Source organism: Ovis canadensis, chromosome 6 (assembly GCF_042477335.2).
Source record: "Ovis canadensis isolate MfBH-ARS-UI-01 breed Bighorn chromosome 6, ARS-UI_OviCan_v2, whole genome shotgun sequence".
NCBI lineage: Eukaryota > Metazoa > Chordata > Mammalia > Artiodactyla > Bovidae > Ovis > Ovis canadensis.
In genome coordinates this window covers 115,829,894-115,901,982 of record NC_091250.1, presented here as the reverse complement: position 1 = coordinate 115,901,982, position 72,089 = coordinate 115,829,894, and the positions used below count along the sequence as shown (strand labels likewise).

General features: G+C 44.0%; 1 protein-coding gene across 1 annotated transcript; it reads left to right on the top strand.

Annotated features, from left to right (window-relative positions):
* Window positions 1–18,421: 18,421 nt before the first annotated feature.
* On the top strand, window positions 18,422–25,568 carry NKX6-1 (NK6 homeobox 1). The gene is made up of 3 exons (XM_069595047.1): window positions 18,422–19,929; window positions 21,680–21,852; window positions 24,014–25,568. The coding sequence occupies exons 1-3, from the start codon at window positions 19,266–19,268 to the stop codon at window positions 24,275–24,277; spliced, it is 1,101 nt and encodes a 366-aa protein (XP_069451148.1). The 5' UTR covers window positions 18,422–19,265; the 3' UTR covers window positions 24,278–25,568.
* The last annotated feature ends 46,521 nt before the right edge of the window (window positions 25,569–72,089 follow it).

Below are 72,089 nucleotides of genomic sequence, written 5' to 3'. Positions count from 1 at the left end.
GACATGACTGAGAGTAACTGCACATGCACACACATATAGATACTAATATATTCTGTTTTATGTATCCATTCGTTAATTGATGAATATTTGGGTTTCTTCCACTTTTTGGTTGCTATAAATTATGCTGCTATGAATGTTAGCATAAAAATATTTGAATAGCTATATGCTTCAGTCTATCTTATTTTTTTAAGGATAAGACTCAGAGTGTTAGAACTTAGGCTTCTGATTCCTTATAATAAAGCTCTTTTCCTAATCATTGTATTCCAGAAATTTTAGAAATACAAGTTATTTTTAAAACTCTGGCATCACACATTGCTTCTATTTCTAAACTTGATTTGCATTCAAAATGTAGGAACATGTTTTTAATTTTTTCTCAAAATATTTTAAATACCTTGGCATCCGCCTGTATATCTCTTCATAATCCAAATTGCGGATAGGCAGAGATGCTCTCCTCCTAATAATAGTAAGTCTTTGGAATATGTTGCCTGTAACATGATCTTTTTAAATAATAAGTAATTGTGAAGGAATTCTGTTGAGCGTACTTATGGAATGAACCACCCCTTGTTATGAGCCTTAGAATGCTAAGGAAATGAGTGCTGTGCAGAACGACCTGGCTGTAATAAATCAACCTAACGTAAACTATGTCAAATTAAAATTGAGTGCCTAAATGAGCTGTGGTCAAAAGCACGCCACAGTCTCCCAGTACAGAAACTGTGTACAGTCAGGAGGTAGCAACCTCCTGGAAAGTCAGTCCTCTGGAAATTTAACCATGGCAGCTGGTGAACAATGTTTTCATTTGTACCTTCCTTCAGGGTGCTGGGCTTCCTTGCTAGTTTCTTAGTTCTTCCCACAGAGTCTGGTTTGTGTCTGCCTCTAGGCCGACCTTTTGCATACACCTTGCTGTTGGTCAACTCTTAGGCTCACAGGATATGAGCATCAAAAAGCACCATAGAAATGACCTAAATCAGTGCTCTCCTTCACCCACCAATATGTTAAAGATGAGAAAAATTAGGTCTGCCAGGATTAAATGGACATGAATCTGAGCAAACTCAGGGAGATAGTGAAGGACATGGGAAGCCTGTGTGCTGCTGTTCATGGGGTCACAAAGTTGGATACAGCTGAGCAACTGAACAGCAACAACAGGGTTAAATAACCTGATGACCTAAAGCCATACTATTCTGGATCTCCTAATTTGAATCCAGGCTAACCCTACTCCAGGAGAGGGCCCCAAACATGAGAACAGTGATGATTATAAGACATGATGCTTGTTCCTTAGCTGTGAACAATTCCATTTATCTTGGCTTAGAATCTGGAGGTGGGATTCTTGAATGTGGCTTGGGAAACTCTGACTCTCTCTGTTCTTACCTTTGAGGGGTTTATTGTCCTACCTTGGCAATTTCAGCGCATTTTCTCCATGTGTATTAACTCTTCCATGGGGCTGGGTGAGGTGTTTTCGTTCCATCCTTGGCCTGATCCTGTTGTTATTTGCCTCCATTCTTGCCTTGTTTAGTTGCTCAGTCGTGGCTGACTCTTTGTAACCCCATGAACTGCAGTACGCCAGCCTTCCCTGTCCCTCACCATCTTCTGGAGTTTGCCCGAACTCAAGTCCATTGAGTCAGTGATGCCATCCAACCATCTCATCCTCTGTCGCCCTCTTCTCCTGCCCTTAATCTTTCCCAGCATCAGGGTCTTTTCCAGTGAGTTAACTCTTCACATCAGGTGGCCTCCATTCTAGTTTTTGGGTTTTCCCCATCTGATTGAGGAGTGGGCAGTCAAGTACGGCAAAAGTGGATTCAAGGAATAGTAGGTAAACTGTGATAGAAAGAATCCAAATATTTGGCACAATTACAGGGAAACTTGAGGAAAGTTCATATTTTAGGGGAGAACCCATAGTTCCCACCTCTGGGAAGCAACACCCTTTCCTCCCCTCTCTAGCTACGTCAAGACACAGAAAAAGCTCTTGGTAAATGCTAAAATGTACTTTCATGTCATCTCCTCCTTTGCCAACATCACATTCACTTCTGCCTTGATTCCCTGACTACACGCTCTCCTTCTGCTTATAATGCTCTTCTCTAGAGCCAGAATTCTCTCTCATTTTCTTTATGCAAATCTTGCTTTCATTTAAGACACACTGTAAGTGACCTGTGTATTTTAGTCACTCAGTCGTGTCTGACTCTTTGCAACCCCATGGACGTAGACCACGAGGTTCTTCTGTCCATGGAATTCTCTAGGCAAGAATACTGGTGTGGGGGAAGCGCCAACACTTTGGCCACTTGATGTGAAGAACCAACTCATTGGAAAAGACTCCTAATGCTCAGAAAGACAGAGGGCAGGAGTAGAAGGGGGCGGTAGAGGATGAGATGGTTGGATGGCATCACCAACTCAATGGACATCAATTTAAGCAAACTCCAGGAGATAGTGAAGACAGGGAAGACTTTCGTGCTGCAGTCCATGGGGTCATAAAGAGTCGGACACAACTTAGCGACTGAACAACAACAAAAATAAGTGATCCACTTTCTGTCACAAAGCTTTTTTCTTCCAAGCACCCTGTTCAGTAACACTGCACAATTCTGAATTCCTGCAACATTTAGTTTATGCTTTCCAATCACAAGCTCTACTGAACACTGCCTAATTATCTCTAGACATATCATATATTGAACTTCATTCTCCAAGGACGAAGAAACTCCCATGGGCAAGAGCTGTGCCTTCTGTATCCACAAAACTTCCACGATATAACTGGCACAAAAACAGGAGTTTGTAGATGCCAAATACTTTCATTTGCCTAATTTATAATCTGAAGTTCAAGATTAATTGTGGTTCAGTTCAGTTCAGTCGCTCAGTCGTGTCCGACTCTTTGCGACCCCATGAATCGCAGCACACCAGGCATCCCTGTCCATCACCATCTCCTGGAGTTCACTCAGACTCACGCCCATCGAGTCCATGATGCCATCCATCCATCTCATCCTCTGTCGTCCCCTTCTCCTCCTGCCCCCAATCCCTCCCAGCATCAGAGTCTTTTCCAATGAGTCAACTCTTCGCATGAGGTGGCCAAAGTACTGGAGCTTCAGCTTTAGCATCATTCCTTCCAAAGAAATCCCAGGGCTGATCTCCTTCAGAATGGACTGGTTGGATCACCTTGCAGTCCAAGGGACTCGCAAGAGTCTTCTCCAACACCACAGTTCAAACGCATCAATTCGTCGGTGCTCAGCCTTCTTCACAGTCCAACTCTCACATCCATACATGACCACGGGAAAAACCATAGCCTTGACTAGGCTGACCTTAGTCGGCAAAGTAATGTCTCTGCTTTTGAATATACTATCTAGGTTGGTCATAACTTTCCTTCCAAGGAGTAAGCGTCTTTTAATTTCATGGCTAAAGTCACCATCTGCAGTGATTTTGGAGCCCCCAAAAATAAAGTCTGACACTGTTTCCACTATTTCCCCATCTATTTCCCATGAAGTGATGGGACCAGATGCTATGATCTTCATTTTCTGAATGTTGAGCTTTAAGCCAACTTTTTCACTCTCCTCTTTCACTTTCATCAAGAGGCTTTTTAGTTCTTCTTCACTTTCTGCCATAAGGGTGGTGTCATCTGCATATCTGAGGTTATTAATATTTCTCCCAGCAATCTTGATTCCAGCTTGTGTTTCTTCCAGTCCAGCGTTTCTCATGATGTACTCTGCATAGAAGTTAAATAAGCAGACTGACAAGATACAGCCTTGACGTACTCCTTTTCCTATTTGGAACCAGTCTGTTGTTCCATGTCCAGTTCTAACTGTTGCTTCCTGACCTGCATACAGATTTCTCAAGAGACAGGTTAGGTGGTCTGGTATTCCCATCTCTTGAAGAATTTCCCACAGTTTATTGTGATCCACACAGTCAAAGGCTTTGGCATAGTCAAGAAAGCAGAAATAGATGTTTTTCTGGAACTCTCTTGCTTTTTCCATGATCCAGCGGTTGTTGGCAATTTGATCTCTGGTTCCTCTGCCTTTTCTAAAACCAGCTTGAACATCAGGGAGTTCATGGTTCACGCATTGTTGAAGCCTGGCTTGGAGAATTTTGAGCATTACTTTACTAGCATGTGAGATGAGTGCAATTGTGTGGTAGTTTGAGCATTCTTTGGCATTGCCTTTCTTTAGAATTGGAATGAAAACTGCGAGCCGGCTCTCTAAGCGCGGCCGAGAGGAGCTAACTCAAGTCCGAGGTCAGGGGCAGTGGCCTAGAGGGCCAGGCTGCGACGGCGCAGGAACGGCCGAGAGGAGCTACCCCGCGTCCGAGGCCAGTGGCGGCCGAGAGGAGACACCCCGCGTCCGAGGTTGGGGCGGCCAGGAGAAGCCACCTCGCGCCTGAGGCCAGGGGCGGTGACCCTGAGGAGCCACCCGGAGCCCGAGGCCAGGGCCGGCAGCCGGGAGGCGCAACCCTAGGAGCTGTGGCTGCGCAGGCGCAGGAGGGCCTAGAGGAGGTGTCCCACGCTGAAGGTCAGAAACGGCGACGGTAAGGAGATACCTCTTGTCCAAGGTAAGGAACAGCGGCTGTGCTTTGCTGGAGCAGCCGTGAAGAGATACCCCACGCCAAGGTAAGAGAAACCCAATGAAGATGGTAAGTGTTGCAAGAGGGCATCAGAGGGCAGACACACTGAAACCATACTCACAGAAAACTAGTCAATCTAATTGTGGTTACTGCATTTTTATGTGGGAGAACACATGTTTTCATCATTCTATAAGATAGCGCCCCAAAAGAAAATGCATACAAAGTAGTGTGTATTGGGAGGTATTAGGTACTGATTACATGCCAGGTACTATGCTGGATACTGGGAATGCACAGATACATTGGTCCTGTTCTCAAGATGTAAGCAAGTAAGTTCAATCATGAAGTAGAACATTCTAGGCAGAGAACGGCATAAACCAAGGTACAGAAAGCTGAGCATTGTGCGTATGTGTACATATGCGTGCATATGCCATGTTTAAGACTTTTAGCAGCTTAGAGGAAAGAATGGGCCACACGAAGGCAATGGAAGGTTTAAGAATAAATTGAAATAATAAGCTCAGTCAGTAGAGAATCTGCCTGCAATATAGGAGACCCAGCTTCGATTCCTGGGTCGGGAAGATCCCCTGGAGAAGGAAGAAGCAACTCATTCCAGTATTCTTGTCTGGGGAATCCCATGGACAGAGAAGCCTGGCAGGCTACAGTCCATGGGGTCACAAGAGTTGGACACTACTGGGCGACTAAGCACCACCACCTGTTCAGTAAGCACTGCCCTAGGTGCTTCTCTGTTTAAGTCTCCGAGTCAGAAGTTAGCTGTTACTACTTTGGATAATGCTGGAAGACCCATATAGGAAAAAATAGGATATAGGAATTTTTGTTAGGATTTTGAATTTGGGAAACTGAAAGACTGAGTATGTTCACTGGAGATGCTAAATAGGCCATGCAGTGTACTAGAGGTCAAATTAGCCAATACAGTTATATGGAAACTACAGTTTCAAGGAACATGTCTGGACTAAGCACACAACACTTTGTGACCAGGTTGCCAAAGAAATGTGTTACTTCCAGAATGAGCACACACACACACACACACACACACACACACACACACACAGTTGAAATGACCTCTCAGTGTTGCCTAATCTTACTTTCAGTAATGGTGAGAAACCTCTATACCCGTGCTGTCCAATATGGTAACCACTAGCCAGGCATGACCTTTGGACATTTGAAATGTGGCTGTATGACTAAGGAACTATATTTTAATTTTAGCTTTATTTTAAATTAATTTAAATAGCCACATGTGGACCATAGTCATTAGATTGCATAGCTCAGGTCTAGATAAACAGGCTATATGCGATGGAGTTTTCTGGGTTAAATACAGAAGTATATCATTTGTTCCATCTCTCTATGTGCTCCAGACTGATAAGTCATGGAGATGATAAGGATGTGCTGTGGGGAATGGCCTTGGCCTTTCACATCTCCTTTAGGTATCTCAGTTACTTCATTGTTAAAATGGCAGTGATAATGTCCTTCTCCAGGGCTTTGAGGAGGATTAATGAGATACTATATGTAAAAATGCTTTGCAAACTTAATATACATGAAAACATTTTCTAAACTGTCTAAAGTTATAAAATAGTGGTTCTCAATGGGGACATTTGGCAAATCTGTGGGTACCTTTTGCCTTGTCAGATTGATTTATGGACAATACTGTCAAACAGGCAGAGCCCAGAGAGGCTCAATTCAGTTCAGTTCAGTCGCACAATCATGTCCAACTCTTTGCGACCCCATGAACCACAGCATGCCAGGCCTCCCTGTCCATCACCCACTCCCAGAGTTTACTAAAACTCATGTCCATTGAGTCAGTGATGCCATCCAGCCATCTCATCCTCTGTCATCCCCTTCTCCTCCTGCCTCAATCTTTCCCACCATCAGGGTCTTTTCAAATGAGTCAGCTCTTCACATCAGGTGGCCAAAGTATTGGAGTTTCAGCTTCAGCATCAGTCTTTCCAATGAACACCCAGGACTGATCTTCTTTAGGATAGACTGGTTGGATCTCCCTGCAGTCCAAGGGACTTTCAAGAGTCTTCTCCAACACCACAGTTCAAAAGCACAAATTCTTCAGCGCTCAGCTTTCTTTACAGTCCAAATCTCACATCCATACATGACTACTGGAAAAACCATAGCCTTGACTAGCTGGACCTTAGTTGGCAAAGTAATGTCTCTGCTTTTTAATATGCTGTCTAGGTTGGTCATAACTTTCCTCCCAAGGAGTGTCTTTTAATTTCATGGCTGCAATCACCATCTGCAGTGATTCTGGAGCCCCCCAAAATAAAGTCAGCCACTGTTTCCCCATCTATTTGCCATGAAGTGATGGGACCAGATGCCATGATCTTCGTTTTCTGAATGTTGAGCTTTAAGCCAACTTTTTCACTCTCCACTTTCACTTTCATCAAGAGGCTCTTTAGTTCTTCTTCACTTTCTGCCATAAGGGTGGTGTCCTCTGCATATCTGAGGTTATTGATATTTCTCCTGGCAATCTTGATTCCAGCTTGTGCTTCTTCCAGCCCAGCGTTTCTCATGATGTACTCTGCATAGAAGTTAAATAACTTATTAGTTAAATAACTTATATAGGAGGGTAGATCTCCTATAATGCATTTGTGTAAAAAATAAAAATTTGGATCTCCCAATGAACACTTATTAGATGAAAATTCTTATTATTGAGCACAGAATCAACTCTTGACAGTAAAGTATCTGCTTGCAATGTGGGAGACTTAGGTTTGATCCCTGCATCGGGAAATCTGCTGGAGAAGGCAATGGCAACCCACTCCAGTATTCTTGCTTGGAAAATCCCATGGATGGAGGAGCCTGGTGGGCTAGAGTCCATGGAGTCACAAAGAGTCAGACACAACTGACTGACTTCACTTTTCTTTCCTTTTATATAAACACAAAGCATTTTTATATGGTTTCAATAAACATTGAATTATCTAGGAAAGTAATGTCCATGTAAACTAAAGGAAAAATCTTTATCTCATTTAAGAGTTATTTACCATTTCTGAAAATCAACACACAAATGCTAATGTCTCCAGTAATATTTGAAATGCCTTCTTCAGCTTATATTTGCAGTAGAGACTGACTTTACTGTGATTAGATGTTTATAAATACATATTTATGTCTCATTATTTCTTGTCTTCAGTGTGGTCTCCACTCATATACATATTGAATTGCATATTACATTATTATAAATTATTTTCTATTTATTTTTCCTTTATGTTATAGTTCAGGCTGTATATTGATTTTTTGGGAAATTATATGTGTAGCTAGATATGAATATCATTTCAGGGTAGTAAAAGAGCCATTATCAAGTATTTGTTCTAAAAAGGGAGCACTAATTCTAACAGGGTTGAGAACCACTGTTTTAAACCAATGTGGCACTTGTTATCCCTGTTTGCTGTAGTCCCTTAACCCTATCAGAGAACTTTCTATTTGTATGAAAAACACAAATCATTACATCTGACGGTACACTAGTGCTCTCCTTTCCAAGGAAGGCAATACTTCTGTGGAGGAAGGGAGAAATAGCTAGATAGCCAACCTACCCAGCCTAGGAGGCTCATAGATCTTCCTTTAATATTTTGTCCAGGGCTTCCCTGGTGGCTCAGTGATAAAGAATCCACCTGCTGATGCAGGGGTCACAGGTTCAATCCATGGTCCTGGAAGATCCCGCATGCCACAGAGCAACTGAGCCTGCACAACACAAGTGCTGAGCCAGTGTACCCAACTAGTGCATAACCCCCGCTTGACACAACTGGAGAAGGCCCACGTGTAGCAATGAAGATCCAGAATGGCCATACATATAAAAAATAAATTAATTAAAAAATATTTTGTCCAAATATGGACAGTGAATTCATACTTTGTAGCAGCAATTCCTAAGCCATGATAGAACATTTAAACAAAGCACAGGGAAAAGTAAAGTGAAAAAAATAAGTATCATGAAACTAGGCAAACTAGTTTATACAAACCTGTTGTTAAGTCATGTCCAGCTCTTTGTGACCCCATGGACTGTAGCCCTCCAGGATCTTCTGCCCATGGGATTTCCCAGGCAAGAATACTGGAGTGGGTTGCCATTTCCTCCTCCAGGGGATCTTCCTGACTCAGGGATTGAACCCTGCATTGGCAGGGATATTTTTTATGGCTGAGTCATCAGGGAAGCCATTATACAAAATATCCATCATCAATTTGGGGTTCCCTGCAGGATTTTCTTCTTCCTAGATCAAGGTTTTTGTCTTATATTTATTTTTATTTATTCATTTGGCTGTGAAAGGTCTTAGTTGTGGCGAGCGGGATCTTTAGTTGTGACATGTGAACACTTAGTCGTGGCACGTGGGATCTAGCTCCCCGAACAGGGATCAAACCCTGCTCTGGGAGCTTCGAGTCTTAGCCACTGGACCACCGGGGAGTCCTGTTCCTAAATCAAGTTTTGCTTCCATGTGATAGTGCTTATATTTAACCTCTATCTTAAAAGCACCTTGGACAGCTCAAAATTCAAACCCAAACCCAAACAAACAACAGTCTGAGTGAGGTAAACATCTCTTTTCTAATTACTCAAGGCCTGCCTTCAAGTATGTCTCTCCTTCCCAAGGACCTGCTCTTTCACTGATGATTGAGATCAAGAAGGCCTACTTCATTTAAGTAAACTTTACCCCTGTATACATAGAGACCTATTAACACTGCAAGATTGCCTCTACCAGCCAACCTATGAAAGGCAAAACACACAAGTCTAGAGAGTCATTTGTTAGCATGACAAAGTGTTCGTTCTAAATAAAGAGTAATTAACCTACCCAAGATCACAGGTAGAGGAAATAGAGCATGAATCACATAGGGTTACCAAAGTCCAGGCTGATAAACAGCGAGTTTGTTCTAATAGACAGGGCATCACTTCTGGTGGGTTGATAACTACCCCTGTGGATTGTAAAACAGCTTGCGTGCTTGCTAAGTCGTTTCAGTCTTGACCAACTCTTTGTGACCCCATGGACTGTAGCCTGCCCGGCTCTTCTGTCCATGGGATTGTCCAGGCAAGAATACTAGAGTGGGTTGCCATTTCCTTCTCCAGCAGATCTTTCCCACCCACGGATCGAACCTGCATCTCTTATGTCTTCTGTATTATCAGGCAGGTTCTTTACCACGAGCACCACCTGGGCTTGAGTACCGCTGTTATTCCATCATTATACCAAGTAACTGGAGACTTTCTCGACAGCCGACAGGATAACCCACATCCTTGGCAATTTTGCAGGTAAAATGGCCAGGTTGACAGGTTTGTTTAGAAGGCTATCTGGCCTGTGAGTAGCCATTTAGAGCTATAATGTAGACCATCTGTGAAGCGAATCTATGATTAACCACTACCCTGGATTAGGGTAAAAATGTGAAGCTAAGTTATGTATTTGTTAATATTAAATTTTAATTTAAAAAGTAATTAAGATGCCTAAAAGTTGTCCTAAAAATAAGGTCAATCATTTTAAAAAAGTAACCAAAATTAAAAGTATATTTGAACCTAAATATGTGTCTTGCACATAAACCAAGGCCTAATATTATTTTCAGGAATTAAATTTTTATTTGAATAACTTATCAAAGAATTCAATAAGCTCCATTATCCTTTTCAATATTTTTCCTATCAAAGAGATTTTGAATTGTGAGATTTTTTTCTGTAATGGGATATGCAAAGATTCACCTAATATTTACTTCAGTTCAGTTCAGTTCAGTCGCTCAGTCATGTCAGACTCTTTGCGACCCCATGAATCGCAGCACGCCAGGTCTCCCTGTCCATCACCAACTCCCGGAGTTCACTGAGATTCACATCCATCGAGTCTGTGATGTCATCCAGACATCTCATCCTCTGTTGTCCCCTTCTCCTCCTGCCCTCAATCCCTCTCAGCATCAGGGTCTTTTCCAATGAGTCAGCTCTTCACATCAGGCGGCTAAAGTACTGGAGTTTCAGCTTCAGCATCAGTCCTTCCAATGAGCAACCAGGACTGATCTTTAGGATGGACTGGTTGGATCTCCTTGCAGTCCAAGGGACTCTCAAGAGTCTTCTCCAACACCACAGTTCAAAAGCATCAATTCTTCGGCACTCAGCTTTCTTCACAGTCCAACTCTCATATTCATACATGACCACTGGAAAAACCATAGCCTCGACCAGACGGATCTTTGTTGGCAAGGTAACATTTCTGCTTTTCAATATGCTATCTAGGTTGGTCATAACTTTCCTTTCAAGGAGTAAGCGTCTTTTCATTTCATGGCTGCAATCACCATCTGCAGTGATTTTGGAGCCCCCCAAAATAAAAGTCTCTCACTGTTTCCCCATCTATTTGTCATAAAGTGATGGGACCAGATGCCATGATCTTAGTTTTCTGAACATTGAGCTTTAAGCCAGCTTTTTCACTCTCCTCTTTCACTTTCATCAAGAGGCTTTTTAGTTCCTCTTCACTTTCTGCCATAAGGGTGGTGTCATCTGCATATCTGAGGTTATTGATATTTCTCCCGGCAATCTTGATTCCAGCTTGTGCTTCTTCCAGCCCAGCATTTCTCATGATGTACTCTGCATAGAGGTTAAATAAGCAGGGTGACAGTATACAGCCTTGACATACTCCTTTTCCTATTTGGAACCAGTCTGTTGTTCCATGTCCAGTTCTAACTGTTGCTTCCCGACCTGCATACAGATTTCTCAAGAGGCAGGTCAGGTGGTCTGGTATTCCCATCTCTTTCATAATTTTCCACAGTTTATTGTGATCCACACAGCCAAAGGCTTTGGCATAGTCAATAAAGCAGAAATAGATGTTTTTCTGGAACTCTCTTGCTTTTCCATGATCCAGCGGATGTTGGCAATTTGATCTCTGGTTCCCCTGCCTTTTCTAAAACCAGCTTGAACATCAGGAAGTTCACGGTTCACGTATTGCTGAAGCCTGGCTTGGAGAATTTTGAGCATTACTTTACTAGCATGTGAGATGAGTGCAGTTGTGCAGTAGTTTGAGCATTCTTTGGCATTGCCTTTCTTTGGGATTGGAATGAAAACTGAGCTCTTCCAGTCCTGTGACCACTGCTGAGTTTTCCAAATTTACTGGCATATTGAGTGCAGCAATTTCACAGCATCATCTTTCAGGATTTGAAATAGCTCCACTGGAATTCCATCACCTCCACTAGCTTTGTTCGTAGTGATGCTTTCTAAGGCCCACTGACTTCACATTCCAAGATGTCTGGCTCTAGATGAGTGATCACACCATCGTGATTATCTGGGTCGTGAAGCTCTTCTTTGTACAGTTCTTCTGTGTATTCTTGCCACCTCTTCTTAATATGTTGTGCTTCTGTTAGGTCCATACCATTTCTGTCCTTTATTGAGCCCATCATTGCATGAAATGTTCCCCTGGTATCTCTAATTTTCTTGAAGAGATCTCTAGTCTTTCCCATTCTGTTGTTTTCCTCTATTTCTTTGCATTGATCGCTGAGGAAGGCTTTCTTATCTCTTCTTGCTATTCTTTTTACCAATTTATAATATTCAGGGACTTCCTTGGTGGTCCAGTGGGTCAAAATCCACCTTGCAATGCAGGGAACTCAGGTTTGATCCCTGTTCAGGGAACTAAGATCCCTCACGCTGTGGAGCAACTAAGCCGTGTACCACAACTAGAGAGCCCTCGTGACCAGCTACCGAGCTCACGTGCTACAAGTGAAGAATTGCAGAGAATTCATGTGGAGCAATGAAAGATCTCACACGAAACACTGAAGATCCCTCGTACTGAGACTAAGACCCAATGCAGCCAAATAAATAAACAAATGCATAAAGATATCATAAAAATTTATAACATTCAGATTGCTTTCTTATACCTTCCCCCAGTTTTCAGAGGAGCAGTTTTATTTAATTAAAGTATGGACTATGGAGCCGACCACCTGGGGTTTAAATTCCAGCTTCCCCAAGTACTAACTGTATAATCTTAAGCAAGTTACCTAACTTCTCTGTGCTTTAATTTCATCATTCTTATAATAGGGATAGCTATCGTATTAATTCAGAGATGCAGAAGCAGAATTGTTGTTGAATTACTACTGTGAAGAACTCAGAACAGTAAACATTCAGTGTTAGCTATTATTAATATTATATGTCAGAACATTCTGAGAACTAGTGGTAAAGTGTCTGAGAACCTGAAGGGATTCATGGAAAAATCAGGGCAGGGATCTTGGCATTGAGCACTTGGCCTCCCCGCAGGATCATGATTTGTGGGAGTAAGCTGGACCCAGGTCCCTGACAGTGTGCAGGGCTCTTCTCACTTCATAGAAGACTAAGTCTGGGAGATTTCGGTGCTGATCTGTACCTGATTCAACAAGTGGATGAAGCAGGTTATAAAATAAATTTCAGGATACACTAGTATATACTCAATGAGACCTCGACTATTAAAGCAAAACATAGGATTAAGATTGGAAAAAAGACAGCAAGCAAATATGTCAAAATATCGGAAGTGCTTGTCCCCTGAAGATCGGATTATGGGTGGCTCTTTGTTTTTATAATTCTTTCTACTTTCCAAATATTCTGAATTAAGCATAGTATTATTTTGATAATTAGGGAAGAAAAGTAAAAAAGATAATTCCAATAAAAATTGAAATTTGTTTTATCTAGACTGAGTCAAATGACAGAATGCAATGAAGGGGAGGGGAGAAAGAAAGATTAAAATGGAAATGTTCATTTTAGAAGGCTTTTGCTATCTGAATTAAAGCAAGAATCGCCAGGCCTACACTGCATTTTATGCATTTGGCATTTCAGATAAAAATTAAGCACATATTAATCAAGGATCTATACAAAGGCAAACCTGTTTGAGAAATTAAATTTCTACTTTTAACACAACCAGGCAAGCTTGTCTTTTCTAGACCGAATGAACTGCTACGTTTCTTCCACAAGAGGGCGGCAACTGCTCAGGGTTTCTTTAAAAAGGCCTGAAGGACCCAGGCACTGTAAGCGAGGCAGTGACGCAAATAAGACAACTTTTTTCCATGGAAGAAGAAGGAGGTGCACACGGTGAGTCGGCTGAAAGGACCAATGCTGTCGCACGCAAGCACACCCAAGTCAGAAGCAACACCTTTTAGGGGGACTGAAAGAGGAACTAGTTCACGGGCTCCTTTAAAATTATTTACGTTATGCTCCATGGACGTCAATTATACAGTGTAAATTTTTTTACCGGCCGTCCACAATAGATACTGTTTAACCTGGTGTTTAAACTGAACCAGCATTTTATTTTTTAAGGAAATTGTAGACATTCACAGACATTCCTTCAAGCACATGGAGGAATCCACACTGGATCTTGGTTTCCAGAATGTACGTCAAAGCAGGTACCTTCCCTGGAAGTGAATGGGTCTTTGTAGAAAATACTCAGGGGCATGCCGGGCTTGGGTGATATACATGCAGATATCTTTGCTAAAGTTATGTGTGCTTTGCTGGAGTTCAAGACTAGTTTTCTCTCTAGCAGGTCACTGGTGTTTTCTTGCATTTCCTCTCACTCCTGAATCCAGTTTTGATATTGCAGACGTTTAGACTTAGAATTCTCCATCTTCAGGGACTTTTCACAACCCTCCCTTCCGAGTGCACATGTCCCCCAGGAGAGCTTCTGTAGGTGTGCGCAGGGGTGCCGTGTTGTCTCATTGAAGATCCCCCATGGGAGCGGGGAGGTGGAGGCTGGCACGATGGAGGCTGGCACGAAATTCCAAACCTTTTTGGTAGTAGATCCCACTACGCTGTCTACAGTGATCGGTTCCCTCTCTCATTTTGTGTTGGTCTCAGCAGAGAGAGCAAGGCAGACAGCAGGATTCCCCCAGGGCTCTTCCCCACCCCGCACTTGTAGGCCTGTCTGTACCCCCCCCCCCCCGACCCTTCCCAAGTAGTCTCCTTAATTCCTGGTCAGCAGAAGCGGCCAAGGATCCAGTTTCCATAAAACCGCCTTTAGGGCATGCAAAGAGATGTACACAGCCGAGCTCTCCTTCTCGGAGACTGGGTGATTCCAAGACCGTGGACTTCCTTCTTTCTCCCTTAAGTTTCTACTTAGCCGCCGGCTCCACTCGACCCCTCTTTTTAACAGGAACTGTAAACCCAACCGGCCTCTGGGTTCAGCCCAAATGAGCCCCATTCGTCGGCACAAGTGGAGCTACTAAAGAAGTCATCGGGACAATGCAGGCAAACACCCTTTGGAGTGGGTTTTGGCCTGAAACACACAAAATTCCCTTCCTCCCCCTCCTCCCTCCTTCTCCGAATTTAAAATTGGCTTCCCGTGGCTACACTTGAGTATCCCGACCTTTGTTTGACGTTAATATATTTGGGGAAGAATAGTTATCATTCATCCCCGACGGACTGCTGAATTTAAGTACACTTAGCTGAGATTTCATTTGCATTCCTCTGTGAATTACTTTGAATTTAGGCTCTGCCCCTTCCATTTAAAACAGAAGTAGCACAACTCGCTAGGCGTCCGAGTCCAGGGTTAAGACAGAGGGTGGGATGGTCAAGTGCGTGGCGCAGGCTGCATTAATAGTAGGAACCGACTGAAAACAGTAACTTGAAAACGGAGGCCCTGGTCTGCAGGCTTAAAGGAAGTCCAGGGGCTGGGAAGGGGTGCGTCGCCTTCTCCACCCCTACCCTTTAGCTCTTTTTACAGCCTCCGAATTTGCCAAACCACTTTCATTTATTTTTCAATTAAAATGCAAATCAATCGCTTTCCAACACAGTCCTCCACCTAAATATACATACATATATATACATATATACATATATATATAGTGCAGAGACGCGGGGGGCAAAGGGGATCGTGAGCACGTGTAACACGTTCCATTCCCAAGGGTTGCTTAGAAATGCGCTCTCTTAGGTCGTGGGCAGAACAGCGCGCGGGTCTTGGGGGGGGCGGTTCCCCGAGGGAGAGAAGTCCTGATTCTTTAGGGCGTGTGTATGCGGCGTGTAAGATGGCCCTAACCAAAAACCCGCCTCCCGCATCTGAGTCGGGATCTGCTCCTCCAGGACTCCATCCGGAAGGTGGTTTTCGCTCTGCAGGGGCAGGGTCATCTCTCCCAACAGCCCACCCCCTTCGAGGACGCCCCTCGCTCTCCAGGCTCCCAGCTAGAGAAAGACGGAGCAGATTGATCATGATAACAGCACCAGGCAGGAGACACCGACCGGCCTTCCTTCGGCTGCGCCTCGCCGTGAGCCTCTGAATTTCATTGTCCCACGCGGGATTCGGGCACCCAGGGCTCACTCCCCGGGATCTAGGTACATAGACCCCAGATGTTTTTATTGTCACAATTAAGAACAACACTGCTGTTTTAATTCCGCAATGTGAATGATAAATAAAAGCTAACGACTGAGACTTCCAATCGGCACCCAAGCTTTGCAATTATTTACCGATGGCAATTAACCCAGAATTGGGTGGAGTTGAATCAGTGGTTCGCCAGGTTGGTCGGTCTTTCTGATTTTGTTCTATTTCTTCCTCACCCACCCCAAATCATATACTAGATTTACAGTAGGAAAATGTTCAATGCTTTCCCAGGTCAGGCTATTTACATTAAATAAAGCGAAGTCGCTTTTTGAAATTGGAGTATTTGGGGATCACTGGCTTCCTTCCCTCTCCATTCCTACCTAGTCCTTGAGAATGTGGTGTGAGGTGTGCGGGGGAGGTGAGGAGGTTGCTCCGGGCCCAGGCGCGGGGTTCAGGCAAAGGGTTGTGTGTCACCGCCGTCCTGGAGACTCCCGAGGCGAGATAAAGTTTCGTTTTTAACGAATCGAGAAGCAGAGGACCCCAACTCTCGGGCCAGGGTTGGGCTACACGCGCCTTCCTCCTACTGGAGTTCCCCTAGTGGCCCAAGGACAGGGCGCTGGAGTTTATATCCACAGCCCAGCAAACATCCTCACGGGGAAATACAGACGGCGCCTCATCATCTGTCTTCTTGCTCTACTCAGCATAATTCACATCGAAGAAGGACCTTACCCTCCCCTTAGTCAGAGTCTACGGTCTGTGTAGTGATGGGTTTAGCCCAGTCTCGAAATTAATGAAAAATAATCAAGAGGGAACGTTATTTTTATATCAGAAGTGAATAACAAAAGTGGCAAAAGATAAACAAAAACCTCTCAAACTCAAGCTCAAGTTGCTACCTTTAAAAGATCAGTGCAGCGGAAACCCTAGGTTATCTAAGTGGAATAAGCCCTCTGGCTTTCCGTGCTGGGATGCAAATACGAGCTTTTGGCTCTCACAGCCAAACTCGGTCCATGGGTGGTGTCGCTCGAATTGTATTCCTTATTTATTTCAATTTTCTGCTGATTAAGTTTGGACTTAATGATCTTGTCCAAACTACTGTAGTGCTTATCCCTCAATGGTGTGCTACTTTAATACCCTGAAATCTCAAAATTGTGCAAGGGTCTTCCTTCCCTGTGTACACAGCTCAACGCTCCTGGAAATTTAAAGATCTCCAGCTATGGAAGAAATTGAGAGGGAATAAGAGAAACCGCCGTCCAACACCTAAACCCTGACATCCTATCATCACAGCGCAGAAGCTGGGAAGTCTCCATCTCCCGGAAACACTCTGGGGTTGAGAGAGGGGTAAGACTTTTCAAGATGGTTGTGAAGGGGTGTGTGTATGTGTACCAGGTTCTTTTGTATCTAAAGACTCCACCTCAATTTTGATGATTCTGACCCCGTAAAACTCAAAACAAATAATGATCACAGGGGAGAAAAGTTTAAAAAGTTCACTGCCCTCAGGTTGAAACATCACATGAGAAACAAATGCTCCCAATAAGCGGATTCCGTTCCCTGAGAATGGAGTAAACCTATAAATGATAACATCTTGTGTGTGTGGAGGTGGGGGGAGACCCAGGAATAAAAAGAAAAGTGAAAGAGAATAAACAGAGAAGGAAAACGAGGAGGTGGCAAAGATGGAATAGGGCGATCCTTCGGCCTACAAGGGGATTAAGGACATCTCCAAGGCTTAAGGAGCAACAAATTAATTTACACAATCCTGGGAGAGCCCAGATGGCCTTTAATTAATCCCTTCAAAAGAAGGAGCTAGGCCAGGGCTGTGCCGGCTGCCTGCTCCATTAGCTCCATTTTACAAGAGACCAGGCTCTGTTCGAGGTGAGGCGTCGTGAGCTCGTGGGGGAAGGGGGGGCTAGGGTGACGAGAGCAGGCGAGGGGGAGGCGAGGGAAGAATATGAACTGCTCTTCCATAAAAGGGCTGGGTTTTCATTATTCTTCTCTTTAAAAAGTAATACCCTCTTCGTCTCTGCTCCCCCCCTCCCCTTTCCCATTTTATTTAACACAATTAATTGAGGCGTCCACTGGCCCAGCGGCCGAACCGCACCACTCGCCAGGCCCCGCCCCTGGCCCCGCCCACTGGCGGGATAGAAGTGGGAGGGGGCGGGAACCAGGCGGGCGCGGTCTTACGGCTCGCCCCCTTCAGCCAATCGGAAGGCCTGGCGCTTCCGAGTGGGCGTGACCCGGAGGCGACGCGAGGCCCCAGGCAGAGCGCTATTGGAGACGGTGGTTACGCCCCCGGCTTGCACCCCACCCTCCCCGCTCCTCGGGCCCGCCCTTCCCGGCTGCCTCGGAGTGACGTCCTTCAAAGTTCTCATTTTGGACCCCCCATCTCCCCCTCCCTCTCGTCCCCCAGCTGAAGAGGGGTAGGGAGTGATGCAAATGTTTTATTACCTTTGGGAGCTTCATCTGAACTGTCAGGCCCGGAGGGAGCAAGGAGAGAGAGGTAGTGGAACAGCCTCGGAGAGGGGGTCAGCTTGGCCGGAGGACAGGACTTAGAAAAGCGAACCCTGTGGAGTCGCTAAGAAAATGCGAGACAGAAGAGGCAAAGGCGGAGAGTGAGAGGAAGAGAGGGCGCTGGGGGCGGGGTGGGGCTGGGGTCGCCAGGCCCCTTTGCAGAAGTGGACAGACGAGTGGAGCCATAACTGAAGGCGTCAGACTTTTCACTTAGTCTTTGCTTTTCTGTGTGTTTCCTCCCCACTTTTTCTTTTTCTTTTCAATATTGAAACTCTAGTACCCCGTGGCGTACAGGGGAAGACGGGTCGGCGCGCCGAGTCTGGGAGCCGCGGAGATCGGTGGCACTGCCCTTTCTGGCGCCGAAGCCTCGGGTAGAGCAGGCGGAGGAAGCCCGCCCAGAGGCCAACCCTCCCGTGGGTTGGATGCGCTCTCTCCCTGCGCCGCGCGCCGAGTGCGAATCAACCTCGTGGCCGAAAGAGCAGGGCATCCAAGTAAGACTGGAGCTCGTCGAGCGGAACCCGGCATCCTTTGAACCTCCCCGAAGAAAGCGAGCCGGCCCCCCACCCCCAACTCTCCCATCAAAGATTCGGTGATTCTTAACTTTGTTACGAGCTCTCTGGGGCCGGACGGGGTTTGGTTTTGCTTATTTCCAAGAAGGAGAAGATGAGAGGTTGCGCTCTTTGAGCGGCGAGGAAAAAGTGAGGAAGAAACGAGGAGCCCGAGATTGAATCCAGGACTCTAGCAGGGAAAGGACAGCCCAAACCACCCGGACGCTGCTCGCTGGTCTCGGCCAGCCACCGCCTCTCCACTGGTGTGTTTGGACATTTCTGCTGCGCAGTTCCGAGAGCAATTCTCGGCGGCGGCATTCCTGGCCCCGTTGGCACGTCGCCCCCGGGTGCGCCGCCGAGCGCCTCCTTGCTCGCGCCCGCGGCGCTTCTCGCTCTCCGGAGCCCCGCCAAGGGGCAGGGGCCGGCGCCCTAGCTGCGTGGCCGCAGGCTCCGGCCTGGTCGTGGGATGTTAGCGGTGGGGGCGATGGAGGGCCCCCGGCAGAGCGCGTTCCTGCTCAGCAGCCCGCCCCTGGCCGCCCTGCACAGCATGGCAGAAATGAAGACCCCACTGTACCCCGCCGCCTACCCCCCGCTGCCCGCCGGCCCCCCCTCCTCCTCGTCCTCCTCGTCCTCCTCGTCGTCGCCCTCCCCGCCTTTGGGCGCCCACAACCCGGGCAGCCTGAAGCCCCCGGCCGCGGGGGGGCTCTCGGCCCTGGGCAGCCCCCCGCAGCAGCTCTCGGCCGCCACCCCGCACGGTATCAACGACATCCTGAGCCGGCCCTCCATGCCGGTGGCCTCAGGGGCCGCCCTGCCCTCCGCCTCGCCCTCCGGGTCCTCTTCATCCTCCTCTTCCTCGTCCACCTCCGCTTCGGCTGCTGCGGCCGCAGCCGCAGCGGCGGCCGCCGCCGCCTCGTCGCCCGCGGGGCTCCTGGCCGGCCTGCCCCGTTTCAGCAGCCTGAGCCCGCCGCCGCCGCCGCCCGGGCTCTACTTCAGCCCCAGCGCCGCGGCGGTGGCCGCCGTGGGTCGGTACCCGAAGCCGCTCGCCGAGCTGCCCGGACGGACGCCTATCTTCTGGCCGGGAGTGATGCAGAGCCCACCCTGGAGGGACGCCCGCCTGGCCTGCACCCCTCGTGAGTACAGTCGCCTGCTGCGCCCACTTGTGCTTGTTCTGCCGGCTCTCAGGTCACGGCCTCTGGTGTGCAAGCGGCCGGGTCCACCCTCTTGCCGGCCGAGCAGTTTGGCAGCGCCAGAATCACACGATTTAGGATGGGCCAGGGCGTTCGGGGAGGGATTCTCGCTTTCCTGAGCTCCATGGTGTGTCCAGGCGGCCCCTCTTCCCAAGTCCCGGGCACGCGGAGCAGAGCGCTTGTGCATGCGTCTCCGTGAAACACACCGCGGTGTGCGGGACGTGTGTCTCACGCGAGGCCCCGGCTGCTCCCGGAACAGCCCGGCCGGGAACCGTAGGCCCCTCCTGGGTTAAAGAGGTGCGGAGGGCAAGAGGGGCTACTGCGTCCCCGCCCGCACTCCAGCTTTCCCGTGTCTCAGGCCAAAGTCCCATTCGCTCTTCGCAGCCTCACTGGCCTCCTGGTGGGGGAACGGCATCGACGAGCCCTTCACATCCCTGAGCCGAACGCCTGTGTTTGCATGTGCGACTTGGTCCAGGGTGTCCCCACTTCACCTGGTCGTCTTCCCCGCCACCCCCCCCCTTCCTCCTGCGAGTGCACTCAGCCCAGGGAGCCCACTGAAGACAGGTCCGCGGTCGGTGCACGAGGGCGAGCGCCACTTCGGGCCGCTCCTCACCCCTGGGCCCTGGTTTTTTCCACCTGCCTCGGCCCCAAGGGCCGGGACGTCTTGGGCCTGGCCATATTGAGGGGCGTCGTGGCTCTCAACATCCTAATAGGAGAAAGAACCGGAGGATGAACCAGGCGGCGGGACAAGGATGGGGGGTGGGGGCGAAGGCAACATCCCTCAAAGATCTTGCTGGAAACCAACTGAGTTAGCCCAGGATCACTCTAATCTTCTAGGTAGTTGGCCAGCTCGCCGACGCAGCTCCCATCCTCCCGGGTGGCATTGAGGGCCCAGTGCCCGGTCCTTTTCTCGCTCAGTTCTTTGCTTTTGACCGAGTCCCCGAAGTTTCTCACGTCTCCGGATCTCACTTCTCAGCTCTGTGGCTGGAGCGGCAGTAACTGAGGGAAGTTGGGGGAGCCAAGTGGAGGCTCCCTTGGGGAGCCTCGAGACTGGGGTGGCTGGCAGGGGCGGGGGCGGGTGAGGGTGTCGGGGAGATGCTTTTGTATGTGTTCGGACGGCCACGTAGGGACCTCCAACAAAGGCGACGCCCCCTCCCGCTAGGGCCGCAGCGGCGTTAGGGTTGGGGGACAACTTAGCTCTCTTGTGTTTCTAAAACAAGGCGCCCTTTGTGGCGCGGGCACAGGTTAGGAAAGCGTTCGAGGAACAAAATTAGTCGTCCCACGCAAAGGCCCAGAGACCAAGTGCCTCCAACTAGACTAGGCGGGCGAGGAAGGGGACTTGCCCCCCAGCCCCCAGCCCCGCACTCCGTTTCCAGGGCCCTAGCGATTCAGCCTCGGCAAACTTGAGCGATGAGCTCTCAGTTGGACGTCGTCGTTGGGCCAAAGATTATTTAATGCAGTTCCAAACACACCCGCTTAAAAGACAAAAAACAACAAGAAACAGGTGGGTGTAAAAAAAGCCAAGGGGGGAAGAGCCGTGGGGCCGTAAGTGCCCCCAGCATTTCTCAGTGCTGCAGAGCAGCATGCTCTCGGTTCCCACCGCGAAGTGGTTTCTGGAGTTCGTTTCTTCTCAGTGGAGCCGCGCATAACTGACTGCTTCTTCCCTTCCCTTTTAAAAAATCCGTTCTCCTAGATCAAGGATCCATCTTGTTGGACAAAGACGGGAAGAGGAAACACACGAGACCCACGTTCTCGGGCCAGCAGATCTTTGCCCTGGAGAAGACTTTCGAACAAACGAAATACTTGGCCGGGCCGGAGAGGGCTCGCTTGGCCTATTCTTTGGGGATGACAGAGAGTCAGGTCAAGGTGAGTGGACCTTGCAAACCTCGAGGAATAGCGCCCCTGTGTACGCCATGCATGTGTACCTACACACACACACACACACACACACACACACACACCAAACTAACAAATAGCCACCCACCCAGGGGTGCCTGTCTGCGGAGCCTGGGGAGAGCTGAGATCAGCGAAGGAGGTTGGTGGGTGGGGGGAGTAAGTTACAAAGGCTCTGGGTCTCACAGGCTGGCAAACTGCTGATGAACAAAAGGAATCAAGCCCCCGCCTTTGAAATTAGGTTAATCTAGATAGCAGCATGTGCTGGGGGAACTCTCCATTATTAGAGAATAAAAGCATTACTGAAATATCAGCCCTGAGAATAGATGAGGCCAGTTAGATAGCTTCTATTTGTTCTATTTGTAAGCATATTCAAGCTTTTGCTTGTCAATTCAGGCTCCACTAGTTAACAGAATTTCCTAATGTAGATCAGCATTATAGTGCTACTGTATTAACTTACAGGTTAACAAAAACCAATAAATCCACAAGATTTGACCCCTTAACGTGGATGCACCTGCTTTTAACTGAGTCTGAAGGCAGTCACTTTGGAGTAGTAATTTTCCAAGTGAATTAACAAGATTATGGCTGTATTATGAAACAGAAGTTTATCAATAGATGTAAGGTTTTACTGTTTATGACAATTTATAATTAAAATGTCACTTAGCTTATAATTGAGTTGTACAGTATATTTCCAGGGAATCAAATTGGCGATCTCTTTCCCTGAAAAATAAAGGGATGGAAACAGCTGTGTACCGTAAATCTAGTGGTTTCCTGTATTTCCAGTAGTCCCTTTTGTTCTTCACTTTGCTATATCGTGCTCTCTATGTATATATATATCTATATATCTATATTAGTGCATTTCAGGAGTGATTTTGTATGTGACCATTAGAGTACCATCACTGTTAAGATTATTTTTTTGCAGTGGTTGGTACAAAGTTTACCACAGTAGTCTGGAGGTCTTCATTTGTCACCATAAATATGTCTACGTGGCTAGAAGTGAATTATTATAGCTGCATAAAGAAACTAAAAATCACTTTCTTAACAATTCTGATTCTCTAGATAAATACATAACATGAGAAAATGGATGAGAAACATAAAGAGAGGATGCTTCAATATGTTTGGGAAATTGGTTACTTATGGCTGGTGCTTTAGGTTTAAAATATGTGTATTAAACACAATGTCAGAAATCATGACTAGGCTTAAAATAGTTGTATAAAAATGAATGTCTTAGGAAGGATCAATATTAAAATAATATTTGAAAGACCAGGCATGCTAATAGTGGGAAATAATGTAATTGGCAAAATTTCACTTAAAAAAAAGTAACTCATAAAGATTCTCGTCTTGGTCTTTGGTTTTATGAAAAACATTAAACCAGAGAGACAGAGACACACAAACTACTATGATGATTTCAACTAAGCTATTAAATATTTTCATGCATTTGTGTTGGTTATTATCATTGACTTGAGGTTTGTGTTTTATCAATTTTTTTATTTGACATTACATCATACAAGTATACGTGGGTAGGGGAGTGTTTACCCACCATTTTTGTGTGTCTTCAGACCAGAAATAAGTGAAACAAACAAATATCCCAAAGTGAAAAAAACAGAGGTTATTAGAGTAAATGCTGTGTCTTTCCCCACAAATCTCACTAAAAAGCAAGTACGCTTCAGATTGTTTGAAATACCTGAATCTGAGAAAGTAAAAAAACAAATAGAATTGCAATCATTAGGAGGCAGTTTTACAGAGGGGAAAAGTTTTCTACTTCCAACTAGAGAGTAGGCAAGCGAAGTCTTTTAGGGAAACTCAGTTTAAGTTTCCAAGGTTTTTTTTTTTTTTTTTCCTCTTCTGAGAAATCGCTCAGTGACAACCTCAATACTCTTGTGTTGCTATCACTATGGCAACGGCAGGCAGTTTGTTGGTGCCGGATCCGCGGACGAGACCTGGGCGATGGAGACCGACTTTGACGGCCCGGACGCGGGAGGGCCGCCGGGGAGCGAGCCTCGTCGTTGGGGGGAGGGGAGGCGGCCCGCAGGAGCAGGGGGCCACGGCCTGGCTCCTCTGCCCCGCGGAAATTCCTTCCACCACCCCGCCTCCCCTCGAATCTCCCCTCTTCTCCGCTTTCTCGGTCTCCCAGGTCTGGTTCCAGAACCGCCGGACCAAGTGGAGGAAGAAGCACGCAGCCGAGATGGCCACGGCCAAGAAGAAGCAGGACTCGGAGACCGAGCGGCTGAAAGGGGCCTCGGAGAACGAGGAGGAGGACGACGACTACAACAAGCCCCTGGACCCCAACTCGGACGACGAGAAAATCACGCAGCTGCTGAAGAAGCACAAGTCGACCGGCAGTGGCGGCGGCGGCGGGCTCCTGCTGCACCCGTCCGAGGCCGAGGGCTCGTCCTGAGCGCCCGCCGCCCGCGCGCCCGCCGGCCTCGCGTCTCCCGCCCGCCGGGGCCCCGCGCTCTTTTCTAAGATGTACATATCTATTTTTGTAACTTACGAGTGGAGCAGGGACAGGGGACAGAGACTTCGGAGGATGACGAGACGTGGCAGACAAGACCACGAATTGCACCGAACTGATGCTGCAGCGGGGCCACCCTCCGGCCCCCGCCTGGTGTCCCAGCCGCGTCTCCGTCTCTGTGTTCCCCCCTCCCCCTCCTCACGCCGCCCCCGCCCCCCTCCCCACCCCGCCCCCGCCCCCCTCCCCACCCCCCCTACCCCACGGCACCCCACCCCAGTTTTGCCTGGAGACGGGCCGGGGCGGGGAGCGCGGAGACCCGGTCTGGACCCTCCGACACCCACCGCGCGGGGGACCTCGGAGCCACCGATGGGAAGAGGGACAAGTCTCCCCCGCAAACTGCTGTGCCGACTAAAGTAACCTGTTGAAGGCTCTTTGTAAATAAATCGTGAGTCACACTGACTAGAAGTTACTTTATTGTGAATATTTAAAATGTAAGATGCTTTCTTTTCGGAATTTAGTATAAAAAGATGGACCTCCTTCTCCCGGCTCCCCTCCCGCTTTTAAGAGCAATTCAAACCACATGGTTCCCCTTTTATTTTTAAATTAATTGGAGAAGCGTGGACACGAATGTTCTCACTCTCCCTCCCCTCTCGAGCCCCTCTCGGGTCTGGATTTGTTCAGTCTCTTTTCCCCCTACATTTTCTTTGGCTCTTCCCCGACGACCCCTGGCCCCGAGCCGGTTTCCCCCGTCCAGGACTTGAAATAGAAGACGTGGAACCAGGGAAGGCCCCCAACCAGCCTCTCTGTCCCCCTCTGAAATTGCACAGTCGTTTGTTGCTATTTATTAGTGATTTAAAGAAAGTGTTGGGGAGGGATGGGGCTACGATAGCTTGTATTTAATTTAACTCCTTTCGGATAAAAATGCGTGTTAAAGTAGATGGTGGGAATTGTTACAACCGCTCTGGGTCAGAAACAGAAAACTCCATTTAGTTGCTGTAATTGAATTTGAAGTGTTTTGTATCATAAGAATACTATAGACTATGTAAATTGTTTTCTTTTTTAAAGCTAATGACGGTGATATATTAGCATCTTTAACTTTTATTAATTTATATAAGGAATTCGGTTTGTAAAGAGAAGAAAACCCCCTTTGCAAGACCAGTTAAATGTAATGCACTTTCTGTTTCAAAGGATAAATCAAATTAAAAAACAGTTTGAAGAAGTCTGTTGCCTTGAATCAAAGGGTTTATATAGACCATTTGATCTCATCTGAGATCTCAAATAAAAGTCAAGACCGCAAGCATTTTATATTGGTTTCTTGGGTAAAATAATTTACATTATTATTATTATTATTTTGGAAGGGGGGAGGTCACATCTCTCATTCTCCTAGATTGGAAAGATAAATGCAGCCCCATTCAATGGGCTTCTTGGAGAGACTTGTCCAACAGGCTGCCTCTGCTGTCTTGTCTGTGCTGTCTGATTTTTTCCTGATCGCTTTTTCCTTTGCGAGAAAGTCCCTGGAGGTTTTGGGGAGACCTCATTTCCATATACCCAAGATAGCTTCTCAATTCAGCCTTAGCTTTCTTCGCTGAGAGGAGGCAGTGGAGCTGGCTGTTGGGGCAATGCTACTGTTTGATGCTAACATTTTCTCCCCAGTAGGTTGTAAGAATACAGAAGTTGGTGGAAAACTGGGACCCCTGATTTTGCTAAACATTACAATAGAGAAGGCTATATTTCAAGAAATCTTCTTCTCTAGGATTCTCTAGGATTAAGGAAGCAATATCACAGCTTCTGCAGCTGAAATTGTGAAAAAATAAAAATTGGGAATCCCGAGGAGAGAGCTGTATTACTGTCTTGGGATCTTTCTGTTTTCAGACAGGCTCAGTGAAATATAGTTATCCCCTTAGTGTTTCAGGTTAATGAGCTTGTGTTCAAAGGGAGAAAAATCAATAGAATTCAGTAGATTCTTCAGGCGCGTGTTAGGTAACAAAAATGTGGGTCTGTTTTGTTCGGACCCACATGACATAAAAATAAAAAAAAACAGTAAAAACTGGGAATGAAATTGCTCGAAGTAACTTATTGCAGGCTACATTCCTCAAGGCATGGTTTAATACAAAGGAAGGATACAAATCTGCCCTATTTCTTTTCTCTAATTGGTCCATGAAGTTCCTAATAAGTTTTAAACTTCTAAATTTCTGTTCTCTTTGAGAGACTTCTCTTGTGGCTCAGCTGGTAAAGAATCTGCCTGCAATGTGAGAGACCCGGGTTTGATCTCTGGGTTGGGAAGATCCCCTGGAGAAGGGAAAAGCTAGCCATTCCAGTATTCTGGCCTGGAGAATTCAATGGACTGTATAGTCCATGAGGTGGCAGAGAGTCGGACAGGACTGAGTGACTTTCACTTTCACTTTTGCAAGACTAAGGTGTGTGTCCTACAGAGAGGTAGCTATTTCAAAAGAGGTTTTGAATTAAAATCCTAGATGTAAACAATAAGATTGATCTTTTCCCTTCCTCACTTCCTTCTTTCCTTCCCTCTGTCTCTCATCTTTCTCTTTCTGAAAGAATCTAGCGGTGGAGCAAGTCTGTTATCCTAAAGCACCACTTTATGATTTGTTATTTTGCACCAAATGAAGTCTCTTATCTACTTTATTTACTTACTTTTACCTTCTTCCATCCCTCTTCTGTCTTAGAAAGCCAAGCAACTTTTTATTTATTCCTGCTTCCTAAGAAAGGAACAATCCACCAGATAATTAGAAATGCTCTTTCTGAAATATAATAATAAAAACAATTATGCCAGTAGTAGTAGTAGTAATAGAGTAGTATCACTTATAGAAAACTTGGAACCAAGACTGAAGCATTTCCCAAGAAGTAAATGTGCTATGATTAGTCGTGAACGACTCTTTGCTACCCCACAGACTGCAGCCCGCCAGGCTCCTCTGTCCATGGAATTCTCCAGGCAAGAATACTGGAGTATACTGGGTTGCCATGCCCTTCTCCAGGGGACCTTACCAACCCAGGGATTGAACCCAGGTCTCCTGCATTGCAGGTGGATTCTTTCCCGTCTGAGCCACGAGGGAAGCAGCTAGGTCTATAGCATTTATCCCCAGTTAGGTAGGTGGAGAGACACCTCTTCCAGTTCCTTCAGGAAGCATTCTCTCTGAGCTCTTTGTGTTTAAAGAATCTGAGAAGTGTCAAAGCTAGTGGCCTGGCCCCCATCCTACAGGCAGATATACAGAGGGCAGACAGAGTGCTGTTCTTGCCAGTCTGAGCACTGATGAGCCCTGAGTTGTGCAGGCAGCAGCCAGAGGTACGCTCTGGGGCCATGTTGCACTGGCATTCGTCCCTTTATCCCAGGGGACTGCACCAGTGACTGGAGTTTCCAGTTAATTTACTTCCACCCAGGATTCCAGCTGGCCACCAGTTGCAACTGGCACCATAAAACTGGGAGTGAGGGAGGAGAGGGTGGGGGGTACCTTACTTAGGCCTCCTTTATCATGGTTGGTTTGGTTTAGTTCCGTGTATGCACAACAGGAATGTTTTTCCTAAGAGTTAGCATGGTACGAAAGCTGAGGAAACACTCCACAGCTCAAGCAAGGGAGAGTAAGAATTATTTTTCATCATGCTCAAAAATTTTAGGACCTTAACCAGCCATAAGCATCTGATTAAGCCTGCCAATCAGTCATGACAGCTAAAGGGGTCATGATTTAAACACAAAAAGTAACAGCAAGTGGCCCAATACACCTCTGCTTTTATTTAAAAAATTTTTCCTTAGGTTTATTAAGATAAAATTGACAACATTGTGTAAGTCTAAGGTGTATAAAGTTTTGACATATGTATATATTATAAAATGATCACCATGATACATCTAGTTAATATCCATCACCGCACACTTTTTTTCCTTATGATGAAAACTTTTAAGATCTACTCTCTTAGTGACTTTCACGTATACATTACAGTATCGTTAACCATGCTCAATGGGCTCTGCATTACATGCCCAGATGCTTTCTACCTTTTGATCACCTTTACCCATCTCCCCTATCCTCCACTCCACCTCTGCTTTTAAAAATGCTTATAGGTAACAAAGTGTCAACATGGAAAACAAAATGAGAAAAATGAAGGCTCTGTGTGTGTGTGGTTAGAGGAAGGTAAAACTGCTTTTTCCTTTTTGTTTTATACATAAATGTCTTTTCCTATAAAGGGAAACCCAGTGAGGTTGGGTGAGGGCACTCAGCCTGGAAGCAAAGGGCCTTGTTCCTGCCTCTCAGATGTCCCAGCTGCGTTCATAATTTGAAGCTCCTACTCGGTTACTTTCTCAGTCCCCAAATTCCAGTGTCAGTTCTAATTGATTTTACCTTTCTTTGGCTCACATTCAGAGGATTCTGTAAAGCTCTACACCTTCTTTCCCAGAAGCTGTGGTTTATTGAGCAGCTTCCCAAGCACTTGAGTACCGTAATCCACTTTTCCTTTCTCTACTTGGGAGGAGCCAAAACTGGTTCATTCTTCCCTGGAAAGATGTGTGCCTTTCACCGCTCAGTGTGCAAGCAATCTGGCCTGGAGGCTGGCTCTTCTTAGAAATACGGTATTAGGCAACAGAGCCTGAGAGTGCCTTTGAAAACTTTTAAAGCCTGATGTCTTGAACATGAGTGCATTATTAGCCCAGCTAGGGTAGATCTCCACTGTCTTGTCCATTAAGCTGGTCATCAGCACACACACTCACCCTCACAGTCACACACACACACACACACACACACACACACACACACACAGGAGAGGTGAAATTCCGCTTGGGAACTCCTAGCACTGAATAGCTGAAAAGAGACTGACTTTTTTGTCAATCCCTGACAATAGACTCACATAATAACAACAGAGGAAACAGCAGATTTCATCTATAAACTCTATTTTAGGTTAATCTGAGCAGATTTCTCTAAATTTTCTCCTTTCCACCACACACACACACACACACACACAAACAAATGCAAAAAATATTCTTCTGCCTTCCCCAGTGTAACTTAAAAAAAAGTCAGTTCCTCTCTACCCTTCCGTTTTTTGACAAGAAAGTGTATATTTTGTTCTGCAGCATTTAGACTCCAGCTTCACAGAGAAACAGTCTCTCTAATGTAGCCTTTTTCAAGGTCTGCGGAAATCACAATAATATATGCCCCACATTTACTGATGAAAAGCTTGACTGGAGAGTAGGGTGACGGTGTGAGTGGGATGATAAAACGGCTGGGCTGTTTTCCTAAAGTTCAGTCTTCAGCATTAACATGGCAACCCACTCCAGTATGCTTGCCCGGACAATTCCATGGACAGAGGAGCCTGGCTGGCTACAGTCCATGGGGTCGCAAAGAGACACGACTGAGCACAGCAGAGCATTCCAGAGATTGGCTTGGGGGTGGCTCCATAAACTAGAAGGTTCATCTGAAAGCTTCAGTTCACTCTCTAGTCGTCTTCTTTGATCCAACAGATTATTCACCTCAAAGATGAATATCTAGATATGCATCATTTATTTTCTGGCCCAGACCAGATATTTCCATTGAATATCACATTTGGAAAAAAGTGGAGCATAATGTTTCTTTGTTGCCTGGCAGGAATTCTGAAGTAGAAGCCTCATCTAGGGTTTCTATTTTAGTCTGCTTTGAATAATAAGGGCTAGTTTGGGTGCAGATCTATTCAAAGGTGAATTCCTTCCTCATTATAGAGAAAGAGTTTAATGAATGTGTATTATTTTTGTAGAGGGGCTCTATGACCTTCCTAATGTTACTGCCTATGTCTACCTTGGTGAAGCTAAAGGAAATATTGAGATATAATTATCTTATATACTCAGTTATTACAAGAGAGCTGAGATATTCAGTTGAGAAAAAAATCAGCATACTTCTATAATACAGTTTTATTTCTAAAGAAAATTCTGAAGGTGCATGCCTTCTGAAAAATCTATCAACGGTCAGTATGTTGTTTGGGACCAATTTGCTTATATAGACCAGAGAAAAGTAAGGGTGCTGAAAATTCAGTCTTCTCATCTCTGAAATGGAGATGATAATTGTGCCTATTTCGTAGTGTTACTGGGAGAATTAAGTGAGTTAACCTATGTGAAGTTCTTAAAACAGTGCCTGGCCGAGTAAGCTCTGGAGGGTCATGAAAGGCCCAGTCTCAAGTCACTTCTAGCTCAGGCCCTGCTCTCTTGTGCTAAGTTGCTTCAGTCTTTTCCGATTCTTTGTGACCCCATGGACTGTAGCCCGCCAGGCTCCTCTATCCCTGGGATTCTCCAGGCCAGAAGACTGGAGTGGGTTTGCCATTTCCTTCTCCAGGGGTTCTTCCCGACCCAGGGATCGAACCCGGGTCTCTTTTGTCTCCCACGTTGCCACTGGGTAGAACCACTAGTGCCACCTGGGAAGCCCCTATTGTCTTTCACAGGATAACTCTTCAATGGAGTAAAGGGTATGAAAAGTTAAAGTAGAAGTGGGAACAGGGATATTTTCTGTAACACTGGAAAGAACCTAAAGAGGTTTTCAAATATTTCTCCAAATCCCTTGATATTCTTTCCTTTAAAAGAGGGAGCCTAGGACTTCCCTGGTGGTCCAATGGATATGAATCTGCCTGCCAATGCAGGAGACACAGGTTTGATCCCTGGTTTGGGAAGATCCCACATGCCAAGGAGCAACTAAGTCCATGTGCCACAACTATTGAGCCTGTGCTTGAGAGCCCGGGAGCCACAGCTGCTGAGCCCTGGGGCCGCAGCCACTGAAGCCTGTGTGCCCTGGGGCCCATGCTCTGCGGCACGAGAAGCCGCTTCAATGAGAAGCCTGCTCACCATAACTAGAGAGTAGCCCCTGCTCACTGCAACTAGAGAAAAGCCATGTGGCAGTGAAGACTCAGCACAGCCAAATGAACTAACTAAATGCAATTACTTTTTTAAAAAAGCATGGAGCATCATGCTTCTCTCCCTGAGAGCGGCTATACTGAGAGACTCTGATGAACACTGTGAGGCAGAAGTGATGTTGCACGGTTGGGTCATAAAAGGCTCTGTAGCATCCCCCTTGTTTTTTCTCTTGATCACTCAGCTGCCATGCTATGAGGATGCTCAAGCAGCCTCATGGGGTGGGCCTTCTGGTGAGTAGCTGAGGCCTCTGTCAATCATGAGTCCTAATTTTCAAGGAATGCTAAGTGAACTCTGGAATCAGGTCCCCTACCCGCACTCAAGCCTTCATGTGACTGCAGCCCTGGCCAACATGTGACTGCGACCTCATGAAGTGCATTGAGGCAGAGTCACCCTTCTAAGCGCTCCACGATTTCTGAGCTACAACAACGGTATGAGGTAACCAAGGTTTATGAAGTCATTACATCTGGGGGTAATTTGTTACATGTGCATGCCTCCTAAGTTGCTTCAGTTGTGTCTGACTCTTTTGTGACCCCGTGGACTGTAGCCCATCAGGCTCCTCTGTCCATGGAGATTCTCCAGGGAAGAATACTGGAGTGTGTTGCCATGCCCTCCTCCAGGGGATCTTTCCAACCAAGGGATGGAACCCAAGTCTCTTAGCTCTCCTGCATTGGCAGGAGAGTTCTTTACCACTAGCACCACCTGGGAAGTCCAAGCACAGATAACTAATGTAGTATATAGCAGACCTATTTCTGTTCTCTAGATAAAGAACAGTGTTTTGAAGGTAAAGACTCTGGAGGAAGGCATCTCTTATGACTACTTGAACTCATTAGAAAATGACCCCTTGTGATGTGAAAGAATCACTGGGTAACTTCGTTAGCATCAAAAGACTTGAACCCTAGTTCTGGTTTTCATTTCTTGCTGGTAACTTGATCCTAGAAAAGTCATTTAGCTTTGGTACACTTCTGTTTCCTCATCTATAAAGTTTTCTTAATAATAATTACCAGAGAAGGAAATTGCAACCCACTCAGTATTCTTGCCTGGAAAATTCCATAGACAGAAAAACCTGGCGGGCTACAACCCCTGGGGTTGCAAAAGAGTCAGACACGACTTAGTGACTAAACCACCACAACAAAAATTACTGCCTTACAAGTTGTTCTGAAACTCAAAAGTAAAAGGGCTTTAAAAAAATAAAGTGAAGTCACTCAGTCGTGTCCGACTCTTTGCAACCCCATGTACTGTAGCCCGCCAGGCTCCTCCATCTATGGGATTTTCCAGGCAAGAATACTGGAGTGGGTTGCCATTTCCTTCTCCAGGGGATCTTCCTGACCCAGGGATCGAACCCAGGTCTCCCGCACTGCAGGCAGACTCTTTACAGTCTGAGCCACCAGGGAAGCTTAAAAATATAAAGTGCACATAAATAAATGTAAGAGGTGATGACTGTATCTCATAATGTGGATGTATATAGTTTGGCTAACTCGGTCATACTGTTGTTTCTCATGAAGGAGTCTAAGACTTGGAAAGAACTAGGATCTGGCTTCATAGGCAGTTTTAATTGCTTAACTATAGGACTTGGCTACAGACACACTGCCATCTTTACTCTGGCTGGTTAAAGGCAGGAAAAGCTTAACTCTAGGGGGAGAAAAGCTCAGGTAAATGAAAAAAAGTACAAAGAAGAGAAGGGACTCTGAGTTTTGAGTTAGGATTGAGGGTTTAGGACTGTCCCCCTTGTCTTTCCTTTGAGAATTGGGGACACAACTTGTTTCCAGGAGAGTGAAGGTGGCAAGAAAGCAGGAGAGAGAGAGGCAGTAAGGGACAGGCACTGAAACTGCCATTGGCTCCTTGGGATGAAGGACAAAGGGAGATAGCAAGCTCCTAGAAAAATAAAGGCAGGTCCCCGAAGCCAGGAGAACTGGCTCTTGATTGAGAGGAATGCTCCTGTAGATGGTGCTTCTTCCAGAGTGAGCCTGGGCAATGACTGGCAATCAATGTTGATGGGCAGATGGTTCCTCTTCTCTGCCTTACTACTGTACACTTGCACATCCTTTGCATCACCGCGGAAGCAGAAAAGTCCATGCAGGGTAACTGCGCAAACTGCAAATACAGTTGAAGAGTTGGCCTTCATGGCCTTTGGTGTAAGAAGCCACCCCAGTGCCAGCTGAGGTATTCTGATAAAGACTGTTACAAAGAGACAAGGGACTGTGAAGGCATATATGAAATCCGTGTGTTGTCATTAACCTTCCTGACACAGAGAGTAAGGCAGAAATGGATGACTTCAAGAGACCTTGCTTTCTGCACACGTAAGGTGACTGGCTTCCCTGGTGGCTCAAACGCTAAAGCGTCTGCCTGCAATGAGGGAGACCCAGGTTCAATCCCTGGGTCGGGAAGATCCCCTGGAGAAGGAAATGGCAACCCACTCCAGTATTCTTGCCTGGAGAACTCCATGGACAGAGGAGCCTAGCAAACTATAATCCATGGGGTCTCAAAGAGACGGACACAACTGAGCTACTTCACTTTCACTTTCAAGGTGACTGGCAGCCAGGGACCCACAGTTTGCATAAAAGGGTCATGATGGTTTCTAGCGAATAGTCTGCCTGCTTGCGTGTCTCTCTTCCTCTTTCTCCCTTCTCCTTCCTCTCCCTCCTCCCCATTCCACCTCTCCCTCTTCTTCCCCTCCTCCTTCTTCTTTTCTTCTCCATCTTTATAGTATATTGTTGTTTAGTCGCTCAGCTCAGTCATGTCTGACTCTCTTGCAACCCCATTGACTATAGCCCATGAGGCTCCTCTGTCTACAGGATTTCCTAGGTGAGAATACTGGAGCAGGTTGCCACTTCCTCCTCCAGGGGATCTTCCTGACCCAGGGATCGAACCTGAGGCTCCTGCATTGGCAGGCAGAATCTTTACCACTGAGCCACCAGGGCAGCTCTCTTTATAGAATAGGGCTGTGTTATTTCACCAAGCATGTGAACTAACAAGACTTTGCCTCATAGGCCAGAGTGGGTAACAGTTTGGACAGAGCTGCAATTGTACCACCTCTTGGAAAACTAAGATGCAGAACAAACTTCCAGGGCATGGGCACACTTGGCCCATGTTTACTGTTGGATTCCTAGGACACTACACAGTGCCTGGTCCATAGGAGGTATTCAAGGGGTAATTTTTGAAAGCACACACACACACACACACACCAATGAAGCTGAAGTCACAAGGAACTTTGCATTTTCTTGAAGGTCCTAAAGAAAATGACAGACCTTTATGGCAACCCTTTCTCATCTCCCAGCCTGGAGGCAAAGAACTGATTTCCAAGCTAGGAAGAGTCTTACTTACCTCTGTGTATACATGTAAACATCTGACAAATTGCTGTACAATTAAGCATGAACAGCTTAAATAGCAAATAGGTGAGTTCAATGTAAAGTTTTTTTTTTTTTACAAAATGGGAGATCAAATAAGATTATAATAAATTCATTTATCAGCTCACATAGTTACTTGTAAATAACTTTAAAATAAAATCTTCAGCATAATCATCATTCGTAGTGATGTATGTCATTCTTCAAGGCACATGGGTTATAATTATGCATAAAACAAACAAAGGAGGACTTATTGGGCCTCCCTGCTGGCTCAGATGATAAAGAACCCACCTGGAATGCAGGAGACTCAGGTTCAATCCCCAGGAAGATCCCCTGGAGAGGGGAATGGTTACCCACTCTGGTATTCTTGCCTGGAGAATTCCATGGAGAGAGAAGCCTGGTGGGCTACAGTCCATGGGCTGCAAAGAGTTGGACACAACTGAGTGACTAATACTTTCACTTTACTGGCCATTTAAAATACTCTTGGAGGAGGAAATGGCAACCCACTCCAGCATCCTTGCCTGGAAAATTCCATGGACAGAGGAGCAGGGCTGGCTACAGTCCATAAGGTCGCACAGAGTCGGACACGACTGAAGCCACTTAGCATGGTGCAATTGAGATGCGTGTCTCAGTCACTGATGCCGTCCAGTAGTCTGCAATATCAAACTTAGATTTCCAGCAATATTTTCTTAGGGACAAAAACTTGAGAAGATATAAGATATAAATGAATACATCTAACTCCTGTACATTTTACCTGGGGTTTCCTGCTATTAGAGGATTCTCTGTTTCTTACTAAGACTACGAAGTGTTTCCTTTGGCCACCCTCCATGTCTTTCTCATGGTGTTCTCTGTACCTGAAAAGCCTGGATGCACTGTGAACACCTTTGCATCTTCAGAGACCTCTGTGTGGTGAACTGATCCTTAGAGACTGTGAGAGCTCTGAGAAGCCTGCAGGAGATCTTGTTACAAGTAGCTGATGGTGGTGGGTTTGGAGTCAACTTCTTCTTGACCTGTTGGTCAGTGTTGCAATTAAGCTGCTTTCTTTCATCCACTCCCTTTCTTTCCCCTAGAACAGGGAATTTAGGGGCTCCTGGTCTCCCTGTCCCATCCCCTCCACCATTAGCCTCTGTATTGAAAGGCAACAGCCAGTGACCACTTCTATTTCCAAGGCAAGTTTTTAAAATTTTGTTCTGGAGGATCTAGGATCGAAGGAGGAGGAAGAATAAGTCCAGACCTCAGGTCTCTTAAATGAAATTATGAAACTAGCAATATCTTCCCCCCCACTTCCCACACAGTTCCCTGTCCTCACCCTTCCAAAGGGATATGAATTCTTCCACTTGTGATGGCTTCATCATTCAACAACTTTTCTCCAGTACCTTTTCTATTAGGCTGGCTGAAAAATTCATTTGGATTTTTCTGTTACATCTCACAAAAGCAGAAGGCACTTATTGAATGGCCGACCCAACATACTGCTGGTTTACACAGTAAACTGCTGCTGCAACATCCATACACTGTCCCCTGGCTGCCAGGGACACCTAAAAAAGTCTTTTGTGTGCTACCTTTACTCCCTGGAAATCAGGGAGACCCTTACCCAGGAAACGGTGTCTGGTCTCAGGGTCTCAGTCCACAACTTAAGTCTGGCCTCTCCCTTTTACTGGATCCTATTTTGCTGGGCAGAAAAACTCCCTTTTCTTTTAATCTCTTCCCTGAATTGGCACCCAAGAGGTTCTCTTTAAAGATCAGGGAGTGTATAAGAGCAGAGAGTGAGGGAACTCAGCTTCCCGAGGGAAAAAGGGGAAGAGTGCTGGCTTAGGAAGATTTCCCAGACTGGACAAGCGTTCTTAAGGGAAAAGTCTGGAATAATCTCTGTGTCCCACCTACAACAGGCAGGCGCTGAAATAATCTCCCCAAAGCCTGAGAGGCTGTGCCTGGCCTGGGCCTCCTAGAACTTTCTGTTCAGGTCAGGAGAGAGGGAACACCGCACAGAGTTTGAAGGTCAGGGGAGCTCTGAAAAATCCTTCCGGTTCAAAAGGACCTGGAAGAAAAAGATGCGGAGTTTGGGGCGGGGGTGCTGAGGTTCCCTTTGAATCGCAAAGGTTTGAAGGAGCCAAATCGGAATTCGCCCTGATTAAATGTGCAGACGGATTTTTAAAAAGGTATTTGCCAGCCGCATTCTATTTGATCTGGAAGAGGCTCCCCGCAGGGAAATCTTGTGTACAGGCTCGAGATTTGTCCTCTCTCGCTCCTCTAACCTGCACATTCCGGGCCCTGGAATTTATGTCTGCAAAGGGGGACAAGCGAGCAAGAGCATGTCTGTTAGGAGGGTTTCATGGTGGTACTGGCTGCCAGGATGAAGTGGGAATGGAGGCAAGGAGAGTCCACTGGATGGGTTTGCTCACTTCTCTTATTGACCACTTTAAGCCCAGAGGGCGGTGCCTCTGGGGACTCTGCACCACACACCCCATCCTCCCAGGAGGCGCACTGGTACCCTCAGAGGCACAGGTGCTCAGATCCTTCCACATTCCCCTAGAGCCGGAAGGGGTCGTCCAGCTGTCCCTTTCAGAGCCCCTCTTTTCGTGTTGCCTCCTCCGTGATCTTCCCATGGTGAGGACTGAGCTCCAATCCAGTCACCGGACCGCAGGGGCACCTCCACCCGTCAATCAGTCTCTGTTCTCAACTTTCAGGCGGTGACGAGGCCGGGAAATTCGACAAGAGTTCGGAAGTGGCCGGGACCGTTTCCGCTCTCGTTTTAGCTCTGCCTTTTTTTTTTTTTTGGCTCAGCCCAGGGAAGTGTGTTTGGGATTCAGGATGCCCTTCCCGGACCCTGGGCCCACAGAGGACCCCGCGGCCTGGGTCCCTAATGGCTAGGCAAAGGCCTTAGAGAGCAGCCTTCGGAAGCGACACGTGCCATCGCCACGTGCGCGCGGCCCGTCGGGCTCCTTCCCGCAGGACAGCTTCCCGCTGCAAGGAGAGGACTCAGAAGCCCCGCGGGAGGCATCGCCGGTACTATCTTCCCTTGGTACCGCCGAGCCCAGAACTGACAGGATATCCCGTCCAGAGTCAAACACGCTCTGCTCTTTCTGCTTCTCCACGAGGTTTTTTTTTTGTTGTTGTTTTGTTTTTTAAAAGCAGAGCTTGGAGGCCGAGATTCTGGGAAAGATTGAAGGCGGGAGGAGAAGGGGACGACAGAGGATGAGATGGTTGGATGGCATCAACGACTCAATGGACGTGAATTTGATGGACAGGGAGGCCTGGCGTGCTGAAGGCCGTGGGGTCGCAAAGAGTTGGACATGACTAAGCAACTGAACTGAACTGAACTGGAGGCCGAAGGCTGAACCTCGGAGGCCCAGCGCGCCCCCTGCAGGAGGGGCGGGCGACTCGGGCTCCGGGGATCCTGCCCCCAGGCTGGGCCCCGGGAAGGCCGAGCGCGCCCCCTGCAGGCCGAGTGAGAACCCCCGGGCCCTCCATACCGAGGGTGGCACCCGGAGCTTGTCACCCAGATCCCTGCGGTCCAAGGCTAACATGCGCACCGCGCCTTCGCCGCCACCACCAGCTCAGAGAAAGAAGCCTCTCCCGGGCCTCTCGGGGTCTCGGAGTTTGCAAGGCCTGGGCTGTGGACACCACGTTGCGCAGTTCCTAGACGAGGACAGGCTCTCTTCCCCGGGCTCCTCCGCACGGACCATCCAGGCATACTACTAGGCTAGCTTGCATCTTCTCTCTACTAGCTTAGTAGTTTCCCATCTTCTCTCCTTACTTGGTGATCACAAAGATGCCGGAAAGGTCACCGCAATGCAAAAACCGCTCTTGAATGATACACGTAGAGAAGTGTGCGCGCCCGCGTGTACACAAATTTCTCTCTCTTGTCTTTCATACACACACTCCCGATTCTTCCTCTGCCCTTCTCCTTCCCCCTTCAGACTGCCTCTCCCCTCTCCCTGGCAGCTCCCACCAGGTATGTTCTAGAACCCACGCAGCTTGCTAGCGCCGTCCACCAGCTGCCCCGAACATCAGTTGCAGATCTCCACGAGGGACGAAAACATCTGTTTGGGGGGAGACTGGGAGGCGCAGCTGCGGGTGTCGCGCGGCGAGGACTCACCCCACCCCGGCGCGGCGGGAGAGGCTCTGCGGCTCGCGGTGAATTTCGGAGATTCAGGTACCTGTCGCAAAGGGGGCGCGAGGGCGTTTCATGTCTCTCACGCCCTGCTCCACCCACCTCCGACCTTTGTTCTCTCCCCGCTCTCTCTACGCTCGGGATAGGGACGTTCCTTCCTCCGTTGTGGCTCTAGGGAAGGTTGGGCGTGCGACCCAGTCCCCGAGCGCGCCGACTGGGCGCGGCGCCCTGTGGGCGCAAAGATGGGGACGCTGCTCGCACCTCCTTCTCGGAAATCCCTCCCTAGAGCTCGTTGGAGCCGTTTCTCCAAAGATCAGAAGGGACGGCAGGATCTCCTGCAGTTGCAAAAATATTTTAAAGTAGTTTATTTCTGGTTTACTAAGTAGTTCGCCCACGTGGTGAAAAGAAATTCAAGCAGGACAAAAGGATGCTCCTGCAAGCAGGTGTTTGGATGTATCCTCTTGGGTGCCTCCTCTAGGGAGTGTCTGAGCTGTTGGATAATCTGGGTGCAGAGACCCTCTTGGTCCACGTGCCCACAGTCTCGGCGGCGGACGCTTCCTGAGTTGTCCACAATTTGTCTCAGTGTTTTCTCGTCTCCCCTGCTCAGCGGCATTTCGCTGTGCGCTTCCCGGGAGAGCCGCTGCTTGTCCTGCGGGTTCTAGTTGAGCTTGGCCAGCCCTCTGAGACTTCCGAAGAAGGGCGACTGGCGTCAAGCGCTCGTTATTGACTATTTTGATGGCTAATGGGGGGGAGGGGCGGCTTCATTTTTCTTTTTCATTTCCCCGATTCCATTCACAGTGAACGCACTAATGGTTAATAAAATGCAGTTTGCGACGGTAATATGGGGACGGAGCGGTCCCAATAAATGTCAGGAGATGTAAGACAAAAAGTACCCTCCGACTATGTGCAGCAGGACTGTGTTGCTCCCAGTTTTGGCTACGAAAGCACTAAAATAACCTGTTAACACACACCAAAGTGCATCCTTATAATAACCTCCTCAATCATTTATTAAAAGTCGTGTCAAGCCGGCCCGTATAATTCATCTCTATGCAAATACATCAATGTCAGGCCATTAGTGTATTGCTCAGGTTTTTATTAAAGTGCATTCTTTTTAATTCAGCCCCGTAAAATACGAGCCCCATTGCTCAAGAATTATAGCAACTATTAGAGTAACATATGGGCAACATGCACTCAGAAAATAAAAACCAACAGATAAAGTGGCAGGGTCACATCGCAGGAGCAAACACTTAACAAAATGGCAGTGGGGTAATAGATTTTTCTTTCAGGGCCTTTGCGAGAGGGTGTCATGGGCATCGGAAAAGGTAGGAGGCTCGAAGTTACTCTGCCCCGTTCCAACCCCAGAAACAGCCCGCGATGAGCATCCTCGGAGTTGATAGGAAAAGCTTCTAGGGGTGCTGCGTGTCTGGTCTCTCTCTTTCGATTCGAGGATTTCAGCACACACTAGAGAGAGAAGTCATTATAGGATGTTTGGTTGAAACCATCTCTTCCTTCCAGCTCCCGCACCCCTGCCTCCCTCCCATCTTCCCGCTCCGCCCCTCATTCCAGGCCCTTTCTTGGGGACCGGGAGCCCCACCCCCACCTCGAGGACTTTCTGAGATGGTCTCCCCTCCCTGCTTCCTTCAGGAAAATTAAGAAGAAATGAACAAGGCCCAGGAAGGCCGGGGGACTTGGTGGCCAATATCTCCCTCTCCCGTGTAGAAACCTGGAGGAAAAACTTTCCATGAAATCCACCCGAGGCTCAATAGTCCGGACACCGTTAAACTCCCGACTCAGAAGAAATGCAGGTGACCGCTGCCCACGCCACTCACTCCGCTTCCCTCCTCGCAGGTCGTCCTCCCGTTTTCCCGGATAGAACGCTTTGCTGTCAGTTTTGCTAAACCAGGGCAGTCTAACCTGATCCTCGAGCGCCTTCCCTATTTATGGTACCGAATACCGAGAACGGTTTGGGGAGCCCTGCATCCCTTCAACCAACCCTGATGCTCAGGTTTGAGGTGGTGTGGAGGGAGGGAGACACACAGAGAGAGAAAGGAACACCGATATGAAACAGCAGCTGACAAATCCACCAGCGTAGCCAGCAGCATCAAATTCAGTTTTTTATTTTTAATTCTGTTAGAGTAATCAATTTCCAGAGGCCTAAAATAAACCTCAAATCCAAAACACAACCCAGGGCTCTCAGAAAAATAGAGAGAAAAGGGGAAAAATACTCTTAAGAACAATCTCCCGGATTTAATGAGAGAGGCGCCCACATCCTCATCACCCCAGCATGGTAATTGAGCAGATCTATTAACTTGTTACACTAGATTTGTTTAAAGAGACTATTACACAGTCATTTAATCAATTTGTTACACTGGAGGTCCTGACTTATGAGACACTTGCCTTATGATTCCTTAATGACTGAATTAATTTGTTTTAATAAAACCAACATTGTGTACAAGTACATTTCTAGAAATGTAATTTCGGAAGACAGAACAGTCCAATGCTTCATCTGATTAGGTCCTTTCTATGGTTTATCAAAGTCTGTAGTTTCTGACATAGCTGCTTGTATGGAGTATTTTTCTTTTTTATAGCGCCATTAATTTAATATGGATCATTAGTTCTTTATACACATGCATGTTCTGACAAATGAACCCAATGAATAATGCAGCTAATGTGCTTAGGCCCAAATGCATCACATCATAAACAGAGACCTCTGCAAAAATAACAACAATGAAATAAAACGCCCCCTCTAGTCGCCTGCTCATGATCAGGATTGCATTTCAAGTTACACATTTTGCAGAGTATGATATGTTGGGCCCCAGAATTATATCAACATAACCAACTGGGTCTAACTATGCAGTGAACGCAAATAGATTTAGGGTGAATTAAGGTTGTCTTGAGAGCAGAGGCAGGACCAGAAAATCGGTTTTGCTCTTGATGGAAACTGACGTGTGTAGAATAAAATGTAAATAAACAGAAAGTCCCCAAGAAAAGGGACTTGATGTTATTGATTATGTAAAATAATTAGGACATTACAAATGATAATGCACCAGAAATAGTCGGCATTTATGGTTGAATTTTTTTTTTTTGCAAGGAGAAACGATTTAGGATCTGAAACACCACTTGAAAAATGGGGCATGATCTGAAGGGCAGTAACAAATTAATAATGGAGGGATAAGAATGATCAGTTTGTAACTGATAACTGATATAAATGATAACTGAATGAGCCTGCTAGAGAGGTAAACATTTACGCTTAGAGGAACATAAGGTGAATGATGGCCCTACAAGATCACTTGAGGTAAAGTGTGCTTTTGTATAATGTGTAACTATGTACAGAAGCCAAATGTCCACTAACCAGTTTACTATTATTACAGAGAAGAGAGAGAAGCTGGATGTATTTCCAATAAGAAGATACTTTACAAATCTTTCTTAACAATGCTGGACAGACAGGCGCTTGAACTTGTTTCATCTCAAGAAAGACTCCAGGCTGCACACATACTAGCAGTATATTTGAATGCTTTCATGCTCTCCTTTTGATGTTCTTTTGAAACAGAAATGGACATGAAGTTGATAAATGAAATTTGTAAATAAAAAGATATGGCTACTTTTGCTGTATCAAGTCATGATGATGATTACATACCAATGAAACTCAGCTTAGAGTTATATAAATAGAAAGAAATGGGCTCTAAAAATAGTCTGGGGGAAAAAAAAACTCCACCAAGATTTCAAGAGGTACAAAAATCAGATGTGGTTGTGTGGATTGGTTTTTGATTAAACAAGTTAATATAATTGATGATTTGGATTCTCTTTTGAAACTAGTTTTCCCAGCATCATCATTGATAAAATAGGCTATTTTTGAGTCATGCACCCTCGAGTTTGTGGGTAACGTGAAAGATGCCACCAAACTTTTGATTTTTGAAGCATAAACATTTGCAAAACAAGGAAGAGTTTTAGAAATCATACAGTTCTTCAGTTCTGACATTTTCACAAGCTACATTTATCTTTTCCCTTTCACTAGATAGAGCTCAGTGATTTCTCTGCTTGAGACAGGAATGTTTATGATGATAAATCAGTGTTGTTTAATTAGATTCATCTTTACTTCATTTTAATGTTAGCTGGAAATGTATTTCTTTAGTTTATAAAAATGAATAATTTAATTACTTTCTGGCATAAAATAAGTGGCGTGTGACCAAAAATCAATGTTGGCTCCTTTTTGGAATTTTTGATTTATTTTAAATTCCTTGTGTAATATCTTACCTTCTTGTTCTGACAAAGACTTTTATGCATCTCTTTCTGTTTGTAAGCAGCTAATGTAAAATATATTTGCTATTTATTACGAAGTAAATGAGTTTGACCTTTTGCTTGTCTCACCAGATGCTACTTCTGACCATCCCAAAAAGCCTGTTTAAAGTCAACAACATGAAGCAGTTGAGGTCACAGGACCAACTCAAGGTCGTTTTAATACTGGCAAAAGGTTAATTAGATCACTGCATTAAAACAGGAATAGACTTTTATTCAACTTCATCTAAATAAGTATAGACAAGCATACTTTACCTTTTAAGTTTTTTTTTTAAGATTCTAGCTCATTTTTTATTCTAAAAAATGACTCTTTATAAATATAGTTCCTAAAATTTCCTTTCCAAATTTTAGTTATGTTTGTCATTTATTGGGTGTTTACTATATAGCAGGCACTATCTACCGTACTTTACACATCTTCACATACTTTACATCATCTCATGTAATCCTCCCAGTAGCCCTATGAAGCAGGTATTATTTTTTCCCCATTTTACAGATGAGTATACTGAGGCTCAGCAAGATTACTTACTTGATGATATTAGCATGTATTAATCTAGATTCAAATTCAGGCTCTAAACTTAACTATTGCTTTCCTTAAGCATATTATACATCATTTGGAAACCATATCTTTCATATAGTTGAACATGATGGAAGAAGTGAAGTGAAGTGAAACTTGCTCAGTCATGTCCGACTCTTGGCAACCCTGTGGACTATACAGTCCATGGAATTCTCCAGGCCAGAATACTGGAGTGGGTAGCCTTTCCCATCTACAGGGGATCTTCCCACCCAGGGGTCAAACCCAGGTCTCCTGACCGATCCTTTACCAGCTGAGGCACAAGGGAAGCCCTGATAGGAGAAGCAAGCCTAAGAAATGTATATTGCTTCTAAGAACAATGAACTTTTGTGATTTTCTCACACCACATTTTAATAGGCAAGTATTAAGTATGATGGTAAATCGGTACTGTTTAATTAAAGCTGCCCCATAGCGTGTTTGACAGTGAAAATGAAAAGTGAAGTGTTAGTGGCTCAGTTGTATCCGACTCCTTTCAACCCCATGGACTGTAGCCCATCTGTCTAGGGATCCTCTAGGCATCTCTAGAGGAAGAATACCTAAAAAGGACAGAAAGAATACCGAAAAAGAAAGAATACCTAAAAGGACACAAGCAAGGTAAGCCAGACAAATAACTTCATGTAGGGGCCCACATGGAATTTCTTTTTTCCTTTATGAATGACAAGATTAAAATAATGTAATGAACTTACCCAGGGCTTCCCTGGTGGCTCAGACAGTAAAGGATCTGATTGCCAATGCAGAAGGCCTGAGTTTGATTCCTGGGCTGGGAAGATCCCCTGGAGAAGGGCATCACTACCCACGCCAGTCATCTTGCCTGGAGAATTCCATAGACAGAGGAGCCTGGCGGGTTACAGTCTATGGGGTTGCAAAGAGTTGGACAGGACTGAGCAACTAATACACACACACATGAACATACCCATCACTCAGATTCTGAAATTACCAAAGTTTCTCTAACATAGAATTTAATTCTCATATGGCATTGGTCATAAAGCCAGAAGATGCTACATATTTAATTCTCATAAACTAAATATGTTAACACCTCAAATCTGCTCTAATGGCTGCCACATATAATTTGTATTGTCTCCCAATCACTGCTAAGAATGAAAGCTTCCAACTCCAACCGGATGTGCCATCAGTTCAGTTCAATTCAGTTCAGTTGCTCAGTCATGTCCGACTCTTTGTAACCCCATGAATCGCAGCACGCCAGGCCTCTCTGTCCATCACCAACTCCCAGAGTTCACTCAAACTCATGTCCATAGAGTCGGTGATGCCATCCAGCCATCTCATCCTCTGTCATCTCTTTCTCCTCCTGCCCCTAATCCCTCCCAGCATCGGGGTCTTTTCGAGTGAGTCAGCTCTTCTTATCAGGTGGCCAAAGTATTGGAGTTTCAGCTTCAGCATCAGTCCTTCCAATGAACACCCAGGACTGATCTCCTTCAGAATGGACTGGTTGGATCTCCTTGCAGTCCAAGAGACTCTCAAGAGTCTTCTCCAACACCACAGTTCAAAAGCACCAATTCTTTGGTGCTCAGCTTTCTTCACAGTCCAACTCTCACATCCATACATGACCACTGGAAAAATCATAGCCTTGACTAGACTACTTTGTTGGCAAAGTAATATCTCTGCTTTTCAATATACTATCTAGGTTGGTCATAACTTTCCTTCCGAGGAGTAAGCATCTTTTAATTTCATGGCTGCAATCACCATCTGCAGTGATTTTGGAGCCCCTAAAAATAAAGTCTGACTCTGTTTCCCCATCTATTTCCCATGAAGTGATGGGACCAGATGCCATGATCTTCGTTTTCTGAATGTTGAGCTTTAAGCCAACTTTTTCACTCTCTTCTTTCACTTTCATTAAAAGGCTTTTTAGCTCCTCTTCACTTTCTGCCATAAGGGTGGTGTTATCTGCATATCTGAGGTTATTGATATTTCTCCCGGCAATCTTGGTTCCAGCTTGTGCTTCTTCCAGCCCAGAATTTCTCATGATGTACTCTGCATAGAAGTTAAATAATCAGGGTGACAATATACAGCCTTGATGTACTCGTTTTCCTATTGGGAACCAGTTTGTTTTCCATGTCCAGTTCTAACTCTTGCTTCCTGACCCGCGTATAGAGGAGCAACCCACGCCTGAGGTCAGGGGCGGCGGCTGAGAGGAGCAACCCCACATCCAAGGAGCAGTGGCTGTGCGGGGGCAGGAGGGCCGAGAAGAGCTACTCCATGTTCAAGGTTGGGAGGGGTGGCCCTGAGGAGATACCCCTTGTCCAAGGTAAGGAGCAGAGGCTGCACTTTGCTGGAGCAGCTGTGAAGAGATACCCCATGTCTAAGGTAAGAGAAACCCAAGTAAGATGGTAGGTGTTGCGAGAGGGCATCAGAGGGCAGACACACTGAAATCATAATCACAGAAAACTAGCCAATCTGATCACACGGACCATAGCCTTGTCTAACTCAATGAAACTAAGCCACACCGTGTGGGGCCACCCAAGACAGGCGGGTCATGGTGGAGAGGTCTGACAGAATGTGGTCCACTGGAGAAGGGAACGGCAAACCACTTCAGTATTCTTGCCTTGAGAACCCCACGAACAGGATGAAAAGGCAAAATGAAGGATATTGAAAGAGGAACTCCCCAGGTCAGTAGGTGCCCAATATGCTACTGGAGATCAGTGGAGAAATAACTCCAGAAAGAATGAAGGGATGGAGTCAAAGCAAAACCAGTGCCCAGCTGTGGATGTGACTGGTGATAGAAGCAAGGTCTGATGCTGTAAAAAGCAATATTGATAGGAACCTGGAGTGTCAGGTCCATGATGTGCCACAGAAGCAGCAGGTCCTATTTCCAAATTCCATGTATTCAGACTCTATTTAAGTGGTTCTTGGTCAGGATTGTTCAGCTTTTGATCACTATTGGTGGATTGAACAGTAAGCACTCAGTAAATGACATATGTAAATAATTTAGGTGAGCTCCAGGACAAGGTGTTCCAGCTGTGAGACCTGGCCATAAAGTTACATGGCAGAACTTGCTCCTAAGAACAGATCTGGAAAATCCTTCTTAGTTTTTTCCCTGGTTTTTCTTTGGGATCTGGGCCTATTCTTTTGCGTTACCTATGGGGCTTTTTTGAGACATTATGTCCCATCTTACAATCTGTAGACTATTCTGAATCTCCAGGCTGCACATGAAAGTGTAGTATCTTCTGGGTTTATGACCAATGGCATGACTACATTAAGTGAGATAATATACTATGTGGGTACAAGAATGCTTTGCATGAAGTAATGGATATAATAATTGGTAGCTGTTGTTATGATTAATGTTGCTATTACTATGACTATTGCTATTACTGTTTTATCCCCAGCTTTGAAAAGAAAGAAAGAAAAAGTGAAGTCACTCAAAGTGTCCTACTCTTTGCGACTCCATGGACTGTAGCCTACCAGGCTCCTCTGTCCATGGAATTTTCCAGGCAAGAGTACAGGAGTGGGTTGCTGTTTCCTTCTCCTGGGGATCTTCCCAACCCAGAGATCAAACCCAGATCTCCTGCATTGCAGGCAGATGCTTTATCTTCTGAGCCACTAGGGAAACTCTAAGAAGAAAGACTTTTTTGGCACATAAATAGATGGGGAAACAGTGGAAACAGTGTCAGACTTTATTTTGGGGGGCTCCAAAATCACTGCAGATGGTGATTGCAGCCATGAAATGAAAAGACGCTTACTCCTTGGAAGGAAATTTATGACCAACCTAGATAATATATTGAAAAGCAGAAATATTACTTTGCCAACAAAGGTCCATCTAGTCAAGGCTATGGTTTTTCCAGTGTTCATGTATGGATGTGAAAGTTGGACTGTGAAGAAGGCTGAGCGCCGAAGAATTGATGCTTTTGAACTGTGGTGTTGGAGAAGACTCTTGACAGTCCCTTGGACTACAAGGAGATCCAACCAGTCCATCCTAAAGATCAGCCCTGGGTGTTCACTGGAAGGACTGATGCTGAAGCTGAAACTCCAATACTTTTGCCATCTCATGCGAAGAGTTGACTCATTGGAAAAGACCCTGATGCTGGGAGAGATTGGGGGCAGGAGGAGAAGGGGAAGACAGAGGATGAGATGGCTGGATGGCATCACCGACTCGATGGACATGAGTGTGAGTGAACTCCGGGAGTTGGTGATGGACAGAAAGGCTTGGCGTGCTGTGATTCATGGGGTCACAAAGAGTCGGATACTTCTGAGAGACTGAACTGAACTGAACATAGTGTAAGTTTAAGACGTATGATGTGCTGATTTCATACATGTATATGTTGTGAAATGATTACCAAAGTAAGATTAGTTGACACGTCTTTCACCTCACGTCAGTCAGTTCAGTTCAGTCACACAGTCGTGTCTGACTCCTTGCGACCCCATGGACTACAGCACGCCAGGCTTCCCTGTCTATCACCAACTCCCAGAGTTTGCTCACACTCATGTCCATTGAGTCAGTGATGCTATCCAACCATTTCATCCTCTGTCGTCCCCTTCTCCTCCTGCCCCCAATCCCTCGCATCATCAGGGTCTTTTCCAGTGGGTCAGTTCTTAGCATCAGGTGGCCAGATAAGGGAACTTCAACTTCAGCATCAGTCCTTCCAGTGGATATTCAGGATTGATCTCCCTTGTGACTGACTGGTTGGATCTCCTTGCAGTCCAAGGGACTCTCAAGAGTCTTCTCCAACACCGCAGTTCAAAAGCATCAATTCTTTGGTGCTCAGCTTTCTTTATGGTCCAACTCCCACATCCATACATGAACACTGGAAAAACCATAGACTTGACTAGACAGACCTTTGTTGGCAAAGTAGTGTCTCTGCTTTTTAATATGCTGTCTAGGTTGGTCATACCTTTTCTTTCAAGGAGCAAGTGTCTTTTAATTTCATGGCTGCAGTCACCATCTGCAGTGATTTTGGAGCCCGAGAAAATAAAATATCTCACTGTTTTCATGGTTTCCCCATCTACTTTCCATGAAGTGATGGGACTGGATGCCATGATCTTTGTTTTTTGAATGTTGAGTTTTAAGTCAGATTTTTCATTTTCCTCTTTCACTTTCATCAAGAGGCTCTTTAGTTCTTCACTTTCTGCCATAAAGGTGGTGTCATCTGCAAATCTGAGGTTACTGATATTTCTTCTGGCAGTCTTGATTCCAGTTTGTGCTTCATCCAGCCCAGCATTTTGCATGATGTATATAAATTATCAGTTCAGTTCAGTTCATTTGCTCAGTTGTGTCTGACTCTTTGCGACCCCATGAATCACTGCATGCCAGGCCTCCCTGTCCATCACCAGCTCCCAGAGTTCACTCAGATTCACGTCCATCAAGTCAGTGATGACATCCAGCCATCTCATCCTCTGTCATCCCCTTCTCCTCCTGCCCCCAATCCCTCCCAGCATCAGAGTCTTTTCCAATGAGTCAACTCTTCGCATGAGGTGGCCAAAGTACTGGAGCTTCAGCTTTAGCATCATTCCTTCCAAAGAAATCCCAGGGCTGATCTCCTTCAGAATGGACTGGTTGGATCTCCTTGTAGTCCAAAGGACTCTCAAGAGTCTTCTCCAGCACCACAGTTCAAAAGCATCAATTCTTTGGTGCTCAGCCTTCTTCACAGTCCAACTCTTACATCCATACATGACTACTGGAAAAACCATAGCCTTGACTAGATGGACCTTAGTCAGCAAAGTAATGTCTCTGCTTTTGAATATGCTATCTAGGTGCAGTGGCACCCCACTCCAGTACTCTTGCCTGGAAAATCCCATGGACAGAGGAGCCTGGTAGGCTGCAAGTCCATGGGGTCACTAAGAGTCGGACACGACTGAGAGACTTCACTTTCACTTTTCACTTTCATGCACTGGAGAAGGAAATGGCAACCCACTCCAGTGTTCTTGCCTGGAGAATCCCAGGGAGGGGGGAGCCTGGTGGGCTGCTGTCTGTGGGGTTGCACAGAGTCAGACATGACTGAAGTGACTTAAAAAAAAAAAAAGGTTAGTCATAGCTTTTCTTCCAAGGAGTAAGCATCTTTTAATTTCATGGCTGCAGTCACCATCTGCAGTTATTTTGGAGCCCAAAAAATAAAGTGTGACACTGTTTCCACTGTTTCCCCATCTATTTCCCATGAAGTGATGGGACCAAATATGAGTAAGTTGTCAGGATCTAAGGTATAGCACAGTGACTATAGATAACAATACTGCATTGTATATTTAAAAGTTGATAAGAGAGTAAAACTTAAATGTTTTCACCAAAAGACGAACAAAAAATGGTAATTATGAGAGGTGCGTCCTGAGAAATCTGTAGCAGGTCAAGAAGCAACAGGTAGAACCAGAACCAGTCATGGAACAACAGACTTGTTCCAAATTGGGAAAGGAGCACGATAAGGCTGTATATTGTCACCTTGCTTATTTAACAATATACAGCCTTATCATGCTCCTTTCCCAATTTGGAACAAGTCCGTGTTCCATGACTGGTTCTAGCTGTTGCTTCTTGCCTGCTACAGATTTCTCAGGAGTCATCTCTCATAATTACCATTTTTTGTTGGTTTTTTGGTGAGAACATTTAAGTTTTACTCTCTTACCAACTTTTAAATATACAATGAAGTATTGTCAACTATAGTCACTGTGCTATACCTTAGATCCTGACAACTTACTCATATTATAACCAGAAGTTTGTACTTTTTTTTTCAGTATCTTCCCATTTCCCCCACCATCTAACACGTTACAACCTCCAATCTACTCTTTGTTTCTACGAGTTCCGCTTTTTAACATTCCACATACAAATGAAATCGTAGGGTTTGTCTTTCTTTCTCTGACTTCTTTCACTTAGCATAAGGCCCTCAGGGTCAATCCATGCTGTTGCAAATGGCAAGAATTTCTTCTTTCTCCTGGCTGAAGAATATTCCACTATATATCTCTATGTAGATGGATATAGACAGTGTGTATATATACTGTGTAAATATATATATATATATACACACACACACTGTATACACACTATATAGTGTATATATATATATATATAAGATATATATGTGTGTGTGTTTTAAGTCGCTTCAGCCCTGTCTGACTCTTTGCGACGCTATGCTCCTCCGTCCATGAGGATTCTCCAGGCAAGAATACTGGAGTGGGTTGCATTTCCTTCTCCAAGATATAAATACATGTATGTATCTTGGATAAGATAGACAGATAACATATAGACCTACACACTGTATATATACACACTGTCTATGTCTATCTGTATATAGGTAGATATATACGTACCAAATTTTGCTTTTGCAAATGGCAGGCTTTCTTTCTTTTTTATGCCTGAATAATGTTATCTGTCTACATTTTCTTTACGCATTCATTCGTTGGTGACAATTAGTTTGTTTCCATGTCTTGTCTATTGTGGAGAATGCTGCAACAAACACAGGGGCACAGATGTGTCTTTGGTATCTTTATTTCACTTCCTTTAGATATGGTTATCCAGAAGCAGATTGCTGAATCATATGGTATTATAGTTCTATTTTTAATTTTTTGAAAAATATTCATACTGTTTTCCCAGCAGCTGTATCAGTTTACACTCTCTCTGACAGTACACAAGTCCCTTTTTCTACACATTTCTCGCCAATGCTTCTCTCCTGTCTTTTTGATAATAGCCTTCTCCAGGTGTGAGGTGATATCTCACTGTGATTTTGATTAGTATTTCCCTAATGAACAGTGTTGTTGAGTGCCTTCTCATATGCCTGTTGGCGGTTTGTATGTCTTCTTTGGAAAAATATCTGTTCACATCTTCTCTCCATTTTAAAATCAGATTATTTGTATTTCTGCTATTGAGTTATATGTATTTGCTATTATGGTTAACAAGTCCAGGTTGTAATAAGAACAACGATGGTCCTAATGATGCTGGGCAGTTTGACCCTTGGGAATGCCTGCTGAATTCTGAAGCACCTTGCTCTACATACAACTCAATAGCTGACATTTTATTTTTGGAACTTCACAGAAGCAAGAGTCAGTAGATGGGTTCGCTCCCCATCTCCTTTTATAGGACAGCAATAAACACGGCTGTATCTCATTAAATTTAATGAGTCTTCATAAAATAACCATTACATTCTGAAGGTAATGAAAGAATAGCTTTGATGGTTAGTAAATAAACTACCAAGGGCAGTTTCATCATGTTCTAGGGCAGTATGGGGGTACAGGCGGCATCAGGAAGGGGCTGTGATATATTTGTGGTAAGATCAAGACAGGGTGTGCCTGGCTATGCTGTATGAAAACCCATGGGACAACAATGTTCATTTTGGCCAGGGTGTTCCTGGCTATGCCTTGGTTGTGATATGTTATTAAACTGATTGGCTTAAGAATCTTCTAAAGGATTTTACATGTACCATGTCACTGATATTGAATTTGAATACTATCCTAGTAGGTTAGACTAAATAATTTATCTTATAAACATAGAGGTAGAGCAGATTGAATAGAGTATGCAAATGTATGTAAATAACCCTGCAAATTCAGACTCTTCTGATCCAAGAGCCCTGGTACTTTATAAACAGGGCTGTAACATTGTAAATCAGAAGTTATTAACCTGTGGTCCATGGCCCAGTAGGGTCCTGAATTTATATGCAAAATTGCATGCGTGTGTATTTTTCTAGAGAGAGGGTCCAAAGCTTTCATTATATTCTCAAAGGGGCTTACCACCAAAAGAATGTAAGAACCATAGTATAAATATTCTAGATGGTCATATTAAATCAAATCACATTTACACTCTGCTTTTCAGGAAGTGTTACTTAATTAGAATAAAAATCTGCCACTTATTTATTATCTAAGTAGAACTAAAAGTTCCTGATTTTTTAATGAAATTTTTGTTTCCCTTGTAAATAGATAAATGAAAAAATTCTATTCTTTCATATATTTGCATTTTTTCTGTAATACTTTCTACCCTAGACTACTCTTGTCACCCTCAGTAGTTTTTTTAGTTTTAACTTTCAATCTTATTTTTTTGAATTCATTTTGATACCAAGCCACCAAGGCTTTGGTCAAAGAAAATGAGTCTGAACATAAGCTAAGGAAGAACAAAGGAAAATGAGTCTGTGTATAAACAATCCTTTCTGGTGCTATTTTTTTCTTCCAAGTGTCTTTTAATCTAGTTTATCAACTTCCTGAATTAATCTAATAATTATTCAGATATTTCAGACTGACAAATACAGCAGGAACACTTTTGTCCCCAGATTATCTGGTTAGATAGAGTATGTGAGACAGTTTTACTGTTAGGTCAAATGAGATCCAAGGAAATGCGATGTGTTTATGGCCACAGAGGCTGGGTCTCCATAAGCAAAGCAAAGGCAGAGAGTCAGAATTTTAGAGCTGGAAGAGATTTTTGACATAAGTGAGTCAATCCTTCCTCTTTCTTTAAAAAAGTTATTTAAATTTATTCATGTATCCGGCTGCACTGGGTCTTAGTTGTGGCATGTGGGATCTAGTTCCCTGTGAAATCACTACATGAAATCACTCAGTCGTGTCCAACTCTTTGCGACCCCATGGACTGTAGGCCCACCAGACTCCTCCATCCATGGAATTTTCTAGGCAAGAGTACTGGAGTGGGTTGCCATTTCCTTCCCCAGGGGACCTTCCCAACCCAGGGATTGAACCTGGTTTTCCCACATTGCAGGCAGACGCTTTACCATCTGAGCCACCAGGGAATCCCTGACCAGGGATCAAACCTGAGCCCCCCGCATTGGGAGTGTGGCGTCTTAGCCACTGGGTTACCAGGGAGGTCCCTATGGAGTCACCATTTACCATGTTAAACAAACAAACTTTAACCTAGAACTTGTCTTCTAAAACCCAACCTAGAGCTTATTTGTGACACTGTATCACCAAAGGCAAGCAGGTGTGTGTTTGGGATTAAAGTAAACACTGAATGCTAAAGGTATACCAACTCAAGGATAATTTGGCTGGTTCTTTTTTCTCCTTTGATTGTATGTGTGTATATTTCCATGTACACACACACACATACATGTACATACAAATATAAGTACGTAGCAGCACAAACATGTGAAGTGCTAGTTATACAAATACAAATGAATTATTTCCTTTTCTCGGATCCCCTCAAGCTTCTTTGGAAACCAAATAATCTTCTCTATTTAACAGGACTTAATTTCTCTCAATGGAGAAGGTAATGGCACCCCACTCCAGTACTCTTGCCTGGAAAATCCCATGGACAGAGGAGCCTGGTAGGCTGCAGTCCATGGGGTCGCTAAGAGTCGGACACGACTGAGTGACTTCAATTTCACTTTTCACTTTCATACAATGGAGAAGGAAATGGCAGCCCACTCCAGTGTTCTTGCTTGGAGAATCCCAGGGACAGGGGAGCCTGGTGGGCTGCCGTCTATGGGGTCACACAGAGTTGGACACGACTGAAGTGACTTAGCAGTAATTTTTCTCAAAGGGGAAGCATGTTCGGCCAAGGATACTCTAAAAGTGTCACTGGTCACATTACTTCAGTTGTTGTTTTGAAAATTGCAAACTGAGTGGACATATGGAAGGATCTATATAAACAGCCTTACAATTTCATCATTTTGGGATATGTAATCTCACAAATAAGTAGATAGCTAGCCTCATACTGATGGATGGATGACATACTTGAGATTATGTGTACAAAAGTATTTGAAGAGTGAAAGTGTTAGTCGCTCAGTCGTGTCCCCATGGATTGTATTTAACTTAAAATATTTAATCTAACCTACTTAGAAAGCAGGTTAATAACCAGATGAAACAAACAGAAAACAATACAGTGCTGAGGTTTGGAACCAGATTAACAAGTCCTCCTAGTCTCCAGGAAAAGTAACTCTAAAGTAGGATTGTTGTTTAGCCATTCAGTCATGTCTGTCTCTTTGCAACACCATGGACTGTAACCCGCCAGGCTCCTCTGTCCATGGGATTCTCCAGGCAAGAATACTGGAGTGTTTTGCCATTTGCTTCTCCAGCGGATCTTCCCAACCCAGGGACTGAACCTGGGTCTCCCACATTGCAGGCAGATTCTTTACTGTCTGAGCCACCAGAAAGTATTTAGTGGCTATGTATCTCTTAACATACATAAGGCCATTTACTCACTAATCTGGAAAAACATTTCTTTTCTCTTGATTAAACAAATGTAAAAGAAACCCTAGTTTGTTTTCCTATAGTGTGCCTGTAAAACACAGTGAGAAGACCAGCAGCACCCTCTTAATTTATGGAACCAGCAGCATCCTCATTCCTAGGGATCAGAGGGAATTCCAAATCCTTTAGCCTGGGGATCTTTATTCATCATTATTGTTCAGCGGCTCAGTCGGGTCTGACTCTTTGAGACCCCATAAACTATAGCATGCCAGGCCTCCCCTGTCCTGCACCATCTCCCTGATTTTGGTCAAACCCACGTCCATTGAGTCAGTGATGCCATCCAACCATCTTTTCCTCTGTCGTCCCCTCCTCCTCCTGCCCTCAATCTTTCCCAGATTCAGGGTCTTTTCCGATGAGTTGGCACTTTGCATCAGGTGGTCAAAGTATCTTCTTTCTTTCTTTCTTTCTTTCTTTTTTTTGCATTTAGTTAATTAATTTTTAATTGGAGGATAATTGCTTTACAATGTTGGGTAAGTTTCTGCCGTACAACAAGGTGAATCAGCTCCCCATATCTTTTTCTATTTCTTATAATTCCTGATGAGAATATCATCTGGGAACTTGGAGTCCTAGCATAATTCCTGATACTTCAGAGGGATGGAATGTTCAAATTACGCATTCTGGATACCACTGGGAAAAAGTGCTCAAACACCTGTTTGTGGTTTGGGCTGCTTTTAATGAAGCTATTGAAGAGTTTTCAATTAATCTTTAATCTTTTCACCTCTATAGGGTTCCTTACCTGTTGAATAGGCCACTACTTTAAAATAATGCATTCATGAACTCTTAGAAAGGCTTGGATTTGTGGAAAAGTTCCAGAGTACTAGGATATAACTTGACTATTATGTTAGGAATTGAAATTTAAACGTACACCCTTCGCTGATTCACGTGAATGTATGGCAAAACCCACCACAATATTGTAAAGTAATTAACCTCCAATTAAAATAAATAATAAAAAAAGGAATTTAAAGGTAAGAACAGAGTTTTCTGAGTCCTTCTGTCCTTAGAACCCAAACTAATGATAAAAGTGTGAAATGCTTCTAAAGAAGATTCCTGCCTTGACAATGAAAATGTTCCCCCCACGATTTCCATTTTTTATCCCTCCCCTATCTTGAGAAGTAGGCAGAGAAGAGAACTCATTCACAAATACAGATTCACATGAATGCCAGAATACGGAAACAGGGAAAGCAGTTAATGACCTTAACAGTGAACTAGTGTGTGTGTATATTGCGTGCTCATTGCACACTCTTACATATAAAATAATTATCATTATTTTGCTGTAGCATGATTGTAATTTTTGTGGTAAAGAGCGGGTCCAATTCTTTTTTTTTTTTTTTTTACTACGACAGCAGTTTCTGAAGACATGTAAACTCATAGTGTTATTACTCTCTAATCTAGTTGAGGTGATGAAATAGTGCCAAAACTCTCATTGCAATTTCATTAGCATATTCATGAGTCGCACTCTTGCAGTGTTGCAGAAACAACACAAATTGGTTTGTGGATTGTGAACTCCCCCTTCATCTTCTGTCCAGAAGCACAGACTGTGGATTAGCAAGTCAAGTTGGCCCACGAAGTTCTGAGCAGTGAGTTGCATAAGTTTTCTGCTCTGTCCTTATTTCCGTATTTTACGGTTCTGCCATTATTGAATGCCATGTGAATGGACATACCGTCCAATAGAAGAACAAGAACTGGAATTTGAACAAGGAGCTCAGTTTGGTGCTCTGTGATGACCTAGAGGGGTGAGATAGTGGGTGGGGAGGCTCAAGAGGGGAAGGATATATATATATACTTATAGCTGATTCATGTTGTGATACAGCGGAAACCAACACAACATTGTAAAGCAATTATCCTCCAATTAAAAAAAATATGAGATAGATCTATAACTTCCTTGTGTGGATTTTAAGGATTTAAAACCTTAAATTTACAAATCTGTGATTTGTTTAATAGTACTATCTATCGAACACTAAAAAATTCTATTAAATCTAACAAACGGAAATGTCAAAAAAAAAAAAAAGAGAGAGAGAGCTTGAATGGCTTGGAAAAATGGAGCTTCTGGACAAGTCAGAGTAAACTGTCCAGATAGGGGAGAACATTTGTTTTTTGGTCATTCTTGATATTTATCCTCTTTGTGTCTTTCTTTTGAATGGGGATTAAGAGGGCATTTGTAGTTTGACTGCAATTGGCTCTGGGTTTACTAAGCCAGATTTCTTCCCTCCTTGGCACACAGTTGAAAATGAAGTGAAAGTGAAAGTGACTCTTTGAGACCCCATGGACTATACAGTCCATGGAATTCGCCAGGCCAGAATACTGGAGTGGGTGGCTATTCCCTTATCCAGGGGATCTTTGCAACCTAGGGATCAAACCCAGGTCTCCTGCATTGCAGGCAGATTCTTTACCAGCTGAGCCACAAGGGAAGCCCAAGAATACTGGCGTGGGTAGCCTATCCCTTCTCCAGCAGATCTTCCTGACACAGAAATTAAACAAGTGTCTCCTGCATTGCAGGTGGATAATTCCCTGGTGGCTCAGATGGTAAAGAGTCTGCCTACAATGTGGGAGAACCAGGTTTGATCCTTGGGTTGGGAAGATCTCCTGGAGAAGGAAACAGCAACTCACTCCACTGTTTTTGCCTGGAAAATCCCATGAACAGAGGAGCCTGGCAGGCTACAGTTCATGGGGTTGCAAAGAGTCAGACACGACTGAAGCAACTTCACTTCCTTACCAACTGAACTATCAGGGAAGCCCCCCCCCCACAGCTAGTCTACATTTTTCCAGCCTTCCTTGCATTTAGATGAAAACAGAGTACTGGTTTCAAGCCAGTGGAATGCAGATGGAAGGTATGCACATCCCTTCCCCTTCAAGGGCTGACCTGAAGCACCATCTCTGTTATGTTCTACCCTCCTTCTTGCTCCATCTGCTGGACAGGTATTTACTCTTAGGGTAACTCTGGCAGCTGATAGTTGAAGAGGACAGAACCTGCATCAGCCTGGGTCTCTGAATGACTCTATGGAATTCTTGTTCTCCACTCCTCCCTGAACCTTAAGTGAGAAATAAATGTCCCTCGTGATAACTCACTGAGATTTCAGACTTTACCTGTTAAAACACTTAGCATTCAGTTTAGTTCAATTCAGTAGCTCAGAATTGTCCAACTCTTTGTGACTCCGTGGACTGCAGTGTGCCAGGCTTCCCTGTCCATCACCAACTCCCAGAGGTTACTCAAACTCATGTCCAGCGAGTCGGTAATACCATCCAACCATCTCATCCTCTGTTGTCCCCTCTTCCTCCAACCTTCAATCTTTTCCAGAATCAGAGTCTTTTCAAATGAGTCAATTCTTCGCATCAGGTGGCCAAAGTATTGGACTTTCAGTTTCAGCATTGGTCCTTCCAATGAATATTCAGGACTGATTTCCTTTAGGATGGACTGGTTGGATCTCCTTGCAGTCCAAGGGACTCTCAACAGCCATCTCTAACACCACAGTTCAAAAGCATCAATTCTTTAGCACTCGGCTTTCTTTATAGTCCAACTCTCACATCCTTACATGACCACTGGAAAAACCATAGCTTTGACTAGATGGATCTTTGTCAGCAAAGTAATGTTTCTGCTTTTTAATATGCTGTCTAGGTTGCTTATAGCTTTTCTTCCAAGGAGCAAGCGTCTGTTAATTTCATGGCTGCAGTCACCATCTGCAGTGATTTTGGAGCCCCCCAAAATAAAGTCTGCCACTGTTTCCATTTTTTCCCCATCTATTTGCCGTGAGGTGATGGGACCACATGCCATGATCTTCTTTTTCTGAATGTTGAGTGTTAAGCCAACTTTTTCACTCTCCTCTTTCACTTTCATCAAAAGGCTCTTTAGTTCTTCTTTATTTCTGCAATAAGGGTGGCATCATTTGCATATTTGAGGTTACTGATATTTCTCCCGGCAATCTTGACTCCAGTCTGTGCTTCGTCCAGCCTGGCATTTTGCATGATGTATTCTTCATATCAGTTAAATAAGCAGGGTGACAATATACAGCCCTGATGTACTCCTTTCCCAATTTGGAACCAGTCTGTTGTTCCATGTCCAGTTCTAACTGTTGCTTCTTGACATGCATACAGATTTCTCAGGAAGTAGGTCAGGTGGTCTGGTATTCCCATCTCTTGAAGAATTTTGCACAGTTTGTTGTGATCCACACAGTCAAAGCCTTTGGTATAGTCAATAAAGCAGAAGTAGATGTTTTTCTGGAACTCTCTTGGTTTTTCAATGATCCAGTGGATGTTGGCAATTTGATCTCTGGTTCCTCTGCCTTTTCTAAATCCAGCTTGAACATCTGGAAGTTCATCGTTCACATATTGTTAAAGCCTGGCTTGGAGACTCTTGAGCATGAATTACTTTGCTAGAGTGTGAGATGAGTGTATTTGTGCAGTAGTTTGAACATTCTTTGGCATTTCCCTTCTTTGGGATTGGAATGAAAACTGAGCTCTTCCAGTCCTGTGGCCACTGCTGAGTTTTCCAAATTTGCTGGCATACTGAGTGCAGTACTTTCACAGCATCATCTTTTAAGATTTGAAATAGCTCCACTGGAATTCCATCACCTCCACTAGCTTTGTTCATAGTGATGCTTCCTAAGGCCCATTTGACTTTTCATTCCAGGATGTCTGGCTCTAGATGAGTGATCACACCATCATAGTTATCTGGGTCATGAAAATTTTTTTTGTATAGTTCTTCTGTATATTCTTGCCACCTCTTCTTAATATCTTAATGTCTTCTGCTTCTGTTAGGTCCATACTATTTCTGTCCTTTATTGTGCTCATAATTTTTTTGAATAGGTCTCTAGTCTTTCCCATTCTATTGTTTTCCTCTATTTCTTTGCATTGATCACTGAGGAAATCTTTCTTATCTCTTCTTGCTATTCTTTGGAACTCTGCATTCAAATGGGTATATCTTTCATTTTCTACTTTGGTAGATGTGATTGGTGATGGAAGTAAAATCCGATGCTATAAAGAGCAATATTGCATAGGAACCTGGAATGTTAGGTCATGAATCAAGGCAAATTGGAAGTGGTCAAACAAGAGATGGTAAGAGTGAACATGGACATTTTAGAAATCAATGAACTAAAATGGACAGGGATGGGTGATTTTAACTCAGGTGGCCATTATATCTACTACTGTGAGCAAGAATCCTTTAGAAGAAACAGTAGCCATCATAGTCAGCAAAGGAGTCTGAAATGCAGTACTTGGCTGCAATCTCAAAAATGACAGAATGATCTCTGTTCATTTCCAAGGCAAACCATTCAATATCACAGTAATCCAAGTCTATGCCCCAATCGGTAATACTGAAGAAGCTGAAGTTGAACTGTTCTATGAATACCTATAAGACTTTCTAGAACTAATACCCAAAAAAGATGTCCTTTTCACTATAGGGAACTGGAATGCAAAAGTAGGAAGTCAAGAGATACCTGAAGTAACAGGCAAGTTTGGCCTTGAAGTACAGAGTGAAGCAGGTTAAAGGCTAACAGAGTTTTGCCAAGAAAATTCACTGGTCATAGCAAACACCCTCTTCCAACGACACAAAAGAAGACTCTACACATGGACATCAGCAAATGGTCAACACCGAAATCAGACTGATTATATTCTTTGCAGCCAAAGATGGAGAAGCTCTATACAGTCAGCAAAAACAAGACCCGGAGCTGACTGTGGCTCAGATCATGAACTCCTTATTGCCAAATTCAGAGTTAAATTGAAGAAAGTAGGGAAAACCGCTTGACCATTCAGGTATGACCTAAATCAAATCCCTTATGATTATACAGTGGAAGTGACAAATAGAGTCAAGGGATTAGATCTGATAGACAGAGTGCCTGATGAACTATGGACGGAAGTTCGTGATATTGTACAGGAGTCAGTGATCAAGACCATATCCAAGAAAAAGAAATGCAAAAAAGGCAAAATGGTTGTCTGAGGAGGCCTTACAAATGGCTGAGAAAAGAAGAGAAGCGAAAGGCAAAGGAGAAAAGGAAAGAAACTCAGATGCTGTTATTTAAATTTTTATTTTTGCAATAGAACTTTGAGTCTTAAATGTCTGGTTCATTTTTGCTATTTGCTGTGTTTTCTTGCTGTGGTTATGTCTTCTAGATTCTTTGTGACCTGATTTTTGCTAATTACATGCCCTGATGGAACAGTATACAATTAACCAAACCAGTTCTTCCATCCCACATAGTAAAGTAAGTATTGAGGGAAATATCTGTGAGTATATTCAAGCTCTAGATAGACAAGTGAAGCTCACCTATTAGTTAACTAGAAAACTGGAAAAGTAAGCACCCAGCACCCAGCATATTTCAGAAGTTAAACATTGAAACTAGTGATAATTTTTAAAGCTATGCAACATTTTTGGCTTTTCAAAACACTTCCATGCAAATCAGGTACAGTGTAATGTACCTTTGCTCAGTTCTTTGAAAGATTTAGATAAGAGGTTTTTCTGAAGATGAAACATGCAATTTTACATGAGAAATCTGTGTTACAGTAACAACAACAACAGCAACCCTAAAATCACACATTGTTAACACACTGAAAAATGTATTTTACTCCTTTAGTAGGCAGCTGGAGAAAGTTACTCAAGGTGACCAGCTCTTCTTTTGTCAATGCTGATTTTGATTTATATGTTACATTGCTATGATACTTTTTTAAAAAATGAAGTCATTTGGCTTTGTGTGACTTTATAAAGTCATTGAAGGCAGGAGGAGAAGGGGACGACAAAAGATGAGATGGTTAGATGGCATCACCAACGCAATGGACATGAGTTTGAGCAAGCTCTGGGAGTTGGTGATGGATAGGGAAGCGTGGCGTGCTACAGTCCATGGGGTTGCATAGTTGGACATGACTGAGTGACTGAACTGAACTGACTGAGGCTTTGTGTGGGCAGTTAAAGGTGACTAATATGAAGGCATGGAGAAGGAAATGGCAACCCAGTCCAGTATTCTTGCCTGGAGAATCCCATGAATGGAGGAGCCTGGTAGGCTACAATCCATGGGGTCACAAGAGTTAGACATGACTTAGTGACTAAACCACCACCACCAATACCAAAGAAATAAGAGAATTATTATCGAAACCACAGGAGTAGATAACTAGGGTCAAAATTGACACTGATGCATGAAAGATCACAAATTCTGGCCTTTTTCTAGCTTAAATGAGAGGCTGGGTAAAAATCTGAACGAAGTTTAAATATGTTATAAAATGTCTTCAATATCTCTCACTCCAACCAAGAAAGAGTTTAGAGCTTTTTTGAGCAGATGACAGGCAATGTATAAGGTAGCCCATGTTTGTATACCTCTGAATTATAAATATGTTTAATTTTTCCATGGAAGGACTGCTGTGGACACACACTGTTCGCATGATACAATGCAACACAGCTGATTTAATTAGAGCCTGTTTTCTTGGCATTCAATTTCTCTGTACTGGAGGGATTGCTTTCTCTGTGGGAAAAAACTTTCCCATGTGGGTAACACGATTTAAGAGACAACTGCAGAATACATCTTCTTTTACTTTTTTTTCAAGTGCCAATCCATTGCTCAATTTAAGTATGGAAATTCTGCTTGTTAAAGACTTCTTGACACATGAATTTCACAACAAAATATCAGCACACCTACTGCTTGGATTTCTAGCTCATTTACTGTACCATATACAGCTAATCTAATCTACTGCTGCAAACATGTTTGTGCAGTTATGCTTGGATGCTGCACGATGGTTTTCTTTAAACTGGAGGGTTTTCTGAGGTGTTTTTTTTTTTTTCCTTCCCTGGGCAGATAGAAGTGGACGAGACCTATCTTACTCGATAAAAATGATGGTGTTGAGTCGATAGAGTGGAGGAGTGGGGTTTGCAGAGCTGAGGAGCTCCTGTTCCTTTGAGACCAGCAACACAGTACTTTCTGAACTGAACCTGAAGGGGAGAGTCTAAGGAAGTATGGTGCAAGAACTTGCTGTTTGGTCGCTAAATCATGTCTGACTCTTTGCCACCCTATGGACTGCAGCACGCCAGGCTTCCCTGTCCATCACCAACTCCTGGAGCTTGCTCAAACTCATGTCCATTGCGTCGATGATGCCATCCATCTCATACTCTGTTGTTCCCTTCTCTTCCTGCCTTTCCCAGCATCAGGGTCTTTTCCAAGAACTTGGGGATGACTAATAAGGAAATACCTGTAAAACTCTTAGAGGAAGATACCTTAAAGGGGAGATGATTTTTTAAAAATAATTTTATTTATTTATTGTTTGGCTGTGCTGGGTCTTCGTTGCTGTGTGGGCTCTTCTCTAGTTGTGACAAGTGGGGATTACTTTTAGGTGCAGTACCTAGGCCTCTCATTGTGGTAGCTTCTCTTGTGGAGGAGCACAGGCTCTAGGCACGGACTTCAGTTGTTGCAGCTCCTGGGTTCTGGAACACTGGCTCAGTAGTTGTGGTACATGGGATTAGTTGTCCCATGGCATGTGGGATCTTCCTGGACCAGGTATGGAATCCGAGTTTCCTGCATTGGCAGGCGGATTCATTACCACTGAGCCAGCAGGGAAGTCCTGGGAGAAATTATTTCACTTTATCCTGTTGTATTATTGGTGAGCTGAATTAAAGTGGAGGAGAAGCAAGTGTTTAGATTTTGCGTTTAAAAATGATGCATAACATAAGTGAAGAGGTCAATTTCTTTTTTCTTTTTTTATTATTTTTAATTTTATGGATAGTGTACGCTTATCGTGAGAAACTTAGTCTCACGCTCCAGGGATAACCACTGTGAACTGCTTAATATACAGCCTGACTCTCTTTTTGCTTTAAGCACATTAATTAAAAAAAGTCTCATCCTAGACACCTGTTCTATGCCCAGCTTTTAAGAAAATCCACCAATATATTATATAGCTTTATTCATACAGCATCATGTATATGGAAGGCAAAATACAAAGAATGACTTCTAATAACCTTTACCCTTGCACAGATGCCTGCCCTTTAAATGTGGGTAAATCTCCAAATAGGATGAGATATCACTCCCTTGATTATGTTACAGTATAAAGCAAAAGGAGGACTCTCTGGGTTTTTCTTTAGAGAATGGCTGCTTAAGAAGAAGCCAGGTGAGAAGGCACGTAGACAGCCTCCAGTAGTGGAGAGCAGTAAGCCAGGACTTGGGAACTTTATTCTGTGATCGTGAAGAACTAAACTTTGCCAGCAATATGAAGATATCTAGAAGTGGATTCTTCCTTATCTGAGCCTCCAGAGGAGAGAAGGCAGCCTGGCTGACACCTGGATTTCAAACTTGTGAGCCCCAGAGCAGAGGCCCCAGCTATGCCCTGCCCCACTTCTGCCCCACAGAACCATGACTTCATAGATGGGGTTGTGTTAAGCTACTAGTTTGTGGTAACTTGTTACACAGCAATAGAAAATTAACACAATCTAGGTGACTCCTTGATGCTTCAGATTTCTCATCTGAATTCACGAGGTAAAAGGTCAAAGAAAATGAACCTCAGAATTATTGAAATGTGATACTCATTTATTCACTCAACAATATTTTTGGACCCTTACTAAGTCATGGTTCTAAGTGCTGGGAGCAAAGCAGACAGAAGTATAGTCAATCTAAGAGGTGGGAGGGAAATGCTGTTACAATGATGCACGTGTGTTTAACACCTTGTATATTACAAAGCATTTTTTTTCATACATGTTCTTATTCTTTTTCCCACTGAAGTTTTCACTATGAGGCACATATTATTCTCTTTTTTATAGATACGCACGCCAGTGTGCCTGCCCTAGAGATGAAGAGACTGCGCAAGCTCACTCAGCTACTAATAGCTCTAGGGATGTGTTCTTAGCCTTTTCTGTTGTGTGTTAGTCACTCAGCTGTGTCTGACTCTTTGCAACCCCATGTATTGTAGCCCACCAGGCTCCTCTGTCCTTGTAATTCTCCAAGCAAGAATACTGCAGGGGGTAACCATTCCTTTCTCCAGGGGATCTTCCTGACCTAGGAATTGAACCCAGGTCTCCTGCACTGCAGGCAGATTCTCTACCCTCTGAGCCACCTGGGAAGCTCTGTTCTTAAGAGTAGTTAGTATTTTAAGGAGTGTTTATAATGTACCTGACATTGAGTACTTTACATGAATTATCTGATTTAATCTTCACAGACATTCTATAAGGTTGATACTATATTTGTCCTCATTTTATAGATGAGGAACTTGAGCGTGATCAAGGTTTAACAATTTTCCATGCTGAGGCCAAGATCCAGACCCTGGCAGCCTGACTTCAAGATTCATCTTCATCCTAAGCTAACTGACTCCACAAGCCAACAGCACTGTGCTGGCCTTCCAGAAGGACTGGCCGGAAAGGCATGTTTATGCTCTGCTGCATGTAGTATGTGCGTTCGTCGCTCAGTCATATCCAGCTCTTTGCAACCCCATGGACTGTAGCTGATCAGGCTCCTCTGTCCATGAGATTCTTAAGGCAAGAATACTGGAGTGGGTTGCCACTTCCTTCTCCAGGGGAGCTTCCTGACCCAGGGATTGAAACTGGGTCTCCCACATTTCGGGCAGATTCCTTACCATCCGAGCCACTGCATATATATGTCCTCAGTTTTTATGATTTTAAGCTGCATTCTTGCTGATGTTTCTTGCTTATTCATGTAACTTACTTTTTAAACTCATGACATATGGAGCCACTGGTAAACAGAAAACTGTAATTTATATTCTTTACAGTATTCATTAGAGAACATGGTAACACAAGCAACACTATCCTGGGGCCAAGCATCCTCTACTTATTAAACATATATCTCTAACATTGCCACAAAAGTGTTTAGAAGGTTTGATTTCTGCCACCAGCATAATTCCCTTCTCTTAGTTTACTCTGAATTGTTAATCCATGAACCTCACTTCTCTCAGGCAGATAAAAAATCTTACAGAGAAGGTCCAAGTTTTTAAACATTTCTCTTCTATCTAGAGTATGGATATTCCAGGTAAAATGGGATACATCCTCATTAAATTAAATCTCAACTTTCAATTGTATTGAAATTACTCCTTCCTCACTGGCCTGAGGCCCCTGCCCCACCCTTTCTTGAAAGTAGGAATTTCCCTGTTAGTGATCTTCCTTCCTTTGGGTTATAAAAACCTCTTCCCAATTTCAATTGGTACTCTGGTGTTCTAGGGTTTGATTAATGAGTTCATGTTTATGCTGTCCATTCCATTTAAAGCCATAATAACTTTGATTGTGTCCCCTTCACCCTCTGTCACTAAAGCTAAATAGTCTTACTTTAAAAAAGTTTGACCTCAAAGACTACAGCCTCAGCCACCCCGTTTATTATTACTGAAATAGTCTTTCTCCAAAGCTCTCTTTTTTTTACTGTGGGGACCAGAATTGTGTATCTAATTTATAATTTGGTATAAAAATAAGATACTGCTTTTTAAGTTTATTTACCCTGCCTCTGGGGTTGATGTTTAATAATTTTATACACTTCAGTGCAGCAGGACCCTGGTCAAGGCTCATAGTAAGTTCATTTCCTTCTGCGTGTGTTTGGAAGTTTCCTTAACATACTACTGTGGTAATATTTTATATCTGATGAAAAGCCACATTAAATTATATATACATATATATATATAAGCATTACATGCATGCTCAGTGGTGTCTGACTCTATCAGTTCAGTTCAATTGCTCAGTCGTGTCCAATTCTTTGTGACCCCATGGCCTATAGCACGCCAGGCCTCCCTGTCCAACACCAACTCCCATAGTTTGCCCCAACTCACGTCCATTGAGTGGGTGATGCCATCCAACCATCTCATCCTCTGTCTTCATCCCCTCTGCTTCCTGCCTTTAATCTTTCCCATCATCAGGGTCTTTTCCAATGAGTCGACTCCTCATCGTGTGGCCAAAGTATCGGAGCTTCAGCATCAGTCCTTCCAATGAATATTCAGGACTGATTTCCTTTAGTGTTGACTGGTTGGATCTCCTTGCAGTCCAAGGGACTCTCAAGAGTCTTCTTCAACACCACAGTTCAAAAGCATCAATTCTTCGGCACTCAGTTTTCTTTATGGTTCATCTTTATGATCTGACTCTATACATATATATAAATGTTATTAGAAAGTAATTTTTTTTGAAGTTTTCTTAAAAAATTATTTTTGGCTATGCTGGGTCTTCATGGCTGTGTGGGCTTTTCTGCATTTGTGACCAGTGGGGTCTTCTTTCTAGTTGCAGTGGGAGGGCTTTTCACTGTGGTGGCTTCTCTTGTTGTGGAGCACAAGCTCTAGGAGCGTGGGCTACAGTAGTTGCGGCACATGGGCTTAGCTGCTGTGGCTCCTGGATTCTGGACACAGGATCAGTAGTTGTGGCACATGGGCTTTGTTGCTCTGCAGCATGTGGGATCTTCCCAGATCAGGGATTGAACCCGTGTCTCCTGCATTGGCAGGTAGATTCTTTACCACTGAGCTCGCAGAGAAGCCCTGAAACTGCTTTTTTAAAGAAGAGGTAACAGCCTTTTTTTTTTAAATTTTTAGTTTTTTATTTTTTAAATTTTAAAATCTTTAATTCTTACATGCATTCCCAAACATGAACCCCCCTCCCACCTCCCTCCCCAGAACATCTTTCTGGGTCATCCCCATGCACCAGCCCCAAGCATGCTGCATCCTGCGTCAGACATAGACTGGCGATTCAATTCTTACATGATAGTATACATGTTAGAATGTCATTCTCCCAAATCATCCCACCCTCTCCCTCTCCCTCTGAGTCCAAAAGTCCGTTATACACATCTGTGTCTCTTTCCCTGTCTTGCATACAGGGTCGTCATTGCCATCTTCCTAAATTCCATATATATGTGTTAGTATACTGTATTGGTGTTTTTCTTTCTGGCTTACTTCACTCTGTATAATCGGTTCCAGTTTCCTCCATCTCATCAGAACTGATTCAAATGTATTCTTTTTAATGGCTGAGTAATACTCCATTGTGTATATGTACCACAGCTTTCTTATCCATTCATCTGCTGATGGACATCTAGGTTGTTTCCATGTTCTGGCTATTATAAACATTGCTGCGATGAACATTGGGGTACATGTGTCTCTTTCAATTCTGGTTTCCTCGGTGTGTATGCCCAGAAGTGGGATTGCTGGGTCATAAGGTAGTTCTATTTGCAATTTTTTAAGGAATCTCCACACTGTTCTCCATAGTGGCTGTACTAGTTTGCATTCCCACCAACAGTGTAGGAGGGTTCCCTTTTCTCCACACCCTCTCCAGCATTTATTGCTTGCAGATTTTTGGATCGCAGCCATTCTGACTGGTGTGAAGTGGTACCTCATTGTGGTTTTGATTTGCATTTCTCTAATAATGAGTGATGTTGAGCATCTTTTCATGTGTTTGTTAGCCATCCATATGTCTTCTTTGGAGAAATGTCTATTTAGTTCTTTGGCCCATTTTTTGATTGGGTCGTTTATTTTTCTGGAGTTGAGCTGCAGAAGTTGCTTGTATATTTTTGAGATTAGTTGTTTGTCAGTTGCTTCATTTGCTATTATTTTCTCCCATTCAGATGGCTGTCTTTTCACCTTGCTTATATTTTCCTTTGTTGTGCAGAAGCTTTTAATTTTAATTAGATCCCATTTGTTTTTAGAGAACAATTTCTAGTATAAAAGGTGATATTTTTCTGTTAGGTTGCTATTTTATACAATTTAACTGGGTGATAAGCTCTTAGAGATAATATTATTCAAATTCCTTCTTTAATAGAGGAAACTGAAGCCTAGAAAAGGCAAATGACAGGATCTAGGTAGGACAGCTACTTGAGCAGTAAGAATAAGGTAAAGAAACTTAAAACAAATATATTGAATGAAAGAAGAGACAGTTGAGTTAAATACAAGACATATTATACTGTTATGACTTTTTTTGGTTTTTGTTTATTTTCAGTTCAAAAACTAAGAGCTGAAGAACCATAGTTGTAATTATCTTTAAAAGTCACCTGCATTTTTTTGTGATAGATTAGTGATAGATAATCCTTCATTTTTTTGGTGATAGATTAAAAGCAACGGGAATCAAAGGAAAAGTCACAAACATTTGTTGTCAAAGTGGATTGATGTCTTGGAGCCCATGGACTGGTCCTGGAAGCAGTGTGATTCCCAGATAATGGCCTGGAATTAGAAAGGAGCATCCTTTCAATTCATACATAAAAGCAGGTAGTTGACTACACATAAGAGTTCATATGTTATGTGCTAAATTGTATTTAGATATGTAATTTTTCTAAATTTCGGTTATTCCATTGTTGTTTCAGTTCAGTTCAGTTGCTCAGTCGTGTTCGACCCTTTGCGACCCCGTGGACTGCAGCACACTAGGCCTCCCTGTCCATCACCAACTCCTGGAGTTTACTCACACTCATCCATTGAATCCATGATGCCATCCAACCATTTCATCCTCTGTCGTCTCCTCCTCTTCCTGCTTTCAATCTTTCCCAGCATCAGGGTCTTTTCAAATGAGTCAGCTTTTTGCATCAGGTGGCCAGACTATTGGAGTTTCAGCTTCAACATCAGTCCTACCAATGAATATTCAGGACTGATCTCCTTTAGGATTGACTGGTTGGATCTCCTTGTAGTCCAAGGGACTCTGAAGAGTCTTCTCTAACACCACAGTTCAAAAGTATCAATTCTTTGGCGCTCAGCTTTCTTTATAGTCCAACTCTCACATCCATATGTGATGACTAGAAAAACCATAGCTTTCACTAGATGGACCTTTGTTTGCAAAGTAATGTCTCTGCTTTTTAATATGCTGTCTAGGTTGGTCTTTTCTTCCAAGGAGCAAGTGTCTTTAATTTCATGACTGCAGTCACCATCTGCAGTGATTTTGGAGCCCAAGTCATGTCTGACTTTTTGTGATCCTCTGAACTGAAGCCCACCTGGCTTGTCTGTCCATGGGATTCTCCAGGCAAGAATACTGGAGTGGGGTGCTACATCCTCCTCCAGGGATGACCCAGGGATTGAACCCACATCTCCTGCATTGGCAGGAGGATTTGTTACCACTGAGCCACCTGGGAGGCTCATTTAGAAAATACAATTTCTCACCCCCTAAAATTTTGGTATTATATATAGCTTTAAAATACTCCTTAACCATGTTATATTAATATTTTGATAAACAGTTACTTTTATAGTTAAAAGATGAAAAATGTGATCATGTTTCTCTGGTTACCTAGATAATTGAAAATTTGACCTTCATGCATAAAAGTACTGTTTCTTTTCAAGATTAGGTTTACTCTAAGTGCAAACAAAGTATTCAGGGAAAATAAGTGTTCTGGGTTACCACACCTAAACATGTGAAGTGCTGATAGCAAATGTTTTGACATAATTTAGCTTTTCTTCCACTCTCACATTTTTGATTCACATACTGATGATATCATTCTAGAGTTTCAACACTTTCTACAGTTATTTATTTTACTATTTAAAGTGCTTAGCACCTACAACAACTTGGAGATTTCATAGCCTAGGAACTCTCTCTCATTAAGATTTCTCTAACTATTCCACTAAAGACAGACCCCATTATCCCCACCCAATCTTTCCTACTTCTTTGAAATTAGTTTCTTATTCTTCCCTATTAATCTCAGAGTGACTCAATTTTAGTAACAATTTCCAAAGGAATAGTATAAAGGTCTTTTGGAAATTCAATGTCAAGATAACTTTTATGAGCTTACAAAATGTATTAACTTCTTGTTATGGATATCTTGTGTCATTTACAAGGTGATTTTAACCTCTATCAAAACTTCTCTATAATGCATTGGCTTTGTTCCTGATTTTTAATGTTGTCTGAAATATTTGATTTCAGGAATGGAAGAAAAGCAGTTAAGTGTAGTGGTGGCCAGTAGGTTAAATTCCACTGTTGGACTATTTTAAAATTTTGAATTAATTTCCAAAATTCACATGTTAGGGGATTTCATACAAAATATTTATATTGCTAAGATTTCTATCTTCTCTTGAATAATTAGAAGAGCTGGAAATATTTGGTTTGCATCCCACATGCCAATAGTTCTTTGGAACTCTTAAAAATTATTTAACTTTATTATGTTTTTACTGAAGTATAGTTGATTTATTATATTGGTTTCAGGTACACAAATAGTGATATGATATTTTTATAGATTATACTCCATTTAAAGTTCCTATATCCTTGTATCTCACTGGTTTTATACTAGCAGTTTATATCTCTTAATCCCTTTCCTCTATCTTGCTCCTCCCCGCTTCTCTCTCCCCATTGGTAACCACTAGTTCTTTATGTCTGTGAGTCTGTTCTATTTCGTTATATTCATTTGTTTGCTTTATTTTTTAGATTCCACATGTAAGTGAAAACATACAGTATTTGCCTTTCTTTGTCTGATTTACTTCATTAAGTATAATACCCTCCAGGTCAAACCATGCTGTTGCAAATGGCAAAATTTCATTCTTTTTTTTTAATGACTGAGTAATATTCCAATATGAGTAATATTCTCATATATATATGAGAAGGAAATGATATCTATATATATCTTCCACATCTTCTTTATCCATGCATCTGTTGATAGACACTTACGTTCCTTCCATATCTTGGCTACTGTAAATAATGCTGTCATGAACGTTGGAGTGCATATGTCTTTTTGAATTAGGTTTTTTTGTTTTCTGTTGAAATTCTCTAGATGGACCATGTTATGCAGCTTGCCTCAGTTCCCACCTTGTCCCTTCACCCTTTTAGATTACCTGCGTTACCCAGGTAGAAGCAAATATTACAGGCTTAAGTCCAGATTATATAATTCTGAAAATCTCATCTCCCTATGAATATATGCTTTTAAATATAAATTTTGGTTCCCTCAGTCCCTGTTATCCAATAAAATGGACATAGAAATGTAATCAGTAACTGAGAAAAGCCATTAGAGTTCAGAGTTTTCAGTTCTTCCACTAAGAAGGTCCTTTGCAGTGGAGAGAGGAAAGCATTAAAAAATTGCTTTGCTTCTTGCACTCATGGTTTAGATGGGCAAACCATATTAGATCCATTGTAAAGAGCTTAAGCAGATCATTGTCTTCAAAGGCTCCTTCCAATTATGTAACTATTTGTCTATTATATTTCCTATGCTGGAAATATAAATATTAAAAATTAAATATTAAAATTTTTGGAAAAGTTATGCTAACCAACCAGAGGGCCTATTTGATTTTTTTGTAAACCAAAGATAATAGCCCCCAAACCTTTATATGTGTGTCCTGGCCATGACAGAGCTTACCAAGGTGTAGAACTTGTTTTCTGACCATAAACAACTAAAAGTTGGCAATTCCCTGGCTGTCCAGTGGTGAGGACTCTGCACTTTTAACAGCTAAGGGCCTGGGTTCAGTCCCTGGTCAGGGAAGTAAGATCTTGCAAGCCAAGCAGAGCAGCCAAAACAAACAAACAGACAAAAACTCAAACGAATAAAAAACAACTAAAGAAATGGACAAAATAAGACAATCTTTTTAGAAACACAGAATTGGGACAACAAGCAAGCCAGGACTATGATCCC

Bases quoted from the DNA above. Each gene is read 5' to 3' on its own strand.
- NKX6-1 (XM_069595047.1), top strand. From the start codon at position 19,266: ATGTTAGCGGTGGGGGCGATGGAGGGCCCCCGGCAGAGCGCGTTCCTG. The intron at 19,930-21,679 runs GTGAGTACAGTC...CCGTTCTCCTAG, and splicing joins CCGCCTGGCCTGCACCCCTC to ATCAAGGATCCATCTTGTTG. The intron at 21,853-24,013 runs GTGAGTGGACCT...TCGGTCTCCCAG, and splicing joins TGACAGAGAGTCAGGTCAAG to GTCTGGTTCCAGAACCGCCG.